This window comes from Olea europaea, unplaced genomic scaffold, assembly GCF_002742605.1.
Source record: "Olea europaea var. sylvestris unplaced genomic scaffold, O_europaea_v1 scaffold216, whole genome shotgun sequence".
In the NCBI taxonomy this organism is placed as follows: domain Eukaryota; kingdom Viridiplantae; phylum Streptophyta; class Magnoliopsida; order Lamiales; family Oleaceae; genus Olea; species Olea europaea.
In genome coordinates this window covers 3566-75654 of record NW_019239588.1, presented here as the reverse complement: position 1 = coordinate 75654, position 72089 = coordinate 3566, and the positions used below count along the sequence as shown (strand labels likewise).

The window sequence follows — 72089 nt, the reverse complement described above, 5'->3', positions numbered from 1 at the left end:
TGATTGGAAACGCACCAACGAATATGACCTAGGTGAAGTTTTAGTCCAATTTTAATGAAAACGCACCAACAAATAAATCCCAGGTGAAATTTTAGTCCTATTTGATTAGAGATGCGCCAATGAACCAAAATCAAGTAAAATTTTAGTAAAATTTGATTGAAAATGCGCCAATGAACCAAATTCAGATGAAATTTTATTCCAATTTTATTTGATACAGGCCAATGAACGAAACCCTGGTAAAATTTTAGTCAAATTTGATTGGAATCGCGCTAATGAACAAAACTCATCTGAAATTTTAGTCAAATTTGATTGGAAACATGCCTACGAAAAAACCCGCATGAAATTTTAGTCAAAGTTGATTGGAAATGTGCCAATGAACCAAACTCATGTAAAATTTTAGTCAAATTTGATTTGAACACCCTAACAAACAAAATCGTAGTAAAATTTTAGTCAAATTTGATTAGAAACACACCAATGAATTAAATCCTGTTGAAACCTTTGTCAAATTTGATTGGAAACTCGCCAATGAAGCAAACCCATGTGAAATTTTTATCAATGTTGATTGAAAACACACCAACGAACAACATTTTGATGAAATTTTAGTCTAATATGATTTAATACATACCAATTAATGAAACTCAGGTGAAATTGTAGTCAAATTTTATTGGAATCGCGTCAACAAACAAAATTCATGTGAAATTTAAATCAAATTTGACTGGACAAGCGCCAACGAAAAAACTTGCATAAAATTTTAGTCAAACTTGGTTCGAAATATGTCAATGAACCAAACTCAGTAGAAATTTTAGACAAATTTGATTAGAAATGTGCCAACGAATAGAATTTCGAAAAAATTTTGGTCAAATTTGATTTGATACACGCCAATGAACGAAACCCTGGTGTAATTTTAGTCAAATTTAGTAAGAACCACGCCAATGAACTAAATTTGATTCGAAATGTGCCAATGAACCAAACATAGGTTAAATTTAAGTCAAATTTGATTGATAATGCGCCAACAAACAAAATTCAGATGAAATTTAATCAAATTTGATTGAAAATGCACTAACGAACAACATCCTGGTGAAATTTTAGTTAAATTTGATTCGAAACACTCCAATGAACTAAATCCCTGTGAAATTTTAGCCAAATTTGATTGGAAACATGCCAATGAACTAAATCCCTGTGAAATTTTAGCCAAATTTGATTGGAAACACGCCAATGAACCAAACCCATGTGAAGTTTTAGTCAAATTTGATTGGAAACGCATTTATGAACAAAATGCAGATGAAATTTTAGTCAAATTTGATTTGAATCGCACCAATGAACAAAACTCATGTATAATTTTAGTCAAATTTGATTGAAAATGCACCAATGACCCAAACTCAAGTAAAATTTCAGTCCAATTGGAAATGTATCGATGAACCAAAATCATGTCAAATTTTAGTCAAATTTGATTGGAAACGTGTCGATAAACCAAACTCAGGTGAAATTTTAGTCAAATTTGACTGAAAACGCACCAATGAAACAGATGAAATGTTAGTCAAATTTGATGTGAAACGCACTAATGAACAAAATTCTAATGAAATTTTAGTCAAATCTGATTAGAAACACGCCAATGAACTAAATCCTGATGAAATTTAGTCAAATTTGATTTGAAACAAACCAATGAATCAAACTCATGTGAAATTTTAGTCAAATTTGATGGGAAACGTGCCAATGAACAAAATTCAGATGAAATTTTAGTCAAATTTGATTTGATACATACCAATAAACGACTCAAGTGAAATTTTAGTCAAATTTGATTGGAATTGTGCCAATGAAATGTTGCATGAAATTTTACTCAAATTTGATTCGAAATGTGTAAATGATCCAAAGTCAAGTGAAATTTTAGTCAAATTTGATTGAAAACGCGCCAATGAACCAAACTCAGGTAAATTTTAGTTAAATTTGATTGAAAGCGCGCCAATGAACAATGTTCAGATGAAATTTTAGTCAAATTTGATTGAAAATACTCTAACGAACAAAATGCTGGTGAAATTTTAGTCAAATTTGATTAGAAACATGCCAATGAACTAAATCTTAGTGAAATTTTAATCAAATTTGATTGAAAACGCGCCAACGAAGAAACCCACATGAAATTTTAGTCAAATTTGATTGGAAACGTGCCATTAAACAAAATCCAAATAAAATTCTAATCAAATTTGATTGGAAACACGACAAAGAACGAAACTCTGGTGAAATTTTAGTCAAATTCGATTTGATACACGTCAATGAACGAAACCCAAGTGAAATTTAGTCAAATTTGATTGGAATTGCCCCCAATAAAAAGCCACGTGAAATTTTAGTCAAATTTGATTGAGAACTCTCCAATCAACAAAATTCATAAGAAATCTTGGTCAAATTTGATTTGAAACGCACGAATGAACAAAATATTGGGAAAATTTTAGTCAAATTTGATTAGAAACACGTCAATGAACTAAATCTCGGTGAAATTTTGGTCAAATTTGATTGGAAACACGCCAATGAACCAAACCCTTGTGAAATTTTAGTCAAATTTGATGGAAAACGTGCCAAAGAAAAACCCGTATGAAATTGTAGTCATATTTGATTCGAAATGTGCCAATGAACGAAACCCTTTTGAAATTTTGGTCAAATTTGATTGGAACCGTGCCAACAAAAAACCCACATGAAATTGTAGTCAAATTTGGTTCGAAATGTGCCAATTAACCAAAGTCAAGTGAAATTTTAGTCAAATTTGATTGAAAACGCACCTATGAACCAAACTCAGGTGAAATTTTAATCGAATTTGATTGAGAACGTGCCATTGAATAAAATCCAGATGAAATTCTATCAAATTTGAATGGAAACACACTAAGGAACAAGATCCTGGAGAAACTTTAGTCAAATTTGTTTAGAAACTTGTCAATGAACTAAATCCCGGTGAAATTTTAGTCAAATTTGATTGAAAACGCGCCAATGAGTCAAACTTAATGGGAAACGTGCCAATGAAGAAAATTCACATGAAATTTTAGTCAAATTTGATTTGATATACGTCAGTGAACAAAATTCAAGTGAAATTTTTGTCAAATTCGATTGGAATTGTGCCAATGAAAAGTCGCATGAAATTTTAGTCAAATTTGACTCGAAATCTGCCAATGAACCAAAGTCATATGAAATTTTAGTCAAATCTGATTGAAAATGCGCCAATGAACCAAACAAAGGTGAACTTTTAGTCAAATTTGATTGAAAACGCATCAACAAAAATTTCAATTGAAATTTTAGTCAAATTTGATTCGAAATGTGCCAATGAACCACAAAGTCATGAGAAATTCTAGTCAAATTTGACAGGAAACGCTCCAACGAACCAAACTCGGGTAAAATTTAGGTCAATTTTGATTGAAAACGTGCCAATGAACAAAATACAGATGAAATTTTAGTCAAATTTGATTTGAGACGCACTAACGAACAAAATCCTTGTGAAATTTTAGTCAAATTTGATAAGAAACACACCAATAAACTAAATCCTGGTGAAACTTTAGTCAAATTTGTTTGAAAACGCACCAATGAACCAAATCAATGTAAAATTTTAGTCAAATTTGATTAGAAACGCACCAATAAAAAAATTTAGATGAAATTTTAGCCAAATTTGATTTGATACACGCCAATGAACAAAACCTAAATAAAATTTTAGTCAAATTAGATTGGAATTGCACCAACAAAAATTCGCTTGAAATTTGAGTCAAATTTGATTGGAAACTCGCTAATTAACCAAACAAATTTGAAATTTTAGTCAAATTTGATTGAAAACGCTTCAATGAACAAAATGCAGACGAAATTTTAGTCAAGATTGAATCAAAACGCAGTAACAAACAAATTTCTGGTGAAATTTTAGTCAAATTTGATTAGAAACAGGCCAATGAACTAAATTGTGTAGAAATTTTAGTCCAATTTGATTGGAAACATGCCAATGAACCTTAGTCAAATTTGATGGAAAATGCACTAGGAACCAAATTCAGATGAAATTTTAGTCAAATTTGCTATGATGCACGCTAATGAACAAAACCCAAGTGAAATTTTAGCCAAATTTGATTAGAATTGTGCTAATGAAAAGTCGCATGAAATTTTAGTCAAATTTGATTCGAAATGTGCCAATGAATCGAAGTCGTGAGAAATTTTAGCCAAAATTGATTGAAAACGCGCCAATGAATAAAATTCAAATGCAATTTTAGTCAAATTTGATTGAAAATGCTCTAATAAACAAAATTTCGGTGAAATTTTAATCAAATTTGATTGGAAATGCGCCAATGAACCAAACACGTGTAATTTTAGACAAATTTGATTGAAGATGCGCCAACGAAAAAATCCACATGAAATTTTAGTTAAATTTGATTCAAAATGTGCCAATGAACCAAAGTTTGAAATTTAGTCAAATCTGATTGGAAACATGACAATGAAACAAACTCATGTGAAATTTTAGTCAAATTTGATGGGAAACACACCAACGAAAAAGTCTAAGATGAAATTTTTGTCAAATTTGATTTGATACATGCCAATGAACGAAACCTTAGTGAGATTTTACTCAAATTCGATTGGAAACGCTCCAATGAGCAAAACTTATGTGAAATTTTAGTCATATTTGAATGGAAACGCGCCAACGAAAAAATTCACTTGAAAGTTTTGACAAATTTGATTCGAAATGTGCCAATGAACTAAAGTCATGTGAATTTTTAGTCAAATTTGATTGGAAACGCGCCTATGAACCAAACTCAGGTGAAATTTTACTCAAATTTGATTGAGAACGTGCCATTGAACAAAATTCAGATGAAATTCCAATCAAATTTGATTTGAAACTCACTAATGAACGAAACCCTAGTGAAATTTTAGTCAAATTTGATTTGATACACACCAATGAACGAAACCCCCAAGTGAAAATTTAGTCAAATGTGATTGGAATTGCGCTCATGCAAAGCCGCATGAAATTTTAGTCAAAGTTGATTCGAAATGTGCCAATGAACCAAAGTCATGTGAAATTTTGGTCAAATTTGATTGAAAACGCTCGAATGAACCTAACTCTGGTGAAATTTTAGTCAAATTTGATTGAAAACGTGCCAATAAACAAAATTCAGATGAAATTTCAGTAAAATTTTACTGGAAATGCTCTAACAAACAAAATCCTGGTGAAATATTTGTCAAATTTGATTAGAAACATGTCAATAAACTAAATTTCGGTGAAATTTTAATCAAGTTTGATTGGAAACGCATCAAAAAACCAAACACATGTGAAATTTTAGTCAAATTTAATACGAAACATGCCAACGAAAAAAATTCAGATGAAATTTTAGCCAAATTTGATTTGATACACGCCAATGAATGAAATCCAAGTGCAATTTTAGTCCAATTTGATTCGAAATGTGCCAATGAACAAAAGTCATGTGAAATTTTAGTCAAATTTGATTGAAAATGCGACAATGAACCAAACCCATGTGAGATTTTAGTCAATTTTGAGGGGAAACGCAGCAACGAACACAATTTAGATGAAATTTCGATCAACTTGATTTGATACAGGCCAATAAACGAAACGTGGTGAAATTTTGATCAAATTTGATTTGATAAACGGTAGTGAACAAAATCAAAGTGAAATTTTAGTCAGATTTGGTTGGAATTGTGCCAACGAAAAGCCGCATAAAATTTAAGTCAAATTTGATTCGAAATGAGCCAATGAACCAAAGTCATGTGAAATTTTAGTCAAATTTGATTGAAAAGCGCCAATGAACAAAATCCAAATGAAATTTTAGTCAAATTCGATTGAAAATGCTCTAATGAACAAAACTCATGTAAAAATTTAGTCAAACTTGAATGGAAACGTACCAATGAAAAAATTTGCTTGAAAGTTTAGTCAAATTTGATTTAAAATATGCTAATGAACCAAAGTCATATGAAATTTTAGTCAAACTTGATTGGAAACGCACCAATGAACCAAATCCATGTAAAATTTTAGTCAAATTTCATTTGATACACGCCAATGAATGAAACCCTAGTGAAATTTTAGTCAATTTGGATTTGATAAACGCCAATGAAAAAAATCAAAGTGAAATTTTAGTCAAATTTGATTAGAATTGCACCAATAAAAAGTCGAATGAAATTCTAGTAAAACTTGATTGAAAAGCGCCAATGAACAAAATTCAGATAAAATTTTAGTCAAATTTGATTGGAAATGCGCCAACGAAAAAACTCGTATGAAATTTTAGTCAAATTTGATTCGAAATGTGCCAATGAACCAAAGTCATATGAAATTTTAGTCATATTTGATTAGAAACGTGCCAATGAACCAAACCCACATGAAATTTTAGGAAAATTTGATTGGAAACGCTATAATGAGCAAATCTCATGTGAAATTTTAGTCAAACTTGAATGAAAATGCGCCAATGAAAAAATCAGAAAGTTTAGTCAAATTTGATTCTAAATGTACCAGTGAACCAAACCCATGTGAAATTTCAGTCAAATTTGATGGACAATGTGCCAATGAACAAGATTCAGATGAAATTTTAGTCAAATTTGATATGATACACGCCAATGAACGAAATTCAAGTGTAATTTTAGTTAAATTTGATTGGAACTGCACCAATGTAAATCTGCATGAAATTTTCGTCAAATTTGATTTGAAATGTGCCAATGAACAAAAGTCATGTGAAATTTTAGTCAAATTTGATTGGAAACGCGTCAATGAACCAAACCCATGTGAAATTTCAGTCAAATTTAAGGGGAAACGCACCTACGAACAAAATTCAAATGAAATTTAGTCAAATTTGATTTCATACACGCTAATAAACGAAATCCAAGTGAAATTTTAGTCAAATTTGATTGGAATTGCGCCAATATAAAGCCGCATGAAATTTTTGTCAAATTTGATTGGAAACGCACCAATGAACAAAACTCATGTGAAATTTTAGTCAAATTTGATTGGAAATACTTCGACGAACAAAATCCCAGTGAAATTTTTGTCAAATTTGATTACAAACAAGCCAATGAACTAAACCCGGTGAAATTTTAATCAAATTTGATTGGAAACGCGACAATGAACCAAGCACAAGTGAAATTTTAGTCAAATTTGATTGGAAACGCGCCAACAAAAAAACTCACACGAAATTTTAGTCAAATTTGATTTGAAATGTGCCAATGAACAAAAGTCATATGAAATTTTAGTCAAATTTGTTTAGAAACGCGCCAATGAACCAAAGTCAGATGAAATTTTAATCAAAATTCATTGAAAATGTGCCAATAAACAAAATTCAGATGAAATTTTAGTCAAATTTGATTGGAAATGATCTAACGAACAAAATTCTGGTGAAATTTTTGTCAAATTTAATTAGAAACATGCCAATGAACTAAATCTCGATGAGATTTTAATCAAATTTGATTGGAAACGTGTCAATGAACCAAACACATGTGAAATTTTAGTCAAATTTGATTAAAAACGTGTCAGCAAAAAAAAATTCAGATGAAATTTTAGTCAGATTTGATTTGATACATGTCAATGAACGAAACCCAAGTGAAATTTTAGTCAAATTTGATAGGAATTACGCCAATGAAAGGCCGCATGAAACTTTAGTAAAATTTTATTCGAAATGTGTCAATAAACCAAAGTCATGTGAAATTTTAGTCAAATTTGATTGGAAACGCACCAATGAACCAAACCCATGTGAAATTTAAGTCGAATTTGATGGGAAATGCGCCAACGAACACAATTCAGATGAAATTTTAGTCAACTTGATTTGATACATGCCAATGAACAAAACCCTTGTGAAATTTTGGTCAAATTTGATTTGATAAATGCCAATGAACGAAATCCGAGTGAAATTTAAGTCAAATGTGATTGGAATTGCACCAACGAAAAGTTGCATGAAATTTTTGTCAAATTCACTTCGAAATGTGCCAATGAACCAAAGTCATGTGAAACTTTAGTCAAATTTGAGTGAAAAGTGTTAATGAACAAAATCAAGATGAAATTTTAATCATATTCAATTGGAAGCGCCCTAATGAACAAAACTCATGTAAAAATTTAGTCAAACTTAAATTGAAATTGCTAACAAAAAGTCCGCTTGAAAGTTTTGTCAAATTTGATTCGAAATGTGCCAATTAACCAAAGTCATGTGAAATTTTAGTCAAATTTGATTGGAAACACGCCAATGAATCAAACCTATGTGAAATTTTAATCAAATTTGAGGGGAAACGCGACAACAAACACAATTCAGATGAAATTTTAGTCAAATTTGACTTGATACACACCAATGAACGAAATCCAAGTGAAATTTTAGTCAAATTTGATTCGAAATGTGCTAATAAACCAAAGTCATGTGACATTTTAGTCAAATTTGATTGAAAAACGCCAATGAACAAAATTCAGATAAAACTTTAGTAAAATTTGATTGGAAACGCGCCAACGAAAAAATATGGATAAAATTTTAGTCAAATTTGATTCGAAATGTGCCAATGAACCAAAACTCATGTGAAATTTTAGTCAAATTTGATTGGAAACACAACAATGAACCAAAACCTATGTGAAATTTTAGTCAAATTCGATTGGATACGCTATAATGAGCAAAACTCATGGGAAAATTTAGTCAAACTTGATTGGAAACGCGCCAATGAAAAAATTCGCTCAAAAGTTTAGTCAAATTTGATTCGAAATGTTCCAATGAACCAAAATCATGTGAAATTTTAATCAAATTTGATTGGAAACTGGCCAATGAACCAAACTCATGTAAAATTTTAGTCAAATTTGATGAAAAACGCACCAATAAACAAAATCTGGATGAAACGTTAGTTGAATTTGATGTGAAACGCACTAATGAAAAAAATCCTGATAAAATTTTAGTAAAATTTGATTAGAAACACGCCAATAAACTAAATCCTGGTGAAATTTTAATCAAATTTGATTGGAAAAGCACCAATGAACCAAACTCATGTGAAATTTTAATCAAATTTGATGGAAAATGTGCTAACGAGTAAAATTCAGATGAAATTTTAGTCAAATTTGATTTGATACACGCTTATGAACGAAACTCAAGTGAAATTTTTGTCAAATTTGATTGAAATTGTGCCAATGAAAAGTCGTATGAAATTTTAGTCAAATTTGATTTGTAATGTGCCAATAACCCAATATCATGTGAAATTTTAGTCATATTTAATAAGAAACGCGCTAATGAACTATATCCCTATTGAATTTTAGTCAAATTTGATAGGAAACGCCCCAACGACCTAAACTCGGGTGAAATTTAGGTCAAATTTGATTGAAAACGCGCTAATAAATAAATGCAGAAGAAATTTTCGTCAAGTCAATTTGAAACTCACTGACGAAAAAATTCTGATGAAATTTTTGTTAAATTTGATTAGAAACATACTAATGAATTGAATCCCGATGAAACTTTAGTCAAATTTGATTGAAAACGCCCCAATAAACTAAACACATGTAAGATTTTAGTCAAATTTGATTGGAAACGCACCAACAAACAAAATTCAGATGAAATTTTAGTCAAATTTGAATTGATACATTCCAATAAATAAAACTCAAGTGAAATTTTAGTCAAATTTGATTGGAATTGCGCCAAGAAAAGCCCGCTTGAAATTTTAGTCAAATTTGATTGGAAACGCAACAATTAACCAAACTCAAGTGAGATTTTAGTCAACTTTGATTGAAAACACACCAATGAACAAAATGCAGATAAAATTTTAGTCGAGTTTGATTTAAAACGCACTAACGAACAAAATTCTAGTGCAATTTTAGTCAAAATTAATTAGAAACACGCGCCAAGGAACTAAACCCATGTGAGATTTTAGTAAAATTTGATGGGAAATGCGCCACCAAATAAAATTCAGTTGAAATTTTATTCAAATTCGATTTGATGCACGCTAATGAACGAAACTCAAGTGAAATTTTTGTCAAATTTGATTGGAATAAATTTTAGTCGAGTTTGATTTGAAACTCACTAACAAACAAAATCCTGGTGAAATTTTAGTTAAATTTGATTAAAAACACACCAATGAACTAAATCCTAGCGAAACTTTAGTTAATTTTGATTGAAAATGCGCCATTGAACCAAACCCATGTAAAAATTTAGTCAAATTTGATTGGAAACGTGCCAACAAACAAAATTCCGATGAAATTAGTCAAATTTGATTGGAATTGCGCCAACGAAAATACACTTGAAATTTTAGTCAAATTTGATTGGAAACGCGCCAATTAACCAAACAGAAGTGAAATTTTGGTCAATTTTGATTGAAAACGTGCCAATGAAAAAAATGCAGACAAAATTTTAGTCGAGTTTGATTTGAAATGCACTAACGAACAAAATTTTGGTGAAATTTTAGTCAAATTTGATTAGAAACACGCCAACGAACTAAATCCCAGTGAAATTTTAGTCAAATTTGATAGGAAATGCCCAAGGAACAAAATTCAGATGAAAGTTTAGTCAAATTTGATTTGATGCACGCCAATGAACAAAATCCAAGTGAAATTTTTGGCAAATTTGATAGGAATTACGTCAATAAAAAGCCGCCTGAAATTTTAGTCAAATTTGATTCGAAATGTGCCAATGAACTGAAGTGATGTGAAATCTTAGTCAAATTTAACTGGCAACGTACCAATGAACCAAACTCAGATGAAATTTTAGTCAATTTTTGTTGAAAATGCGCCAACGAACAAAATTTAGAAAAAAATTTAGCCAAATTTGATTGGAAATGCTCTAACGAGCAAAATTCAGGTGAGATTTTAGTCAAATTTGATTAGAAACACGCCAATGAACTAAATCTCGATGAAATTTTAATCAAATTTGATTGGATACGCACCAATGAACTAAACACATGCGAAATTTTAGTCAAATTAGATAGGAAACACACCAACGAACAAACCCGGATGAAATTTCAGTCAAATTTGAGTCAAAATGTTCCAATGAACCAAAGTCATATGAAATTTTAGTCAAATTTGATTGGAAACGCGCTAATGAACCAAAGCCATGTGAAATTTTAGTCAAATTTGCTGGGAAACGCGTCAACGAAAAAATTCAGATGAAATTTTAGTTAAACTTGATTTGATATACGCCAATGAATAAAACCTTGGTGAAATTTTTGTGAATTTCAATTGGAAACAATCCAATGAACAAAATTCATGCGAAAATTTAGTCAAATTCGAATAGAAACGTGCCAAGGAAAAAATTCGCTTGAAAGTTCAGTCAAATTTGATTCGAAATGTGCCAATAAACCAAAATCATGTGAAATTTTAGTCAAATTTGATTGGAAAGGGGCCAATGAATCATACCCAAGTGAAATTTTAGTCAAATTTGACTGAAAACATGCCAATAAACAAAATTTAGATGAAATCTTAGTCGAATTTGATGTGAAACGCATTAACGAACAAAATTCTGATGAAAATTTAGTCAAATTTGATTCGAAACACACCAATGAACTAAATCCTCGTAAAATTTTAGTCAAATTTGATTGGAAACACGCCAATGAATCAAACTCATGTGAAATTTTAGTCAAATTTGACAAGGAACGCGCCAACGATCAAATTTTAGATGAAATTTTAGCCAAATTTGATTTGATACATGTCAATGAACGAGACCCAAGTGAAATTTTAGTCAAATTTGATTAGAATTGCGCCAATGAAATTTGATTCGAAATTTTAGTCAAATTTGATTCGAAATGTGCCAATGAACAAAAGTCATGTGATATTTTGGCCAAATTTGATTGGAAACTCGTCAATGAACCAAATTCAGGTGAAATTTTAGTTAAATTTGATTGGAAATGCACCAATGAACAAAATTAAGATGAAATTTAGTCAACTTTGATTGGAAATGTTGTAACGAACAAAATTCAGATGAAAATTTAGTCAGATTTGATTTGATACACACCAATGAACGAAACTCATGTGAATGTTTTGTCGAATTTGATTGGAATTGCGCCAATGAAAAGCCGCATGAAATTTTAGTCAAATTTGATTCATAAATTGCCAATGAACCAAAATCATGTGAAATTTTAGTCAAATTTGATTGAAAACACGCCAACGAAAAAATCCGCATGAAATTTTAAACAAATTTTATTTAAAATGTGCCAATGAACCAAATTCATGTGAAATTTTAGTCAAATTTGACAGGAAACGAGCCAAAGAACGAAATTCAAAAGAAATTTAAGTAAAATTTGATTTGAAACGCTAAATTCTGGTGAAATTTTAGTCAAATTTGATTAGAAACACGCCAATGAACTAAATCTATGTGAAATTTTAGTCAAATTTGAATGAAAACGCGCCAATAAACAAAACTCGTGTGAAATTTTAGTCAAATTTGATTGGAAACGCGCCAACGAAAAAACCTGCTTGAAATACTAGTTAAATTTGATTCGAAATGTGCCATTGAACAAAAGTCATGTGAAATTTTTGTCAAATTTGATTGGAAACGAACCAATGAGTAAAACTTAGGTGAAATTTTAGTCAAATTCGATTGAAAACACGCCTATAAACAAAATTCAGATGAAATTTTAGTCAAATTTAATTGAAAACGGGCCAACAAAAAAACTGACATGAAATTTTAGTCAAATTTGATTCGAAATGTGCTAACGAACCAAAGTCATGTGAAATTTTAGTCAAATTTGACAGGAAACGCGCCAAAGAAAAAAATTCAGATGTAATTTAAGTCAAAATTGATATGAAGCGTACGAACGAAGAAAATTTTGGTGAAATTTTAGTCAAATTTGATTAGAAAGACGTCAATGAACGAAATTTAGGTGAAATCTTAGTCAAATTTGATTGGATACACGCCAATGAACGAAACACATGTAAAATTTTAGTCAAATTTGATTGGAATTGCACCAATGAAAAAACTCGCATGAAATTTTAATCAAATTTGATTCAAAATGTGCCAATGAACCAAAGTCATGTGAAATTTTAGTTAAATTTGATTGGAAACGCGCTAATGAACCAAACTCAGGTGAAATTTTAGTCAAATTTAATTGAAAATGTGCCGATGAACAAAATTAAGATGAAATTTTAGTCAAATTTGATTGAAAATACGTAACGAACAAAATTGGGGTGAAATTTTAGTCAAATTTGATTAGAAACACTCCAATAAACAAAATCCCGATGAAATTTTAATCATATTTGATTGGAAACGCGTCAATGAACCAAACACATGTGAAATTTTAGACAAATTTGATTCGAAATGCGCTAGCAAAAATCTCACATGAAATTTTAGTCAAATTTGATTCGAAATGTGCCAATAACTAAAGTCATGTGAAATTTTAGTCAAATTTGATTGAAAACGTGCCAATGAACCAAATTCATGAGAAATTTTAGTCAATTTTGATGAGAAACAAGCCAATGAACACAATTCAGATGAAATTTTAGCAAAATTTAATTTGATACACGCTAATGAACGAAATTGAAGTGAAATTTTAGTCAACTTTGATTAGAATTGCGCCAATGAAAAGCTGCATAAAATTTTAATTAAATTTGATTAGAAATGTGTCAATGAATCAAAGTCATGTGAAATTTGAGTCAAATTAGATTGAAAACATTACATTGAACAAAATCCGGATGAAATCTTAATCGAATTTGATTTAAAATGCACTAACGAACAAAATCCTAATGAATTTTTAGTAAAATTTATTAGAAACATACCAATGAAGTAAATCCTGGTGAAATTTTAGTCAAATTTGAATGGAAACGAGCTAATGAACCAAATTCATGTGAAATTTTAGTCAAATTTGATGGGAAACGCGCTAAGGAACAAAATTCGGATGAAATTTAATCAAATTTGATTTAATACACGCCAATGAACGAAATTCAAGTGAAATTTTAGTCAAATTTGATTAGAATGGTGACAATGAAAAGCTGCATGAAATTTTAGTCAAATTTGATTCGAAATGTGCCAATGAAATAAAGTCATGTGAAATTTAAATTTGATTGGAAACGCGCCAATTAACCAAACTGAGGTGAAATTTTATTCAAATTTGATTGGAAATACTCTAACGAACAAAATTCTGATGAAATTTCAAATTTGATTAGAAACACGTCAATGAACTAAATCTCCGTGATATTTTAATTAAATTTGATTGGAAACGTGCCAATAAACCATACATGTGAAATTTTAGTCAAATTTGGTGGGAAACGCGCCAACAAAAAACTGGCATGAAATTTAGTCAAATTTGATTTGAAATGTGCCAATGAACCAAAATCATGTGAAATTTTAGTCAAATTTGATTGGAAACGTACCTATGAACCAAGTTTAGGTGAAATTTAGGTCAAATTTGATTAAAAACGCGCCAATAAAGAAAATGCAGACGAAATTTTAGTCAAGTTTGGTTTAAAATGCACTAATGAACAAAATTCTGGTGAAATTTTAGTCAAATTTGATTTGATACGTATCAATGAACGAAACCCAAGTGAAATTTTTGTCAAATTGGATTGGAATTGTGCCAATAAAAAGTCGCATGAAATTTTAGTCAAATATGATTTGAAATGTGCAAATGAACCAAACTCAGGTGAAATTTTAATCAATTTTGATTGAAAACACACCATTGAAAAAAAATCCAGATGAAATTCTAGACAATTTTGATTGGAAACGCACGATTGAACAAAATCTTGGTGAAAGTTTAGTCAAATTTGATTAGAAACACGCCAATGAACTAAATCTCGATGAAATCTTAGTCAAATTTGATTGGAAACGCTCCAAAGAACCAAACAGATGTGAAATTTTAGTCAAATTTGTTGGGAAACACGTTAAAGAACAAAATTCAAATGAAATTTTAGTCAAATTTGATTTAATACACACTAATGAACAAAACTAAAGTGAAATTTTTGTCAAATTTGATTGGAATTGCGCCAACAAAAAGTCGCATAAAATTTTAGTCAAATTTGATTAGTAATGTGCCAATGAACCAAAATCATGTGAAATTTTAGTCATATTTGATTGGAAACGCGTCAATGAACTAAACTTTGGTGAAATTTTAGTTAATTCGATTGAAAACGCGCCAACAAAAAAATCTACACGAAATTTTAGTCAAATTTGATTCGAAATGTGTCAATAAATCAAAGTCATATGAAATTTTAGTCAAATTTGATAGAAAACATGCCAATGAACCAAATTCAGGTGAAATTTAGGTCAAATTTGATTAAAAACACGCCAATGAACAAAATACAGACGAAATTTTAGTCGAGTTTGATTTGAAACGCACTAACGAACAAAATCCTTGCGAAATTTTAGTCAAATTTGATTAGAAACACACCAATGAACTAAATTCAGGTGAAACTTTAGTCAAATTTGATTGAAAACACACCAATGAACCAAATCCATGTAAAATGTAAGTCAAATTTGATTGGAAACGCGCTAAAAAACAAAAATTAGATTAAATTTTAGTCGAATTTGATTTGATACATGCCAACGAACGAAACTCAAGTGAAATTTTAGTCAAATTTGATTGGAAATGTGCCAATTAACCAAACTTATGTGAAATTTTATCAAATTTGACTGAAAACTCAAAAATGAACAAAACGCGAACGAAATTTTAGTCGAGTTTGATTTGAAACGCACTAATGAACAAAATTCTGGAGAAATTTTAGTCAAATTTGATTAGAAACATGCCAATGAACTAAATCCCAGTGAAACTTTAATCAAATTTGATTGAAAACGCGCCAATGAACCAAACCCATGTGAAATTTTAGTCAAAATTGATGGGAAACGTGCTAAGGAACAAAATTCAGATGAAATTTTAGTCAAATTTGATTTGATGCACACCAATGAACAAACCCCATGTGAAATTTTAGTCAAATTTGATTAGAATTGCACCAATGGAAAGACACATGAAATTTTAGTCAAATTTGATTCAAAATGTGCCAATGAACTGAAGTGTTGTGAGATTTTAGTCAAATTTTGATTGAAAAAGCGCTAATAAACAAAATTTTAAAGAAATTTTAGACAAATTTGATTAGAAATACGCTAACGAGCAAAATCCTGGTGAAATTTTAGTTAAATTTGATTGGAAACACGCCAACAAACTAAGTTCCGGTGAAATTTTAATCAAATTTGATTGGAAACGCACCAATGAACCAAACACATGGGAAATTTCAGTCGAATTTGATTGGAAACGTACCAACAAAAAAACTTGCTTGAAATTTTAGTCAAATTTGATTTGAAATGTGCCAATGAACCAAAGTCATGTAAAATTTTAGTCAAATTTAATTTGATACACGCTTATGAACGATACCTTAGTGAAATTTTAGTGAAATTCAATTGGAAACAATTCAATGAACAAAACTCATGTGAAAATTTAGTAAAATTGGAATGGAAACGACCAACGAAACAATCCGCTTGAAAGTTTAGTCAAATTTGATTCGAATTGTGCCAATGAACCAAAATCATGTGAAATTTTAGTCAAATTTGATTGGAAATCGGCCAATAAACCAAACTCGGGTAAAATTTTAGTCAAATTTGATTGAAAACGTGCCAATGAACAAAATTCAAATGAAATCTTAGTCGTATTTGATGTGAAACGCACTAACGAACAAAATTCTGATAAAATTTTAGTGAAATTTGATTAAAAACACGCCAATGAACTAAATCTTGATGAACATTTAGTCAACTTTGATTGGAAACGTGACAATGAATCAAACCCGTAAAATTTTAATCAAATTTGATGGGAAACGTGCCAACGAACAAAATTTAGATGAAATTTTAGTCAATTTTGATTTGATACACGTCAATGAACGAAATCCAAGTGAAAGTTTAGTCAAATTCGATTGGAATTGCGCCAATGAAAAGATGCATGAAATTTTTATCAAATTTAATTCAAAATGAGCCAATGAACTAAAATCATGTGAAATTTTAGTCAAATTTGATTCAAAATGTGCCAATGAACAAAACTCGGGTGAAATTTTAGTCAAATTTGATTAAAAATGCGCCAATGAACTAAAATCATGTGAAATTTTAGTCAAATTTGATTCAAAATGTGCCAATGAACAAAACTCGGGTGAAATTTTAGTCAAATTTGATTAAAAATGCGCTAATGAACAAAATTCAGAAGACATTTTAGTCAAATTTGATTGGAAATGCTCTAACGAACAAAGTTCAGATGAAATTTTAGTAAAATTTGATTTGATAAATGCCAATGAATGAAACCTAAGTGAAATTTTTGTCAAATTTGATTGGAATTGCGCCAATGAAAAGTTGCATGAAATTTTAGTCAAATTTGATTGAGAACGCACCATTTAACAAAATTCAGATGAAATTCTAGTCAAATTTGATTGAAAAATCACTAACGAACAAAATCTTGACGAAATTTTAGTCAAATTTGATTGAGAACGCACCATTTAACAAAATTCAGATGAAATTCTAGTCAAATTTGATTGAAAAATCACTAACGAACAAAATCTTGACGAAATTTTAGTCAAATTTGATGAGAAACACGCCAATGAACTAAATCTCAGTGAAATTTTAGTAAAATTTGATGGAAAACGTGCCAACGAACAAAATTCAGATAAAATTTTAGTCAAATTTGATTTAATAAACGCCATTGAATGAAACCCAAATAAAATTTTTGTCAAATTTGATTGGAATTGCGCCAATGAAAAGCCGCATGAAATTTTAGTCAAATTTGATTCGCAATGTGCCAATGAACAAAAATCATGTGAAATTTTAGTCGAATTTGATTGAAAACACGCCAACGAAAAAATCTGCATGAAATTTTAGCAAAATTTGATTCGAAATGTGCCAATGAACCAAAGTCATGTAAAATTTTAGTCAAATTTGACAGGAAACGCGCCAAAGTACAAAATTCAGATGAAATTTAAGTTAAATTTGATTTGAAATGCACGAACAAAAAAAATTCTAGTGAAATTTTAGTCAAATTGATTAGAAACACGCCAATGAACGAAATTCAGGTGAAGTTTTAGTCAAAGTTGATTGCAAACGCGCGAATGAACAAAATTCAAGTAAAATTTTAGTCAAATTTGACTGAGAACACACCATTGAACAAAATCCATATAAAATTCTAGTCAAATTTGATTAGAAATGTACTAATAAACAAAATTCTGGTGAAATTTTAGTCAAATTTGATTAAAAACACGCCAATAAACTAAATCTCGGTGAAATTTTAGTCAAATTTAATTGGAAACGCGCCAATGAACCAAACCCATGTGAAATTTAGTCAAAATTGATGGAAAACGTGTTAACAAACAAAATTTAGATAAAATTTTAGTCAAATTTGATTTGATACATGCCAATAGGGATGTCAAACGGGCCAAGCGGCTCGTCGGTTCTTTAAAACTCGGCTCGTAGGCGACTTGGGCTCATCAAATGACGAGCCCGAGCCGAGCAGGGGGATCGATCCCACGAGCCAAGCTCGTGGGCTCGTCCAAAAATATGAAATTTTTTAAAAAAATGTGTGAAAAAAAAGTTTTTAAAAATAAAACACGAGCTCGTGAGCCGAGTCGAGCTCGAGCTTCACGAGCCACGAGCTCGGCTCGCCACGAGCTCGAGTCGAGCTCGTGGGTTAAAGGGCCGATCCGACTCGGCTCAGCCCATTGCCATCACTACATGCGAATGAACGAAACCCAAGTGAAATTTTTGTCAAATTTGATTGGAATTGGGCCAATGAAAAGCCGCATCAAAATTTAGTCAAATTTGATTCGTAATGTACCAATGAACCAAAATCATGTGAAATTTTAGTTATATTTGATTGGTAATGTGCCAATGAACCAAATTGAGGTAAAATTTTAGTCAAATTCAATTAAAAACGTGCTTATGAACAGAATTTAGATGAAATTTTTGATAAATTCGATTGAAAACGTGCCAACGAAAAAATCCGCATGAAATTTTAGTCAAAATTGATTTGAAATGTGCCAATGAACTAAAGTCATGTAAAATTTTAGTTAACTTTGATAGGAAACGCGCCAATGAACATGACTCAGGTCAAATTTAGGTCAAATTTGATTGCAAGCGCGCCAATGAACAAAATGCAGACGAAACTTTAGTTGAGTTTGATTTGAAACGCATTAATGAACAAAATTCTGGTAAAATTTTAGTCAAATTTGATTCGAAACACACCAATGAATTAAATCCCGGTAAAACTTTGGTCAAATTTGATTGAAAACGCACAATGAAACAAATTTGACTAAAACTTTCTTGGCATTGTGATCTTTCATATATTTGATATTTCATAGAAAAACGAAAGGGAAAAGATAGAGGGAACCAAAACGCCACTGGCAAGATTACTCCTAGCCTCCTTGAAAAATCGGTCTGAAGAGTCTCTGCATATATTCAAACGGTAATTTTTCATACTTTTGATGGAACTTTTTTTGAGTTTTTATTTTTCGTCTTCAGTGGTGATCTACGCTCAATAATTAGTCAGAAAGATTTAATCTTCCTGTGCTCGTGATAGTTAAATTCACAACTCACGTTATACACGACATTTATTTTATTTTATTTTATTATTATTATTTTTTTAAGGGTAGGGCTGAAGTCGCTTTGCATTGTAGAATGAAGCTTTAATAGGGATAATATCCATTGTAGTTGTGCATCGATGAGGATTGACTGTAAATTATTCATTTGAGATAAAAGCTAGGAATTGCATTTACCTTGTTAATGGAATCGCATAGAGTTGGAAAACAAAATAGAGTTCGATATCTTGCAGATAACACGTTATAATTGAATTAAGGTTGAAGACAAGGATGGGGGTGTGGTGGGGTGGCTTCCTTGAGCAGAAATTCATTTTGGCTTCAAGGGCGTATGCTTACTGTTGATGCTAGACTGATGTATGATCGCAAGGATGAGAGATTTATTCTGCTAGCCGTGTTTGAAGTGCTTGAATTTAAAAAAAAAAAAAAAATTATGGTAACTTTTGTTGGACTATAAAATGGTACATAGATCAGATTCTGTTTCTGACATTTAAAAGAACGAAAACATAGATAAAAAAGATCCATGAATACTTTTATGGCTTAACTGCAGCCAATTAAAGAGGCTTTGTTTTCTATTTGAGACCAGAGCTGGAGTTTTTATGCGGCTTTTGCAAACAAAAAATCTCCTTGAATGAGGATCTGTTTATGCCACAGAGATGGAATACCGCATTGGAACAAATTGGTTTGTTAAGCCAGGGGAATTGACTAATTGTTAGTGGTATTGGAGAAAAGTCAAATGTAAATACATGGTTTATTGGATGTTACCTTGGTTTGGAACTTGATGTGCTGCTTGACATATGTGGTAATCATCGTAGATGTTTATTTGGTTTGCAAATTAGAAGCACATAGGGTATTTCAATTCAGTCTGCTCTCTTAAGTAATGATGGGACATTTGACAAACCAGTGTTTTACTGTGATATTGAATTGAATTTAGAAAAGTCAGTTTGTGAGGCAAAATGGAAATAAATTCACTCTAAGCGAGATTAGATTATGTAATTGACGTAAATCAGGTTAAGTTCTATTAAAACAGTGGATGATGATGTGTTTACTGATCATATTGTATGTCCAATTGTAAATGGATGGAGTACTTGTTCTTGCTAATCTTTCTCTTTCTTCATAACCAAAAACCCTATTTTTTTCTTACTAGTAAAATCCAGATAAATGCTTTACCATGTTTCTTATGTAGGTTATGTTACACTAGGTGGTGCAAAGCAGTAAACTTCTGCCTTCATTCTCTTGCATGAATTTTACTAATCATTTTGAGTGTAGGGGAAGACTCTGTGAACTGTAACCATTTTTGGGCCATTTTCAGTACGTGGTTATGAATACATTCCTAGTGAATTTTGTACTGTTTTGTATTGCGATATATCCTAGGGATGAGTGCTGTGTTTTCTGTTAATATTTCATTTTGGTTTCAATTTTGAAGTATGCATGCACTTGTGTTCGAGGTCTTGTATGTTAGCACTGAGATATTTGACAAACCAGTTTTTGTGTAAAATCAAATTCAATATGACACGTCACATAAAATAAGTCTGTTAGCAAAATGCAAACGAATTGCCTCTAACTGAAATTACACATTGAATTGTTTTGAATTGCTATCATTTGGTAATTCTCTTAACAAGTGAGCACTTATTTTGTATTATTTATTTTTTAGAGAATTGGCAATCTTCCCGATGTTATTTCCCCTGACCTATTTCAACTTGTAACCAACATTTAGTTATATTTTTCTATTGTTTTGTGTGTATAGATTTGGTGCATCTAAGAGATTTTACTCTTCCAGACAAAGGTCAACGAGTAGCAATAAAACTCCCCTTCCATTACCTGAACAGTCTACGTCCCCCAGCTCTTGGAGATCTCTTATTATTGTATGATACTATGACTCCATCTTCCCTGGAGATGCTCCAATTTTGCAATTCTCGTTCTATAAAATTTATGTTCCATCATAGCTGGAATTGGTGGTTTGGTTTTTTTCATTCACTATAACGATGAAAAGAGAGCGAATCCAAAAGGTGATTTTGTCATTTAGACTTACTGATTTGATTGATTGACTTGATGACATAAAAGGTTTTCTAAGTGCCATATATATACTAGTGTCTATTTGGGATGAACAAGTTGTTGATGGTTCACGCCGAAGTAAAAGTTAGGGATGCTCTTCTGAAATGGCTTGTGACTCTAGTATGAGATTACGGAATTATGAAGCATTTAAGTGAAGGGTGAAATCGTATTGACTGGACTTTGTCTACAATTTCATGCAGCTTCAATGGGATTTTAACTGGTTGTAAACGTGTCGGTGATGGCTTCAGAGTCTGATCTGTTACCTAAATTCTACTTTTTGTAGAATGTATATATTGATGAGTTACTTTTGAGAGATGGGGGATTCGATGGCGATGTTGTTTGTCTAATTACAGACTTACAACATGCTTGGTAGGGATGAATGGATTGGACTTGATAATACTAAAAAAGAAAGAGAAGCTAAAATCTTGTTTATTACACTCTTTAAGTTCTTTCTAGTATTGCATACCAAACAAGCTCTTTTTTCTGTTTATATTTGAAGCATTATTATTTTATTTGAAACAACCAGTCCTCTTTGGTTTTTCTCTTTCTTCTGTCTAGCTGTGAATGTAATTAGTATCTTTTCAAGCATTTCTCTTATTTACTGTTGGCAGCTGTTGTAAATACAGTAATTTGTTATAATAAATTGCCTTTTATGAGCGTTATCACTGGAAAAAAATTATGTCAATTGCAATCTTGCATCTTTACATGGAAATTGGACTGGGAAGGGGATTCCTGAAATGTGCTCATGATGAAGATGACAAAAACATTATGAAATTATACTGCAACCATCATTCTTTTGGCTTATTTCAGTGTGTTTCTGTAGGTCTATGTCAGTTTCATCTGCTATTTTCTTGTTGTAATACTTAAAGGAATCCCATATCTACTTCTAGTGCTATTACATGAAATAATAAATTGCTTCTGCTAGCACATTTTCATGATCAAAGAAGATTAAACTAAGGGATATAACATTGGTTAATGAGCAAATGGTTGGTTATTCTTCATAGAAGTCAACTGAATTTACATTGTCTATTGACAAACTGTCTTCAACTCTTCATTTTATTTAAATTTTTTGTTTCATTTTTCAACTTCAATTAGGCCAGGGTGTAGAGCTTGAAAGAAGTGCCATTCAAGGGCCGATAATTGGTGGCCCTTTCAGCCTATTAGTACAGAAGGCCAGTTAGTCACTGAACACAACCTTCTGGAGAACTGGGTTCTCCTCTACTTCGGTTATACTTCATCTCCTGATGTTGGGCCAGTAGAGGTTCAAAAGATGGCCAAGACCGTTGAGATATTAGGTTTTACTAATCCATTTTTCCTTGCAATTAAATTGAACTGTTTTTGAGTTCTATGATTGATTTTTTGTTTTTCCTAATTTGATTGGAACAAGAGTCAAAACAGAATCTCAAGATTTTGCCCATATTTGTCACAATTGATCCTTAGAGGGATACGCCTGCACAGCTTCGTGCTTACCTCAGAGGTGAGTTTGCTATTGACTTGTTTTCTTGTACCCTTCCACAAAACTGGTTGGAGTATTTTCCATGAAGCCAGACATCTCATATTTGGTGAAAAATGGTAGCACTGTTATAAGTTGACTTTATTATTAATGAATAATTGTCATCATAACCCATAATTATATAATTTGTCTCTCTTTGTAATTGAGTTTTAAGGAAAATGACCTGAAGTCGTCATTTTACATCATGATATAATTTCATCAATCATGCTGCCTTCTTAATCATGATTATTTTTTTGGGTGAGATATCAGTTGTGTGTGGCCTTAAGAAAGGAAAGATGTAAAATAGTAATTTTCAGTTATAACTTATTTTATAAGACTTAAATGAGATCCAAAGACTTTCTTAGCTGCTGCATTTGTGTATATCTTGTCGAGGGGTTTTCCTTGACTTAAATTTTGTTAATTATCAAAAGAAAGTGTTTTCTAATGCACTAAACATCAATTCCGGCAAATTATATTATTCTACAATAATAAAAAGTACAATAAGAGAAACCTACTGCGTTTTTTTTTTTTTTTTTTTTTTTTTTTTCAGGAAAAAAAATATTTTAAGGCAATTTTTTCTTTGTTTCAACTGGGATTTTGCAAAGCCCAATTAGTATAGGTGAGTATGGTCACAGCTGCACCGGCTTAAGCTATTTATTCTCATGTTCTTCTGTCCTATGTCTTTATCTCCAGAAGTATTAAATCATTTTGATGGTTCTTTAGAATGTCTTTTAATGCATGGCAAGAAGTATCTTTTCCCTATTATGTATGTGAGTTGCACCATTTGGTGTTTATTTATTTAGTAGTAGTACTAATAAGCTAAGTTGTAATTCTGATATTTTCTATGACTAACATTTCCCGCACCACTTTCTTTCCATATCGAGTGTAGAGTTCGACTCAAGGATAGTGGGATTAACTGGACCAGTTGCTGCTATTAGACAGATGGCACAACAGTCCATGTATTCTTTAAAAAGGTCGACGAAGAAGGAGATGATTATCTTGTCAAGTCTTCTCAAAACATGTAAAGTGCAAGCCTTCCTCCGATCTTCCTCGTCTTCACTGTTTCCATTTTTCTTTTCCCGATATATCTTTTTGCTGTTTTGAAAAGTTGTATGAATATAATTAACAGGTACTTGATGAATCCGAACATGGAAGTAGTGAGGTGCTTTGGAGTTGAATACAGTGCGGGGTAGGTTTATACTTTTCAAGTGTCACTCTTAACAATTTTTTCCCTTCACACTGTCAAAATGTATGTTAGTTTTGAATTTGATCCAATTTTAATACAAAATGACACTTGGTATCTGCAGCAGCTAAGGTTCCTCATGTTCCCTGTTCAATCATCTCGAGTTTCTAATTACATTCTCAGCCACTTCCTTTTTCCCCGTGCATAGTGACACTGTGATGCACAATCTTTTCCAATATTGCAAATGTTCGAGTTTTGAAGCGTTATACTGTTCAGTAAATATAAAGCATACATAACTGTCTCGATCGTTAGGCAAATCAAATGGCTGGCTAAGGTCCCGAATTAGGGAATACTTTCATTTTTTCTGAATTTTTTTACTAAATAAGCTTTTTACGAAAATAATTAAAGATAATAAATAAAATATTTATTATCAGTTTATACTTTATTTATGTACGATCAACTAGTCAAAGAAACGAGAAACATCCATACAAAACAAATAAATGAACTGATTCAATGAATTTTCCATTTTGTTGGTTGGTAAAATTAACATGTATTGTCACTTATTCTTTCTTTATTTCCATCTGAAGCATGTGAATCCATGCAAGTCAAGGGAATTTTTAATTATATTAACTTCATTTTAGATGAGATATGAGTTAAAAATTTGTGAGGTATGAATATGATACTCAAAAACTTGAAATTGAAGAGGGTAGTGTGATTTTAAATATGAGCAATATTGACATAAAATTTCTAATAATGCTAATCATATTGAAAACTATCGATAGTTGTCCTACGTGACATATACGTAGCAGCTTGTTATTTGATGCATGAGGTAATAACAAATTGCAATATTAATGAATCAAATAATAAATTATCATGTGTACCAATAATTTTTACTACGAAGAGCATTTCTCTAAAATTTTGGTGTGTATCAAATAGTTGACTTTTTTGAAGAATTATAAGTAGACGTAATCAAGTCAAACTTGTAAAACAAGACACAAAATATGTACAGCTGGCGGTCATACGCAGGATCCTAACCTACGTGAAGTCCTCAATTGGGTCATTTGCAAATCAACAAAAGAAGAAAAATCTCCGTTCCACCAAATAAGGAGGGCTCGTCTTTAATTTTTATTTTGAGATCCATATTTCTTCCATGACCGAGTCTCTTGGAGTCCCAATCAAAACAATAATATGCTTTCTTCCCTTTTTAATTAAATTAAAAATTAATGGACTAGTTTTTGATATTCAGATACCTGTTGACCCCACCCACCTCTCCCACCAAAAATTCCCCCCCCCCCCCCCCCAAAAAAAAAAAAAAAAAAAAAATTGAGGAAGAAAAGAAAATAAAAAGGAAGACAAATTATAAAATGAGGGGTTTAAATTTTCTCTTTTCCGACATTTTTTTCTCCGTGTCAAAATCATGCATTGGTCTCTCATTTCCATTGCTGACAGAGAGAAAGCAAGAATAGAGAGATTGGTTGGTTGTTGGCAACTGCCTTCTCCAGGAGGCAGTGGAAAATAATAGAAATCAATTCAATGCAAACATATTCTTCCTTCCTGTACAAGCAATCTCTCTCTGTATGTTCATTCTTTTGTAATGAATTTCATTTTTTATTTTCCAAAATATGGGTGGGTCCTCTCCTTTTCTGGTGAAATGATCCTTTGGCCTAAAAGTTTTCAACTTTACTGTTTTTCCCCTTAGAAAAATCCCTTGGTATTCCATATATTCATTCATTCATTATTTGCATTACATTACATTACATTACAAATAGCCAAGTTATTTGTTTCTGGGGAATTGAATTTGATATGGGAGAAATCTCTCCTGAGAAAAAATCAGGCTGTGGCCTGTTGAATGCAGTTTTTGGACGTCGAAGTATATGGCCTAGAAGATCAACATCCACAGGTTCTCTTCAAAAATTCGACCCAAACGATAATGTGAACTTAGTCCAAAGCATGCCGGGTTCAAGAAGACAAAGTTCCATTTTGGATTCATCAGATGCCCCTTTAAATAAACAGGCTGACAGAATCATCGAGCGGCCAGGCCAAAACCACTCGAGATCTCCTCCCGTGTATCAGCAACACCATCTCCCACCACCGGCCGCAGCTTCAAGAAGCGTGCCTAACAAACAAGGATGTGGTCAAGCACGAAAAGTGCCCCAAAACGGACTTGCAATATCTGGGGAGCTTGAGAGCATGATCACCGATCATCAGCAATCAAAAGGTGCAGGTAAGTTAGTCCGTGCATCGTCCAGTAATGTGATGTTGTTTGGCAATTTGGGTAATTTGAGGCAACCGGGTGGCAATGGGAATTCAACTGCAAACAATGTTCTTGATTATCTTCCAAAAACTGCAAAAGATCAATCACCAGCTAATGGGAAATACAGTACTAGCGTTATGGGGAATGTATTGAAAAAAAATGAAGAGCCTTCTCTTTGTCGTGCTATTTCAACCAGAATGGATCCTGAGCAATTGAAAATTTTAGGAAATGAAGATTACAAAAATGGCAGATTTGCAGAAGCTTTGTCTTTGTACGATGCAGCCATTTCTATTGATCCGAATAAGGCTTCTTACAGGAGCAATAAAAGCGCAGCGTTAACTGCTTTAGGCAGACTTCTTGAAGCAGCTTTTGAATGCAGGGAAGCAATTAGAATTGATCCATATTATCAACGAGCTCATAATCGATTAGCAACCCTATATGTTAGGTAAAATTGTATAAATTTTTCTTGAGAAACCAGTTCGTTCATAACTTGCAAATTTGACATTGTTGCATATATAATTCGTTGGCAGATTAGGTGACGCAGAGAAGGCGGCATATCATTTCAAACAAGCTGGAGCAGAAGCTGATCCCGATTCAATGAACAAGGCTAAAAAAGTTGAAGTTCATCTGAACAAATGCACCGAGGCAAAGAGGCAGCGCGATTGGAACACCCTCCTAAAAGAAGCTACACTTGCTATAGCAGCCGGTGCTGATTCTGCACCACTGGTTAGTCATTTATTACCTGAACTTAATGTGATAACGTATGTTTCTCTACTTTTATAGTTTCCAAGTCAAAATAATTTTGTTGGTGTAATTTATGAAGATATTTTCCTCAAAAGCCGAGGCCTTACTGAAACTCCATAAGCACCAAGAAGCTGATGAAACTATGGCGAAAGGTCCAAACTTTGACATCGATGAATGTATTAAATTCTTCGGCCCTATTGGTAGTACAAGCCTGTTACTTGTTCATGCTCAAGTTAACTTGGTTGTTGGCAGGTTAGTGTCTTGTCTTTTTTAGTATGGCAATGTCTAGAATTTCATGTGTTTTCTCCAACTTTCTGGCTTGTCTTGTTATTTTGCATGTTTTTCCAAGTACCAGTTTTAATTTCTAGGCGACTGGTCTATGATCAGAAGATTTTTGTAATATGAGCAGTACATTTTCAATTTTACCGGTTAGCAAGTGATCATCATCTAATATACCTAATTCCACACGTAATTAACAGGTTTGATGATGCTCTGACCTCTGCTCAACGAGCATCTAGGCTGGACGCGAACAATAAGGAAGTAAACACGATATTGTGGAGGACGAAGGCTGTGGCATTAGCTAGATCAAATGGAAACGATTTATTCAAGGCAGGAAGATTTTCCGAGGCAAGTGTTGCATATGGTGAAGGGCTCAATCATGATCCATATAACACAGTCTTGTTATGTAACCGAGCTGCCTGCAGGTCCAAACTCGGCCAATTTGAAAAAGCAATCGAGGATTGCAGTGCTGCTTTAGGCGTCTGCCCTTTTTATAGCAAGGCTAGATTAAGAAGAGGCGATTGTTATGCTAAGGTAACTCACAAGTCATGTTAGCATGTGTGCACACGTCTGATACACAAACGCACAAGAAAATATTTTTTGAAACGTTATGATCTTTTTGCTGTAGCTGGAAAAATGGGAAGCATGCATACAAGACTGTGAGATGCTGTTAACAGAAAATCCAAATGATGAGGCGGTAGGGAAACTCTTGAAGGAGGCTCGAGCACGAAGACAGTAAGGAAGAAAAGACACGAAAGGCCAGGCTAGTGACTGGATTGAAGACGTAACAAGTTGGCCGTGAAATGTGGAAGTGCCACCGGCCCACCGGATCCTGTACGAAGTCATTGCATAGATTTCTGTTCTGATAGATGGGAAAGGAAATGGATAGAGGGCTTGCTAGGGACCATTTGACAAGATTGGATTGAAGAAAAGCATAATTGATTGATTGATTGACACAGTAGTCAACAATGATTGGGATTGTAAAATTTTTGTAATTATTTTTAGTTTGAGATGATTGAGAAACTTCATTGAAATTAGTCATTTGTTACTTTTGTCCGTAATTTGGTTCCTAAAATAATTACTTTTCTTTGCTAATCTATCATTCTACCGTGCTCATAAGGAATCTTCAAATTTTCTTCCCTTCCAAGTTGTTTAATAAATGATGACAATTGACATTTAATAATAAACAATCAAAAGTGGATTAAGGGGCCATTTAGCATGACTTTTAAAAAGACAAATTACTTTTGAAATGAAAAAATTGCTTTTAAACATGTTTAAATTTTCTGAAAGCGTTTTTTCTCGCTAAAATAGCATTTAGAGAAAGTTGACTCAAACTAGATTTCTCAAGAATTTTTTTGACAAGAAGCAGGGAAAAGTAGAAGCCACATCGAACGTTACTGCTCGAGTATGGTGGTCAAAAAAGATTTAACTTTTGTAAAATGAACAAATTAATATCTCTGAATTGTATAATAATTACTCGTACAATTTTTAGCTTGAAATTTAAATTTTGTTGCTTACTTGCTGTTGAAACTTTATTTACCAAAAGCCATGATTAAAGTAAAAAAATCTCCTGGGTTAAGAACTTGATTGATAGTTCTCGTTACTGTTTTAATCACGCCACACTTACACTTTTATTGGCATCTTTGTTGATACTGTGTGATGTGATAGACAATTTGGTCATTTATTTGAATAATAAAATTTAAATCAATGGTCAAATTTTTTACGCACCACATGATATCAACAACAATATACAATTTCAATGTACAAATAGCATTACCCTTACTTTTTTCATCCTTTTGGCATAAAATATACATATTCTGTTACCTATGCTTTTAGATATTTTCACAGTAATTATTAATTTAACAAAATTTTTTTTTATAATGTTAATATATACTACCAAACAGTATTAGAAAAAGAATATAGATTTGTGTAAGATTATGAATCTCTATTATCATACGGACCACGTATTCAACTTTTTAAATGATCAAACTTTAACCATATATTTTATTAACTTTTATATATATATATATAATATGTTAAAATTTTTATCAAACCACCGCTAAGAATCATGCATTTTGATTCCCAAAAAAAATAATGCTATTTGTGACCATCATCACTATGTGTCAACATGGTGGCGTTAAATGGTAGGTTCAGTTAAATGTAGATACGTTTTGCATTCCATTCATCTACAAAAGATGATAGTCATTAGTAATGATAAATATTATTACTCTTAGATACATGAAACTTATATTGGACTTTACCTTTCGTTCATCTGAAAATGATGATAGTCATTAGTGATGATAAATATTATTACTCTTAGATACATGAAACTTACATTGGACTTTACGTTCCATTCATCTGAAAATGATGATAGTCATTAGTGACGATAAATATTATTACTCCAAAAATTATTAATGCAAATACTACAAGATGCATGTACAAGTACAATTGGAGCTGCGTGGATTGCCTAAATTAATTATTTTTTTTTATAAAATCAATGGCGTTAATGAATTTTGGGCTGATCTATCATTTATATGCGTATGGTTCTGTTCAGTGTAACACATTAATTTAGTATTGAAGAATAGAATATGGTAATTGACGTAATCATAGTATGATAGAACTGTACTTACAAAACGAATGTGGTTGATCACTCAATTACATTTGTTAGGAAAGAGTACACGAGTTTTTTCTATACCATTTTATAATTACAGTGAATGTTATTAGGTTTTGCTCATTTTTATTCTTACGATTATGATCTAACTTTTCGTTGTATTTTAACCCCAATCTTATTTTGATTAACACATATTGTTTCAAATAACGTCTAAAAATAAGCTAGAATGAAGTAAAAATTTGCCCTTCATTTTTAAAATAAGTAATATAAGCAACAAATACATAAGTTTAACATAATATTTGGCAAAAAAAATAATAATAATAAAAATTCATTATAATAGGCAAGTATGTTAACTAATTGAAGGTTAAATTTAAAAATGTGATGAAAAAAGGTTGAAGATATAATTGCAAAAATGAGCAAAATTTGAGGGCCTCAATGCAATTAATATGTGACGGCGGTAACCAAAATCATGGTTTGAATATAATTACCCTAAAAAAATCCTAGTTGATGATTCAGTAACACCATTTCCCTTTTTAAAAAATTCATGACTTTTTTCCTGAAATTTTTGAAAATATCAGATATACCTCCTCCATTTTAAAAAAATTAACAACCTTATCTCAAGTTTCGAATAACGCATACTCCCATTGGCCACTTTTTTCATTCATATTTTAATACACAAAATAGCTTTTTAACAAAATATAACTAAATCATCAACAAAATATTATTTAGAATATTTATAGATTAACAAATTCATAACTAGTTTTTATCATTTTTGCTTTAACAAAGAGTTGATGCAGCGATTGAAAATAAAATTTCTTTTATTTCTTTTTGACATGTGTTAGTTAATTTTGATACATTGAAGGATTAATTTAAAAAATAAGTTTTGATGTCAATATTTTATTTATTCGATCAAAAAATCAAGTATTCATTTAATGAGAACTTTTCATGTCGATACTGGACTAGTTTCGAAGCTCATATTAAATGGCAAATTTTGGATTCGAGAAAAGGTTGTTATGATAAATATTATTACTCTTAGATACATGAAACTTATATTGGACTTTACCTTTCGTTCATCTGAAAATGATGATAGTCATTAGTGATGATAAATATTATTACTCTTAGATACATGAAACTTATATTGGACTTTACCTTTCGTTCATCTGAAAATGATGATAGTCATTAGTGATGATAAATATTATTACTCTTAGATACATGAAACTTACATTGGACTTTACGTTCCATTCATCTGAAAATGATGATAGTCATTAGTGACGATAAATATTATTACTCCAAAAATTATTAATGCAAATACTACAAGATGCATGTACAAGTACAATTGGAGCTGCGTGGATTGCCTAAATTAATTATTTTTTTTTATAAAATCAATGGCGTTAATGAATTTTGGGCTGATCTATCATTTATATGCGTATGGTTCTGTTCAGTGTAACACATTAATTTAGTATTGAAGAATAGAATATGGTAATTGACGTAATCATAGTATGATAGAACTGTACTTACAAAACGAATGTGGTTGATCACTCAATTACATTTGTTAGGAAAGAGTACACGAGTTTTTTCTATACCATTTTATAATTACAGTGAATGTTATTAGGTTTTGCTCATTTTTATTCTTACGATTATGATCTAACTTTTCGTTGTATTTTAACCCCAATCTTATTTTGATTAACACATATTGTTTCAAATAACGTCTAAAAATAAGCTAGAATGAAGTAAAAATTTGCCCTTCATTTTTAAAATAAGTAATATAAGCAACAAATACATAAGTTTAACATAATATTTGGCAAAAAAAATAATAATAATAAAAATTCATTATAATAGGCAAGTATGTTAACTAATTGAAGGTTAAATTTAAAAAGGTGACGAAAAAAGGTTGGAGATATAATTGCAAAAATGAGCAAAATTTGAGGGCTTCAATGCAATTAATATGTGACGGCGGTAACCAAAATCATGGTTTGAATATAATTACCCTAAAAAAATCCTAGTTGATGATTCAGTAACACCATTTCCCTTTTTAAAAAATTCATGACTTTTTTCCTGAAATTTTTGAAAATATCAGATATACCTCCTCCATTTTAAAAAAATTAACAACCTTATCTCAAGTTTCGAATAACGCATACTCCCATTGGCCACTTTTTTCTTTCATATTTTAATACACAAAATAGCTTTTTAACAAAATATAACTAAATCATCAACAAAATATTATTTAGAATATTTATAGATTAACAAATTCATAACTAGTTTTTATCATTTTTGCTTTAACAAAGAGTTGATGCAGCGATTGAAAATAAAATTTCTTTTATTTCTTTTTGACATGTGTTAGTTAATTTTGATACATCGAAGGATTAATTTAAAAAATAAGTTTTGATGTCAATATTTTATTTATTCGATCAAAAAATCAAGCATTCATTTAATGAGAACTTTTCATGTCGATACTGGACTAGTTTCGAAGCTCATATTAAATGGCAAATTTTGGATTCGAGAAAAAGTTGTTTCTAATAAGTTAGGCCTATGTTATTGTAGTTCAAAATAAGTTATATTTTAATTAATGTTAATTAACCACGTGTATCACTAAATAATTGGAATTTGACATTTTGATTTTTGAATTTGAATAGAGGATAATTAGGATTAGTTTTTATTAATTATCCATTTGTATTCCTTGTAATCTAATTAACCAATTAGATCATCTGCAGCTAGGATTTCGTGTATTTATTTCGCTACTTGACAAAAATTAAAAATAAAAATAAAATAAAATGAAATGAAAATCATTCAACTAATACATATCCCAGTGCTGTTATTTGAAATCGAGTTCTATCCAATCTTTATAACCGATTTTAAACTTCTGTTTACATATTAATTCCAATTGACATTAGATTACAAGACATCACATGCACACACAACAGACCCACTAAAGAAAGTATCTTTACGTTTAAGATTTGGAGAGGAGTTCTGTTCGACGTAAACACCATCTTATCACTACGAACTAAGGTAGGATTCATACACTAAGTTGATCGTTATATGATTTTAATTTTCATTCACGCATGTTATTCATTATATTTGCTCATGAAGTATGTGAAGTGCCTTTAATGGCTCTTCTTAAATATTAATGTCAAAAAGATTATATGTTTAATTGATGGTCGTAAAGACTCGTCAAAACTTGAAGTATATATCTTTAACTGATGGTCGTAGGGGCTCGTTAGAACTTTAAGTAGATCGTTTGATCATCAATTTTCTTATTTATGAGGACAATATGTAATAATACATGTTTAGATGTATGATATTTTATTCATATAGCATATGTAGCATACCAGGCACGGATCCAGCATCTGGCGAGCCCTCGCGGCCACTCGTGCTGGATCTGCCGGAGCCTTCAATAGCCGCCTGAATTGCCGGGTAGAAGTTGCAGCAGAAATCTGAGAGGTTGGTTTTTGTCTAATTGCACTTGTTTGTGTTGAATTGTTGATTTCTTTTCCTGTTTGGTTGTTTATTGATTTTGGGTAATGATTTAAGGGGTACAGCGTTGATGGAAGATGGGATGGCTGCAAGGCGACAGTGGCAACATTTGGTGGACGTGAGCGCTGGATTTGGGGATGAGTAACTGAGGAAGAAGAAGTTGAATGAAAATTTTGGGTTTTTTGGGCCTTTTTGTTTGGACTGAGAGTTGGGCCTCTTTTTAAAAAAATGTTTGGCCCAACCAATTTGGAGATGGATAAATAACCAGGCAATCCCAAACAGGCAAACAAACCCTTCTGCATTCTCCACTTCTTCTACGTGGTTGCTGTCGTCGTCGTCGTTGGTTGGAATTGGTTATGAAGATAAATGTTAAGCTAGACTGGATTTGACAAATGGATAAGCCTTCTCAGTTATTTCTAGTTACCGAAGCACTTTCTGTGTTTTTTCCTTTATTTTTTTATATATTTTTGGACTATTCTTCCTTATTTCTTGCGAAGTTTACATGCTTTATTTTTGGGCACTTATTTCAAATTCAGCTCTTCTGATGAATGTTGTAAAGCTTGTAAAGCCATGTGTACTGGAAATGATGGGCCTTGTCTTTGTGATACCTAGGTTTTTTTTTTTTTGTGAGAATAAATAGGCACGTGGGAACAAATTCGGTAAGGTTAGTTGGAATTTCTTTCTTTTTTGTTTTAATTTCTGTCTATAATTTTTTATGTACTTGATTGGTAGAGGATAGATATGGCTGTGTCAAATAAATTTGATTTCTTTGACTGTTTGTGCTGGTTGCGGAATTGGAAAATTTAGTTGTATAATATACTGATGGAGAAATTACAATTTTATGAAAAAAAAAATGTAATTATAGTTGAGAACCAAATATATAGATAGTAAGTACGAGACATTGATGTAGATTCAAGTTCTATATGACTAGAACATTCAAGAAAATTGGTTTAATAGAAATCTCATGACCTGCTTTCCAAAATTAATTAACCAACTAAAAATTGTGATTCTGTGAAGTTAAAATTAATGTATACTATATACTGAGCTCAAAGCTCTATGCTAATTACATGTTTCTTTGACTAATAAGAAACTTTTAGCAAGGAAATATGAGAATTACGTTTTGGTGCATTTACATGAAAGTTGAAAAATTTTAATATTATTTAATTAAATATTAATAAATAAACTTGCAACGGTTAAATGTCAATGGTCAATAGTCCACCCTACGGTCAATGGTCCGCCCTAGCTGACATTGAACCCTGGATTCACCCCTGTAGCATACTGAATATTTTTTTGAGATGCTAATTCATATCTAACATTTTTAGAGTAATCGGAGATCCTACGGTAGTTCGGCATGAATGAAATATTTTATTTTAGAGAAATTGATTCCTTATATTTTAGATTGTCACCTTTTATGATCAATAACTCGAGGTGTTCCAAGATTTGAAATTTAACTTTATTTTCGAGATGGTAAATTTTAACGTTTGGACATGTTTTCATGAATTTTCAGCATTCTGCCATTGTTTAAAAATTTACTACGGTCTATATATTTATAATTTTAGCCTGCTTTTAATTGAAAATTGACCTTTTATGAGTTATCTATCGTATTCAATTGAAAACAGATCGATTGGAGTCCCATGAAATTTATTATAGCATTTTAAGAAAACTGTGACTGTTAGATTTTGGAAATACAAACCAGCCTGTTTGAATAATAATTTAATGCTGCAAACATCATCATCGAGATCCCAAATTTTTATATGTTGCACTTATATGAATTTTATACATTCTCATAAATTTTCATAACTTTTCGTTAGGGTTTAATGGATCAAATAATTTTTGCAACTCAATGCTCAAATGGAGAAAATTGTTTCCAGCTTTCCAAATCGTTTTGTTCCATATTTTTTCTAAGTGTTAAAAAAGGGTTAAGCTTTTACAATATTTATTAATTAATTCAAATTTAAAAACTTTTCTTAATCTTGTATTTTGAAGATCTACGTTAAAGAATTCAAGTTTGGTAATGCATCGTGTTATATGAATTCAGAGCGTTACAGTTGACAAGAAAATGAAGTTATTAACTGACTGATCAAGTGGAGTGAAAATGAACATTACAAATATGTTACTTCGTATAGGTATTTTGGGTAATAGTTGATTTATATCCAAAATGAGAAGTATACTTAAATGTGTTTTGACTCAATCTGAGTATTTGCTAATGTATTTTAGAAGAACTAATTGTCTAAAATAATACTTTGATGGTACTCTGGTCAAAAGTGTTATTGACTATTTCATGTATTACATTATTATTAAGGGGCCCAAAGATAGAACAAAGTTTGTTAATTTTGTCAAAAGTGTTATTGAGCATCACATGTATTACATTATTATTAAAGGGCCCACAAGCTAGAAGAAAGTTTGTAACCATATTTTATACATTTTCTATGTTATTTATGCAAACGTGTGAAAGAAAAGTAATCAATTGAGGTACGCGTTATCCATAACTTGAAATAAGAGAGGCTTGTGTAATTTTCGAAAATAAAAGGGGTGTCACCAAAATTTTATAAACCTCTAGGGAGGTATGCTTTATTCAAAACTTGAAATAATTGAAGCTTGTGTAATTTTTAAAAAGAGGGATGTCTCTTAATCGTTATAAACCTCAAGAAAGTAGATGTATTATTCAAAACTTGAAATTATGAGAGTTTGTGTAATTTTTAAAAAGAGATGAGGAGTTTTTAAAATTGTCATAAACTCTGGGGGACATATATGTAAATTGTTCTCATACTTATGAATAGATCAATCAATCATTAGACGAGACAATTGAATTATTTCTTGCATAATCAAATTATAGACCATTGTATCCTAAACATTGCACTTATCATTTAGTTATTTTTCTTGCGTGAGAATTCTTGATTCTTCAAACATATCATCGCCTTATATAAATAATTGAGGAGTTTGTAACCGTCCGGTACTATATCATAAGCACGTCGAGGACATAAATAATTGTAATAATATACATACAAAAATTAAAATGATATCAATGGAGTATTGATCTTTGGACTTCAAAATTTCTATTCCCTCATAATCAAAGCCCAAAGAGCATACTTTAGTCCATGCTTCTTTCAACAACCTCAATTTGAAAATTTCTATTCCCTCATAATCAAAGCCCAAAGAGCATACTTTAGTCCATGCTTCTTTCAACAACCTCAATTTGAAGCATGGAGACCATCTCATGGTTAGGAAAATATAAGAATTATTTGAAAGTAATTTTGAGAATTGATTTTTTAATCGTTACGAGAAAAGTGGGATCCACAAGAGAAGAAGTCAAATATAACAATTAAAATAATGAAATAACGATAAAAAAAAATCAAATTTTTGGGTGAAAGAATCGCTCCCAAGACACCCATAAGCATAATTCATAAAAAAAATTACATAGTTATGTTTTTCATTTAGAACTTATAACCTTATATAAACCTACTTGAAGATCATGTCGTGTTGTTTAACTTGTCATACTTAGCATCCATAATATATAAAATACTCTTTGGAAGGTAATGAGTTATACTTAAGTAATCACATATGGATGATTCAATTATTTACTGGAAAATCCAAAGAAAATATTAGTAAAAACGGCAATTCATTATTTACCAAAACATGATGCCCAAAAAACGACATTTTTGGGCCATGTCCACCTTTATTTTAGCGTAGCTAATACCATTTATTGCAACCTCACTCACACAGTCACACACTANTCTCAGGATGTTCTGTATATTTTTCTGGTTCTAACTCTCTATATGGACATTCATTGTCAACTGATATATACACGAGGAAGTGGACCCAGTCACCGTGAAATATTTATGTGCATAATTTTTTTGAACGAGCTATATAGTCACAATGAGTGGCATAAGGGTTGACACAACACAGAGATATGTGGGGGTTGAAATTATTTTATTCTGATTGGACCTATCTTGACATGTGAAGGCTCGATCATCCATTGTGTCAATCATCATATTCGTTTAATATTTTCCTAATTTTTTTATAATATTTAAGCGAACCTCACTCCAATGGACCCCGTATTAAAAATTATTTATACCTAGATTTTTATTCATCTTTGAGAGGGACCTGGATTTTAAAAGAAATCACCAGCTGTCAAACATTTATTACAGGCCGATGGGACTATTGACCAAATATATGAAGGCCACCTAAGAAAGTTTAGGTGGGGAAGTCGGCAAATTTTTATGTGAAAAACAGTTATTGTGTGCTTTATTGACCAAAGGAATTGGATATTTGGACCTTGGAGGCATATTCGAATATCGTGTGAAAAATAAAAAATGAAAAGCATACAAGATGAAGTCCTTTTTACCAAAATCTATAAAAACCTGATTTTAATATATATATATAAAGCATGTTTAGTAAAGATTTTAATACAATTAACATTAATTTTTTTACCGTTATTTCACTATTTCAATTATCATTTTTAAATTCTTTTTTTATAAGACTCACTTTATCTCTAACGATCAAAAAATCAATTGACAAAATCTCTATCAAACAAACACATAATATCCCACCAAATAGGGACAAAATATGTGGTGGCAGAGCAGGGCAGTTGGATTTATCATGGCCACGTTAAAGAGGAACTTGGAGGGCCTCGTTTTCCATATTTTGTGTCATTTTGCTTGCTTGCTTGCTTGCTTGATTCTGCAGTGTGATTGCTTTCAATTTGAACTTTTGTTTAATATTTGTAGTACAGTGTCAGAAGTGTTAAAATCAATTTAGTTTTCTATTTTGTTAGTGTTTTTAAGTTAATGATGCAATATAATCAAGCCTAAGCCATAACAAAAATACCACCATCGGTTCATCACCTTCAAAATCTGTCTACATTGCCACCATTGGATTTGGATTGTCCCCACCCAACATCAAGATTAAAATTCTCACATCATTTTTGCTGGCTGCATGTAAATCGCTCAGATAGACTTTTTGTTATCTCAACAACTTTACTTTTGTTCCAGTGTTTGGATAGTAATTTTGATTCTTTAAAATAATAATAATAATAATAATTAAATAAAAGAATTCTTTTTTTGTTAGTTATTAAATGCTCAATATCATTTTAAAATAAAAAATCAACTACTTCTTTGCTGTTCTTTTCCATTAACCAGTATCGAGACATATTGTTCTTTTGTTCGGTTTAATTACAACAGGAAAATCACTTTGGTTAGATTTTACAGTTTTTCCTAGTATTGTATGTGTGCTAAGTAATAATTTGTAATTATTTCAAATAACTGGTTTTGTTTCAACGTTCCACTCAATACTATGTAAAGTTCGTACTGTTGGCATGAGTTGGCTACAGGAAAATTACAGGAGCAAATTAAGGAGGCAAATTCCTACATTATGGGGCCAACAGATCAATCAAGAGGCAAAATCATCTTTAAATTATAGCAAGATATATGTATACCAAAATAGGAGGAATATTCATTATGTTTATATACTGTTGTCACTGTAAAGAAATTCAAGGAAACAAAATCTGATTTTCTTCTCCAAAATAACATGGCATCAGAGCAACTGCTACTTTACCCTCCATAACCTTGAAACCAAAACCCAGTAACACAGAGACAGGAACTTTTCACCATGGCTAATGCAGACCCACATTTGGAAGAATCTTCTGCATCTTCTATTCTGTTCGAACTCACTGAAAAAATGGTTGAGGTGCTGTCCAAAACCTCAGCCCCGACTCAGACTACCGACATGTCCACTCCACCAATTGGAATTAAGCTAGATGGGACCAATTACACAATGTGGTCTCAAGTGGTGGAAATGTACATAGCCAGCAAAGATAAATTGGGGTATATCAATGGCGATCTTCCCCAACCTCCATCGACAGACCCAACTTTTCGCAAATGGCGCACCGACAACGCCATAGTGAAGGTTGGTTGATCAATTCCATGGATCCATCATCGATTGGAAACTTCATTAGATTTCCAACGGCAAAAATGGTGTGGGACGCCATTGCAACAACCTGTCACAATACACACAAGAGGTAATTTTCATTCATACGGTCAATAGGTGGGTTACAGAGTTTATATAGGAAAAAAACTCCTAATTTTGGATAATCACAAATCTGTAGCTAATTAATTGATTCTACACATAATTGCCTAATTCTATTCCCTTAAAATGATATAATTATATATGATTTATGTTTCCAGAAAAAGATTTCTAACAGCTCACGCCAACACTCCCCCTCAAGTTGATGCTACAGGTCTCTGATGCCCAACTTGTTAAGTGAGTTGTGAAAGTCCTTGCTTGAAACTGCCTTTGTGAGTATGTCTGCTAGTTGATCCTCGACTTTACAAAAGCGAAACGAATTATCTCTCCTACCAAATTTTCCTTGATGAAGTGTCGATCTATTTCCACATGTTTTGTTCTATCATGTTGAACCGGGTCATGAGATATGGCAACGGCAGCTTTGTTGTCACTGTATAGATCCATCTCAGTAATAGGAGCAAAGCCAAGTTCAGTGAGTAGTTTTCTGATCCAGAGGAATTCACAAAGTCCTTTTGCTATTCCACGAAACTCCGCTTCAGCACTCGATAATGATACCACTTTTTGCTTCTTACTTCTCCATGTAACGAGATTACCGCCTACAAACATGAAGTAGCCTGAGGTAGACCTCCTATCTGAAATGTTCCCCGCCCAATCTGCATTTGTATAGCCATCAACTTTCAAGTGATCATTCTTTGAAAACATCAGTCCCGTCCCTGGTGAGGACTTTAGATATCGATGTATTCGAGTCACAGCATCCATGTGGTCTTTGCTAGGGCTATGCATAAACTGGCTAACTACACTTACGGCATAGGCAATATCTGGACGAGTATGAGGCAAGTATATAAGTTTGCCAACTAATTTTTGATATTTCCCTTTATCCGTTGGCACTTGATCTGAACACTCACTCAGCTTAAGATTTTGAGTGATAGGAGTATCTGCTGGTTTACATTCTAACATCCCCACCTCAGCCAGCAAGTCTAGCACATATTTTCTTTGGGATAGGAATATGCCTTGTCTTGATCTAACCACTTCAATTCCCAGGAAATACTTGAGGCCTTCCAAGTTCTTTATCTCAAACTCAGACGCCAGCTGTTTCTGAATTCTGGATATCTCTTCTTTATCATCCCCTGTGATAATCATGTCATCCACATACACTATCAATGCAGTTACTTTGCCTCCATTATACTTAAGAAAGAGTGTATGGTCTGAGTCACTCTATTTGAACCCATATTTCTTCATTGCCATACTAAATCGTCCGAACCATGCTCGAGATGACTGCTTCAAGCCATATAATGCTCGCTGCAATTCACACAGAACATTTTGTGAAGACCCTATATAGCCCGAGGGAGGTCCATATAGACTTCTTCTTCGAGGTCGCCATGAAGAAATGCATTCTTCACATCAAGCTGATGTAGTGGCCAGTCAAGATTAGCAGTGAGGGACAATAGTATTCTAACAGTGTTTAGTTTAGCAACTGGTGAAAACGTCTCTTCGTAGTCTATCCCATATGTCTGTGTATACCCCTTCGCGACTAGCCTTGCTTTGTACCGCTCAATGGATCCATCTGCCTTGTGTTTGATGGAAAATACCCATCTGCATCCTACTGTCTTCTTTCCTTCAAGTAATGGAACTAGTATCCACATGTTATTCTTTACTAGTGCCTCCATCTCATCTTTTATTGCCTGAGTCCATTTGGAATCTGATAAGGCATCCTGAATTCCTGTTGGAACATGATTAGAAAAGAGAACATGTACAAAAGCTTTCAGTGGATCAGATAACTTCGTGGTGGATACATAGTTGGCAACTGGATATCTTGATCTTCGTTTTTCAATGTCTGGAGAGTATCTGCTTGGCGGTTTGCCTCGATTATGCCTGAAAGGTAAATTATAGCCACCAGGAGTATCTAAATTGCTTATATGTAAAGGAGTGCTTACCTCAGAGATATTCTCAGGAGATGGGCCTGCGGATACTGAAGAGAAAGGGGGCTCTGGTTCCGTGGAGTTTGGTTCAGCTTCTACAGTTGGTTCCGGATCTTGAGTCATATCATTCCTTAAGTCAATATATATCGGAGCTGTCTCTATCTCAGTATTATTTGACCACTCAAACTTCGACCAATTCAACTCTTCATCCCTTGTCTCCCCCTGAAGAGGAGAATTGGATGTTGGAGAAAAAAATGTGTCAGACTCCGAGAAGGTAACATCCATAGTTACATAGGTCCGTTTGGAGGATGGATCATAGCACCGATAGCCCTTTTGATGTGTAGCATATCCCACAAAAAGATATCGGAGAGCACATGGGTCAAGTTTTGTCCGTTGATTCTTGTGAAGATGTACATAGGCCACACAACCAAATACTCGATGAGAGAGCATTAGAGTTGGTGGTAGAGCAACATGGGAAGATAGGACCTGGAGTGGAGTCTTAAAATTTAAGACTTTAGAGGACATCTGATTGAGTAAGTATACAGCCGTGGACACTGCATCAGGCCAGTAACAGTTTGGAACATAGATTCCATGAAGGAGAGCTCTTGCAGTTTCAAGAATATGTCGATTTTTCGTTCAGCAACGCCGTTTTGTTGAGGGGTTTGAGGGCAAGACATCTCATGAATGAGACCGTGTTGTTCAAAGTAAGTGCGAAACCGTTGGTTGATAAATTCACCACCATTATCGGAACGAAGAACTCTTAGTTTGGCAGAGAACTGAGTTTGAATCATGGCATGGAATAACTGAAATACTTTGAACACTTCATCTTTATTTTTTAGTAGATAGAGCCAGGTCATGCGAGTGCAGTCATCAATAAATGTAACAAACCAACGAAACCCAAACCTTGTAGCAATAATTGAAGGGCCCCACACATCAGAATGTATTAGGGAAAAAGGAATACTACTTTTATTCATGCTTGATTGATAAGAATTGCGTTGACTTTTCGCTAAAATGCAGGTATTACATTTAAAATCAGAAACTTCCTTATTCGAAAAAAGGCTAGGTAATAAATGCTTTAAATAACCGAATGATGGATGCCCAAGACGACGATGCCACATCCAAATCTGTCGTTCCTTCACATTACTCTGAACATGATAAGTGTGACCGACACTGAAATCCTCCATGTAGTATAACCCCTCTCTCTTAGTACCACGCCCAAGTATCTCCTTGGTGAGAATATCCTGAAGAAGACAAAAGGTTGGATAAATAAGTACCACGCAATTTAATTCAGCCGTCACTTGGCTTACAGACAATAATTTATGTGAGAGTGATGGAACAAGTAAAGTGTGGGATAAATGTAGAGAGGGAGACAGAGATACAGAGCCAGTCCTGGTGACTGGGAAAATAACTCCATTTGCATTCGCAACCCTGTTGCGTCGAGGTGAGGTCCTCTGAATAAAATCTCTTTCATCATAAGTCATATGGTCAGTTGCCCCGGAGTCAAGAAACCATAAATTATTATTTTTGTCACTGGAGGATGTAACACAAGCTGAACCAAAATTACCTGGTTCTGATGAGGGGTCCGTATCCTGAAAATAATCATTTTCAGAAATCAAAGATAGTTGAGAGTCAGATGTTGCCACGGCCGCCTTGCCTATTCGCTTATTGGTGCCCGTCCCATTTTTGTTCTTTTTTCCTACAACTCATGCCACCAATCGGGGTATTCATTAAGTTTAAAACAGTTTTCTCGTGCATGCTTGTTATTTCCACAGTATGAACACTTAATTTCCTCATCCAAACCCTTTAACTTATTTGGCCCACTTTTATTTGGGCCTCCATCACTTTTATTTGGGTCTCCCTTTAAAGAATTTATTCCAGCAACAGGAAATGATCCCATCTTCACGCCTTTGGTTGCCAAGATCGCTCCAGGAAGACCATTGTCGGAGTCTGTAGAAACCATGACTGCTTGTCGCAGTGCCTCACGATGGACGTACGCATACGCCTGCTCAACGGTAGGAAACGGGTCCATCTGCAATACTCCACTAAGGATGCTATCGAGACGTTCATCAAGCCCATCAAGGAAGGTGTAAACTCTGTCTTCCTGGGTCAAATTATTGAAGTGGCGGATGTCAGCGGCACACTTCATCGGATTTGGGCGACGGAAGTCAATTTCGCGCCACAACCCCTGCAGTTCAGTGTAATATTTCTCCACAGATCCGCCTGAGTGTCTTAGGCGACTCACCCTTCGTCGAAGATCATAGACTTGGGATTTATCATTCCCATCAAAGTATGTAGTGGCAATAGCATCCCAGACTTCCTTAGCAGTGTGGAAACGAATGAAATTGCCAATCAGAACAGGGTCCAACGAATTGATAATCCATCCCTTGACAATGGCATTCTCAGTTCGCCATTTTCGGAAGGAGGGATCAGTCGGTAGGGGTGGAGATGTATCTCCATTAATGTAACCCAGTTTATCTTTCCCGGAAATATACATTTCCATAACCTGGGACCATAGGCCATAGTTTGTATCATTCAGTTTGATACCAATCTGGGGCGAATTTTTAGTGAGTGGGGCTGATATGTGTGTCTTGGTTAAGGCTTCAGAAATTTTGGTGGAAATATCTGTAAGTATAGCATCAGAATTAGGTGAAGATTGGCTGGGATCGGCGATGAAGTTGGGGTCTTCCATGTGTTTGTGAAAATGTTCACAAGAACCGGGCTAATGGTAACTTGGAGAAGAGGAACTAGGACCGTGTGTCCTGCTCTGATACCATGTCACAATACACACAAGAGGTAATTTTCATTCATACGGTCAATAGGTAGGTTACAGAGTTTATATAGGAAAAAAACTCCTAATTTTGGATAATCACAAATTTGTAGCTAATTAATTGATTCTACACATAATTGCCTAATTCTATTCCTTTAAAATGATACAATTATATATGATTTATGTTTCCAGAAAAAGATTTCTAACAACTCACACCAACACAACCTACTTCGATGGGAGCAATGCCTCCCAAGTATATGACCTCCGTTGCCGAGTAACACGCTTAAAACAAGCTGGTGACTCACTGGAAAAATACTACAACAACCTTCAGGGACTATGGAAAGAAATTGACTTTCGAAGGCCGAATCTAATGCAGTGCCAGACTGATATTTAGAAATATAATAGCATGTTACAAGAAGATCGTGTATATACCTTCCAGGATGGCCTAGATGATAAGCTAGATGGTGCTCGAAGAGATATTTTGCAAATGAAACGTTTCCCCACCGTGCAGCAAGCATACGCCCATGTCCGACGAGAGGCGGTACGGGAAGTATTAATGACAAAGGCCACAAGCGAGGAACCACCAGGTGTTGTGATGGCATCCAAAAGCTTGAAGATTGGAGCGCCTACACCAAAGGTCTCTAAAAATGGAAAGATGAATTCCACTTCTAAATTGAAGACTGTATCCGACGGGGAGAAATGATCTTATTGTGGAGGACCTAAACACACTCGGGAGACATGTTTCAAGCTCAATGGCTATCCCGAATGGTGGCTCAAATTACAGGCAAAGAAAAAAAAACGTGATAATGGTATGGGTGCTTTGGTGGGCAAGCTTCAGTTGCTGCAAATGACTCGACTCTCTCTAATTCCAGCCGAAGCCCATAATGTCACTACATAGGAAAGCTACAATGATGCCATCACAGGTACCATTTTGCTTGGGTCCAACATGGAGGATGCTTATACCGAGTGGATACTTGACTCGGGAGCTTTCAACCATATGACTTATGATGAAAGGGATTTCTCCCAATGGTCTACACCCCGGAGAATGAGCATTGCAAATGCTAATGGAAAAGTTTGCTCGATAATCGAGGCGGGTACTGTGGTGTTGTCACGAGACTTATCTCTATCCAATACATTACTTGTCCCTTCTCTTTTCCATAAATTATTATCTGTGAGCCAGATTACCAAGGAATTAAAATGTGTTACGATTATTTATCCTAATGTTTGTTTCTTCAGGATATTCTCACCCAGAAGATCATTGGGAGTGGTATTGAGAAGGTGGGACTCTACTAAATAGAGAATTTGAAGGTGAGACATGCATGTCAGATTACCCATTAGAATAAATCGAAGAAGGAGCAAATTTGGCTTTGGCACCGCCAGTTAAGTCATCATTCATTTAGTTATTTAAAGTAAGTATTTCCTAGTTTTTTTTCGGATGTATCAAGTTCGGAATATAAATGCGAGACATGCATTCTAGATAAAAGCCATCAAACTAGTTATCCTTTGATTTTAAATAAAAGTATGGTTCCTTTTACATTGATTCGTTTTGATGTGTGGGACCCGTCCCCGAAACCTACTAAGCTTGGCTATCGGTGGTTTGTAATATTTGTCGATGACTGTACTAGAATGACATGGTTGTATTTTTTAAGACATAAATATGAAGTATTTGATACATTTTGATCCTTTTATGAGATGATCTGCAACCAATACTGTGCCAAACCTAAGGTTCTTTACTTCGATAATGGTGGCGAATATGTGAATACTCAGTTCCATGATTTTTTGCGCCACCATGGAATAATTTATGAGACATCATGTCCCCAGACCCCATAGCAAAACGGGGTTGTCGAGCGGAAAAATCGCCACATCCTTGAGACCGCACGAGCCCTTCTTCTTGGAGCTAATATGCCCAGCCATTATTGGGCAGATGTAGTCACAACGGCCATTCATGTTATTAACAGAATGCCATCAAAAGTCCTTAAAATGTAGACTCCTCTCCAAGCACTATCCACTTACCTCACCTTGCCTCGGTCCTGATGATTCCACCACGTGTCTTTGGATGTGTTGCCTTCGTTCACCTCCACAAGGATCAACGCACTAAAATCGGTCCTCATGCAATTCAGTGTCTTTTCTTGGGCTACGGCGTACATCAAAAAGGGAATAGATGCTACAATCCCACTCATCGGTGTACATATGTGTCAATGGATGTTACATTTCTAGAATCTAAGACTTTCTTTACGTCCAAAGCATCCAATTTTCCTCTTCAAGGGGAGAATCATGAGAAACATGATGAAGAGATAAATTGGCTGCAATTTGATTGGCCAGGGTTTAATGACCCGGATATATCTCCACTAATGGAAATTGAAGGCACTACTAAGACTGAGACGACCCCTCCCGTAGATCACCCTCACTCCTTAACACCCAATGACACTTCTCTTGAGAATATCACTGAGGTAAACTCTCCTAGCTCTCCAATTTGCATATATCCGTGAGGAATGTCCATGTAAATTTGTAGATGTCATATGCAAATTGCAGAAAACTTATGGCTTGAAACAATCTCTTCGAGCTTGGTTCGGGAAACTGAGTTTGGCAATGAAGAAATATGGCTTTCAACAAAGCAACTCTGATCACACTCTATTTCTAAAATGCAGACAGGGTAAAAGTACAACACTAATTGTCTATTTTGAAGATATGATCATTACAGGAGATAATGCAGACGAGATTGCAAGACTTCAAAATCAGTTAGCATCAGAGTTTGAGATGAAGAACTTAGGAGGGCTCAAGTACTTCTTGGGAATCAAAGTTGCTAGATCTAATCATGGGATATTCCTTTCTTAGTAAAAATATGTACTTTACTAGCTGACGTTGGGTTACTAGATTGCAAGCCAGCTGATGTACCAATAATCCAGACTCACTGACTTGGGGAATATTCGGACCAAGTTCCAACCAACAAAGATAGATATCAGAGACTAGTTGGTAAACTGATTTATTTGTCACATAGTTGACCTGACATTGCCTATGCAGTAAGGTTGGTGAGCCAATACACGCACTGTCCAAGTGAAGATCATATGAATGCTGTAATGCAAGTTCTTTGATACTTGAAGTCGTTCCCTAGAAGTGGACTTCTATTTTCAAAAAATGATCATCTAAATGTTGAAGGCTATACAGATGCAGACTGGGCAGGAAACATATCAGATAGGAAATCTACTCTAGGCTATTTCACATTTGTTGGAGTGACCCTAGTTACCTAGAGGAGTAAGAAACAGAAGGTATTGTCGTTACCAAGTGCAGAAGCAGAATTTCGAGGAATGGCAAAAGGACTTTGTGAGCTTCTTTAGCTTAAGAAACTTTTATCTGAGATTGGGTTTGCTCCTAAGTGCGAGATGAATCTATTTTGTGACAATATGGTGGCGATTGACATTTCACATAATTCAGTCCAGCATGATCGAACCAAACATGTAGAAGTTATCGGCATTTTATCAAGCAGAATCTCGAAGTTATGATAATTCGCCTTCCTTTTGTGAAGTTCGAAGACCAGTTAGCAGATATCCTAACAAAGGCTGTATGTAATAGGAGTTTTCATAACTCACTTAGCAATTTGGGCATGATAACACACCAACTTGAGGGGAAGTGTTGGCATGAGTTGTCTAAAGGAAAATTACAGGATCAAATTAAGGAGGCAAATTTCTACATTATGGGGCCAACAGATCAATCAAGAGGCAAAATTATCTTTAAATTATAGCAAGATATATGTATACCAAAATAGGAGGAATATTCATTGTGTTTATATACCGTTGTCACTGTAAAGAAATTCAAGAAAATAAAATTTGATTTTCTTCTCCCAAATAACACGTACTACAACTCTTAAAGCCATACCAAATCCTTGGGTCTTGACCAGAATGTGTGCCTTCATCTTCCCTTAGGAAAATGTTGAGGACGTTCATTATCCTTCTCTAAGAGTTAAATTTCAACTTTGGGACTTTGATGGTCTTGGTCCCGAACTTTTTTTTTGTTATCTAGATGATCTTGAAAAGTTTTTTAACTTTCACAACATGAATGAGTCTTTCGTATATATGATGCTAATATGTCACTTATTGGATCTGATAAATGTTGTTGGAAGTCATTTTTGTGTAATATTAGTCATAGTCAAACGTGCGTTACACGTTATTCTGAAATGTTTTATAAATGCTATAAAAATAATATTTGAAAAATGTGAGAATATAAAAAAATAATTAATAAAAGTGTTCATGTGGAAATGTGGAATGAACTTTTGATTAAAATGATATAAAAATTAGTTTTTGAAAACAATTTAAATAGTTGATAAAGTCAATTAGAATACTCCCTCTATTTACCCATTTGATCTGAACTTAACATTAAACGAATACGATCATTTCTTTATATTCGTTAAATATCCATTGAATATATTAATTGAAATTATTTATTATAGATATGCACTATGTTCCCACATTTACCTCATTCGTATCTTAACATTCATTGAATAAATCAATTGGAAGAAAACTCTAAAAATATACATCTTTTGTTCTAATTTTTAATGAAATTAATTTACTATCCAATCAAATAATATAAATATGTCAAATGTACTCTGATCATAACTAAATAATTGATAAAATAATTCATGGTAATATTATTCAAATGATTAAAAGAATCAAATACATATTAAAAATGAAAAGATAATGAATCTGCTAAATATGATTAAATAAATTAAGTACATATTGAAAAATGAAAAGTGAGACAATAAATGTGTCAAATGTACATTTATCATAACTAAATAGTTGACAAAAGAATAATAATAATAATATTTTAAATAGTTCAGAAATAAATTAAATACATATTAAAAAAATGAAAAGTAGGGCATTTTTTTTTAAATAATTAAATACATATTGAAAAACGACAAAGTAAGATATTATTGAAATAATTGAGTTTTATGGTAAGGATACAATTGTCCAAAAAATGATTCTCAATTGACTAATATTTAATATATCATGAATTATAGATTGATTGTCTAGATTAGCATAATTTCTCTTTTGTGGAATGAGATAAAATGAATATTAAGTAATAAATATGCCACTATGTGTTTGGAACTCAGTTACTAGACCAATTCCTTTTGCACCGTAGACAAGGTACGTCCACTGTTATCAAATATCTAACCCACTTCAAAGAGCTATTTCACAATTGTGATATTCATAATGCTCCCCATGTCACCGCATTTATGTTTCTTTCAATGATTTGAGTCTTGAAATCATGCTTGACGACATTCATTCCAATCCTTAGATAAAGCTTATCGCAGACCAATCTATTTCGCCAAGTATATCATGCCAAAAGCCTACCACCCCAATTCCAAGAGTCTCACCCTTAATTTGATTTTGTTAGTCCTCATTATGATGAAGAAAATGTTGATTTTATTATTGAGCCTATTGAATATTCTCATAATGACGATAAGACTTTTGAGAATTGTTATATTATTGAGCCTATTGAATATTCTCATAGTAAGGATATGAGTTTTGAGAATTGTCTCGTATTTCCTCTCATACTTGTCCTCAACATGGTTGATCACGACACAATTAAGCTTGACATTCTACATATCCTCAACTTTCGTGCCAAAATCGTTATTGTCAATTACTTTGTTGTAACGTTACCTCAACCGCGTACTATTCTCCATGTTGTTACGTTTTTGTACAAAGTCATTGTTTTATTGCGTACTTTTTATATTGACATTTGGTTATTGCTTATTAATTATCGTCATATTATTTTAGTTCCGACCTCTATTTTTCCTTTCCTAATTTTCTTGCTGAGATGAAATTTATAATTTATTTTAGTTATGAAAATTAGGAGTTTGCTTTTTATGTACAGTTTAGGCACGAATGATTTTACATTAATCATTATGCCTTGTTACATGTTTCTTTGGCGCCATTTTCGTAATATTTAAAGAAAAAATTTCTGAATTTCTCACTTGGAAATAAGCAAATAATATATTTAACTTGCCATCATACTTAAATGAAGATTTTATTTTCAATATTTATGAATTATTTTCTTGTAACGGCACATTCGAGCCATTGGTATTTTACTCATTTATTTTTGCATATCAGTCTACTGTGCTCTTCATTTGGATTTCGTGATAATTTTTGTTGATGTGTTGCACAATTGTTTCTTTTTTGAGTTTTGTGTCACTACTTGGCTAAATGAAAATATTGCCTCCCTTGATTTGCAGATTCGATTGTCATCATGTGGTGATTTCATTATTTTTGTCAGGAGGAAAGACCATGCTCGTTGATTAAGAAGTTACAACCTATCTCGCTGGAGTTGAGTTCTCTCAAACGAAGAAAATAATGGGGAATGGATATAAGAATAAATATAGGATCTAGATAGTATTATAAAATAGAAATAGAATTTGATTTAAATTATGTTTGTTTTGATTAGATTAGTTTATTATAGTTTTCTAATATGACTAGAATCATTTTTTTGTTTCTTTGTCAAGTTAGGTTTGCTTAGACTCTATAATTAAGATAGTGTATTCATTGTAATTTTCAGACTTCGATTATAAAATAAATTAATTTATTTTCCCTTCAATTTCTTCTAGACGATAGCTCAACGTAGAAGAGCTAGAAAGAAGGAAAAATACAAAAGAAATTCAGGAAAGGACATTACCTAAAGTGGACGGAGGAAGATTTGTTAGGCAGAGTCGGGCTGAAATCAGTTTAGAGTCATTGATGAGGAAATTGCAAGACCTCCGTTGTCTCATCAAACCTCTTGCAAAAACCACATTTCTACCAGTGGTCGAGCTTATCTTCACAGAAGTGTAGACTGTCAAATAAAATACAAAATGGTTACTACTAAGAAAAACCTAATCAAATAAACATCTAAAGACTATAACACTAACACATCTTGTGGTAATGGATAGAGATTACGTAACATGTGTTAGTTAGGTTTAAGTGCCAGTCTCTACGGATAAAAAAATTGTATTTTCATTTCACTAAAGAGAGGGTGTCAACCACTATAGACCTCTTAGTGTTTTCCTTAACGCTCGTATAGTACATTCTTGAGTCCTTCCCATCCTCTTTAAAATTATTCCTTTTGTCAAAGATATTGTACACTTTCATTCGTAAATTAGTTTCGTTTCCTATTATAGCAAATTCCACATGTATTATAATACCAAAATCATAAGGTTTAGCCATTCCATACCTTCTCCATGGATGAAAATCATCCTGTTTTTGTTGCAAAATCTTTCAAAGATGGTGCATCTCCTTAATTACATTCTTCAGATCAACCTAACCAATCCCTCGTAGATGCAATCTTCAATGGCAACAATTACCCTGCTTGGCATATTGCCATAACCCGAGTCCTGAATGCAAAATAACAAACTAGATTTTGTCCTCGGCACCATTAAACTTCGAACAAATGATGTTGCTACCGCTCTCCTTTTGGGATTGATGTTATGATATGATTATGTCTTGGTTTCATCACTCATTCGATCGTTTCTTATGGGGATCTCATCTACTATGATACACCATATAACCTTTGGATTGTATGGGAAACTCATTTTCAACAGAGTAATAAAATCAAGATTTTCAGGTTTAAGCGTGAAATAGCCAATCTCCACCAAGACCAACAGTTCATCATCTCCTATTATGGCAAATTAAAAGAAATTTGGGATGAATTAGCTTCCTTACAACCAACCAATCCATGTACCTATAGTGCAAGCAAATCCCTCTCTGAAATTCAAGATTCCGATTGAGTCTATCAATTCCTAATGGGCTTGAATGATAGCTTCCAACAAATCTGATCGCAAATCCTAGCCACAGACCCTCTTCCTTCAATTGGGTATTGCAACGTAATCCAATGATTGGTCCAACCCATCTCTCGCCCGGAGGTGTCGACTTTCGTTATTCACAAACATCCCAGCAAAACTCATCTCATCCTTGTCGCATTTGGTCAACTATGATACCGCTTTGTGAAGAGTGCTGGAAACCCGACTATTCCTGTGCATAATGCTTCGAGATACTTGGTTACCTAGATTGGTGGCCATCGAAAATTAAGAAAAACAGACTGGCGACAGCGCACCAGGCTGTCCTGCTTGCACCTACTTACTCCATCTCGCTTAGGCGATTATGAGTCTCCTAATATGAATGGGATTCCTACTATATATGGGCTTTCAAGCGAAAAAGTGGCCCAATTGTGAAGCTCCTCAAACTCATGGCCTTTTCATTTGCAAGTTTAAAATCCACCCCTGGATCTAATTTTACATCGTGGATTATTGATAGCGGTGCAACGTACCAATATTGCCACTTCACCTTTAAATAAATCACATACTACTGTACGCCCATCTTTTGTTTGTCTTCCCATAGATGCTCATACTCCTGTGTTCATGTACGGGTGATATTTTCCTATTCCCTAACCTTAACCTTTCTAACATTTTATTCGTTCCTGAATTTCAATTTAATTTATTATCTGTCAGCCAATTAATAAAAAATCTCTTAATTGTGTTATCTCTTTTCTCTCACCTTTTGCACTATTTTGAGACCTAACCATGAAGATGTTGATTGGCATGGATAGAAAGCGAAATGGACTATACTACTTCAAGTATCTTGTTTGATACATGGCATCAATGTTTGGCTCAACCCTCATTACATGATGTTCCACAATTTATTTCACTTCCACAAGTTATTGATCATTGTGTTGTAGTCGTGAAAAACATACTCGATTTCCTATTGAATTAGTCACTAATAAAAGTTTGATACCTTTTGAATGCATTTTTTGTGATATTTGTGGTAGTTACCATACTGCTTCTCTCTTTGGTGCTCATTATTTTTTAAGCATAGTTGATGAATACACTCGTGTCACATGGCTATACTTAATGCGTTTTAAATATGAAACATTGACATGTCTTCGTGTATTTTTTGCTATGATTCACACTCAATTTAATTCAAAAATACGTCACATAGGCACTAAAAATTTCTTGCACGCGCCACTCAAGATTTTTTTGTAGAATATGGCACTCTTCATAAACATACTTGCCCAGAAACACCACAATAAAACGATATTGTTATGCGAAAGTATCGTTATGCCTTCATTCTCAAGCTCACCTTTGTCTTACATTTTGAGGAGAGTACATTCTCACTGCTACATATCTCATCAACCGTACTCCATCATCATCTCTACAAAATATTTCCCCTTTTGAATGCTTTTACCAAAATGCACCCTACTATGATCATTTATTTATATTCAGTTGTCTTTGCTATGTTCATACCATTTTCTGCCCATCGTGATAAGTCTCAATCTCGAGCTCATCCCTGTATTTTGTTAGGAAATCACTCCTTTCATAGTCCATCAGGTTGATGACGTAGAAAGCAAGAAAATCATCATCTCTATGGACGTTACTTTCCTCGAACATGTTTACCCCTTCCAACTGTTATCCCAACCTTTTTCCTCACCCATTGTCTTTCCCTTTCTCGTTCCTGAACTGAACCCCATATTCTACCATCAGATCCATTCCCTCTTCTAGAATCCTTTTCCACAATCCCATCTAATCGTTCTTGTCGTACTATGCAACATCCTATTTTTCTTGATGACTATATCTGTCCTACCTTACCATCTATTTCATCTGTTATGCCTTCCACTATCGTAGTTACATCTTTAGATACGGGTCATCTCCTCTCTCATTTTGTTTCATATCATAATTTTTCCATTAACCATTTTTCTTTTCTATTCGCCCTCTCACAATCCTTTGACCCTACACGTTACTCTCAATCTGCTAAGCATTACCATTGGTATGGTACTATGCAACCTGAGATTTGGGCCATTGAAACTAATCATACTTGGCTTCTTATACCACTTCCACCGGTAAAAAAACCCATTGATTGTAAATGGATCTTCAAAACTAAACTCCATGCGAATGGTTCCATTGAAAGGTATAAGGCTCGATTGGTGGCCAAGGGTTACACTAAGGCTGAGAGCCTTGATTATCATGACATTTTTGCCCCTATTGCCAGAGTTGTTGTTGTTCGTTGTGTATTGACTATTGTAGCAACCTGTAATTGGCATCTCTATTAGCTTGATGTCAGTAATACCTTCTTTTATGGTGATTTAGAGAAAGAGATCTATATGAAACTTTGTTCTGGATATGATGTGTTTGTTGGCATATGTTTGATTTAATCCTAAATGTTTTGTTAGCATATGTTTGATTTAATCCTAAATGTTTTTATCATAACAAACAAGATTATTTTTATTTCTAACAAATTCTTTTTTAGTGATGATGTTTCAACGTTCAAATCAATCATGTATTAGCCAACTTCAAATGAAGATCAAAGTGAAGCCATGTATTCAAGTCAAATTATTCGAGACAAAAAGCTTAAAAGATAAATGCCAAAAAAATCAAGATCAAGAGCGTAAGAGACGACATCAATGAAAGATCAAGATGAGGCATACTTCGGAGCAAAGACTTGATTTTTTAAGCAAAATGTAAAGGTACTAATGCTTTGATATTTGGCAAAGAATAGTTAAGCTCAAAATCCTGCTATGCATTAAAAATAATTTTTGTGCACTAATATAATTCGAATGCAACATTTTTTATCAAACACGAAAATGACTTTTAAAAATGATATATGGATTTAAAAGACATTTTTATTATGAAAATCTAGTTAAAAATATTCTCCAAAAGTCCATACACTTCAAAACTTTCAAATCGGAACAAACGAAACCAAAACGTGAAAAGACCGCACTGTTGGGGCTGTCAACCGCCCCGAGAGGAGGTCGACCGGCCATGAGAGCGATCGATTGAACTCCTCCAACAGTCCCGAATTTGACCGTTCGGACTTCTAATTTTTACTGTACAAACAGCTATATTGGTCTTCCGGACAAGAGGCGGTCGACCGGATGAGTCATCCGCAAATTCAGATTTTTTTAATGTTTTGGACTCTATAAATACCCCAACCTCTTGCATTTACTATCATCATTTCCAAGAGCATTAAATTGAGATACATTCAAGCTTTAACTCTCTACTCTTTATTTATCTCTATCAATTCATTCACTTCTGGAAAACTTTTGATTGAGTTTACTTTTGAAAATCATTTCATTTATCAAAGTTTTCTTCAAACCTAACACTTGAGCTTCACTTATTGCCATTCATTAAAGTGTTACTCTACTTCTTTCCAGTGTACTCAACTTTGCATATATCTTTATTGTGGAAGAAGATTCCTTTCTTGTAAAGTTTACTTTTGATTGAATTGTGGGTTGTGTTGACGTCCCAAAAAGCTCAACGTTGTAAAAGGATCGGTGCTCCTTGTTTGTAAGTCACCGAAAGCTTTGTAGAAGGTTGAATTACACCATAAGTCAATCACATTTAGTGAAAAAGGCCTTGCTCGTGGCAGAGAGCTTGGTAACGGGGGACGTAGATCGTGATTGGATCGAACCTCCATAACACATCGTTTGCATTCTCTAATTGTTTTTATTAGCACTTATTATTGAAAAAGTTTTAAATAACCAATTCACCCCCTCTTGGTTAGTCATTCTTGGGCTTTCAATTGGAATCAGAGCCAGGTTCTCACTTTTAAAAGATTTTACAATCTTGAGTAATGGCTAACCAAGTGTTTCAAACTCTAGAGGGACACTCCATTAATCGACCCCCTTTTTTTTATGGCACACACTACAATTATTGGAAAGCTAGAATGATGATATATGTGCAATCTATTGATTATAATATTTGGGAAGTTATCGAATTTGGTCCATATGTTCCTACTAAAACTATTAAAATAGATGGTAGACCAGATCAAACTATTTCTAAAACTAGGGAAGAATATGATGACGAAGATAAGAGAAAATTGTCCTTAAATGCCAAGGCTAAAAATTTGCTTTATTGTGCACTTAATAGAAATGAATTTAATAGAATAAGCACATGTGAATCGGCATATGACATTTGGCATGCTCTTGAAGTCACTCATGTCGGCACAAGCAAGCTTAAAGAAACAAAAATAAATTTGTTGGTTAAAGAATTTAAAAATTTCTTTATGAAACAAGATGAGCCCATTGTTAATATGATTACACGTTTTACCGATACTGTAAATGGTCTTAAAGGTTATGATCGTAAATTTACTAACGGTGAACTTGTAAGTAAAATGCTTAGGTCTTTGTCGGAGGAGTGGAGCCCGATAAGAATGTTGATCAAAAATACCAAGGATATAAATGCATATTCTTTGGAGGAGCTCTATGGCACATTAATGACTTATGAGCTAAATAATGCTGAAGTTAAGGAGAAAACAAGAAAAAGCAAGGAGGAATCAAAGGAGCCTCTCAAATGACAAATTGCAATAAAATTAGTAATTGAAGAAAGAACATCAAAAGAAGACATGAGCGATGAAGAGCTCGATGACTTGGTTCTTCTTGTCAAGAAATGGAGAGACTTTCACAATAATCGAAAATTTCAAAAGAAAGAAGAAAAAGGGGAAGAAAGAAGTAAAAAGATTATTTGCTATGATTGTGATAAGCTAAGCCACAAGAGAACCGAATGCCCAAATAAAAAGAAAAATTTCAAGAAAAAGGCACCCCAAGTGACATGGGATGATAGCGACAATGAAGAACAAAGTGAAAATGATAGTCAAAATGAAGTGACAAATATGTGTTTCATGGCAATCAAAAAAGAGGTACATTGAGATGAAAAATATTCTTATGATGAGCTTTCAAATTCTTATGATGAAATGTTTGAGAAATTTGAAAAACTTGCCTTAAGTCGTGCTATCCTTAAAAAGAATAATTCTTTGTTGAAAGAAGAAATAAATAAAATTCTGAAAAAACAACAAGAAAATGTTGATCATGATTTTGTAGTAAAAGAAAACATTGCTTTGAAAGAAAAAGTGGATGACTTAACAAAAATCATTCATAAATTCACTGAGGGAAAGAAAAATTTTGATTTAATGCTCGGTAGTATAAAATGCGTTTTTGATAAAGGGGGAATAGGATATAAACCATCTTTAAAACAAAAATCTCTCAAAAATATGTTAGTTAAAACTTCTAACACTACATGTGGTTTTTGTAATAAGAGTGGACATGTAGCCTTTAATTGTATAGCTAAAGAGAAGCTATTTTTTGAAAACAAGCATAAGTGGATTTGAGAATCTATTAAAGCTAACTATCAAGGACCCAAGTTTGTATGGGTACCAAAAATCAGAACTTAAATTTTTCTTGTAGGAACCAAAGAAAACTAAAAGCAAATGGTTCTTAGATAGCGATTGTTCAAAGCATATGACCGGAGATCGATCCTTATTATCAAATTTCAAAGAAAAAGAATGGAGGACATGTAACCTTCGGGGATAATGCCAAAGGTAAAATTATTGGTATTGCTTGTTGATAACCTTAAACATAGTTTACTAAGTATTAGTCAATTATATGATAAATGTTATAATATAAAATTCGATTATTCAAAATACCTTATTAAGGACGCCACATCTAAAGAGGTGATTTTCATAGGAAACCGAAGTAAAGATGTTTATATTATAAACATTATATTTGAAAATAATGAAAATTGTTTACTTAACTTGAGAGAAGAATCATGGCTATGGTATAGAAGACTTGTGCATACAAGCATGGATCTTCTTTCAAGAATTTTTAAAAATTGTTTTGTAAAAGTTCGCCAAATTTAAAATTTGAAAAAAATAAAATTTGTGATGCTTGTCAATTTGGAAAACAAGTTAAAAATTCTTTCAAACCTAAACTTTATTCTTCAACTACAAAACCTTTACAACTTCTCCACATAGATCTTTTTGGATCTTCTAGGACGGCTAGTTTAGGTGGTAAATATTATGCATTTGTTATAGTCGACGATTTTTTCAAGATTCACTTGGGTCATATTTTTAAGCTTAAAAGAAGAAGCCTTGAAAGTTTTTAAATATTTTTGTAAAAAGGTTGAAAATGAAAGAGGCTATTTTATTACAACAATTAGAAGTGACCATGGTGGAGAATTTGATAATGTTGGTTTCGATGATTTTTGTAAAGAACATGGATATGGACATAACTTTTCGGCTCCTAAAACACCTCAACAAAATGGTGTAGTAGAACGGAAGAATCGTACATTGCAAGAAATGGCTTGGACCATGTTAAATGAAAATAATTTGCCTAAGTACTTTTGGGCCGAAACCGTTAATACCGCTTGCTACGTCATCAATAAAATTTTAGTGAGCAAAAAGAAAACTAAAGCACCTTACGAACTTTGGAAAAATAAAATTCCAAATATTAATTATTTCAAAATTTTTGGATGTAAATGTTTTATTTTAAATATAAAAGACAATTTGGGAAAATTCGACTCCAAATCCGATGTTGAAATTTTCCTAGGATACTCATCAACTAGCAAAGCTTATAGAGTGTTTCACAAACGAACTCTAGTCGTTGAAGAATTTATGCATGTTACTTTTGGCGAGACTAACTCTTTTGATCGAGAGAAAGATAGTGATGATGATATAGGATTGGAAGCTCCTTTTGAACAAATGAAAATTCAAGATTAAAATAAGGAGGCACCAAATGAAGAAAAGGAAAAATCAAATGCTCAAGAAAATGAGGAAAGACAAACTAAAGAACAAAATAATCCCTCGTTACCAAAGGAATGGAGATTTGTTCCATCCATCCTAAGGAGCTTATTATTGGTGATCCATCGAAAGGTATTACTACTAGAACTTCTTATAAAAATTATTTTGGTAATTGTGTTTTTATTTTTCAAATCGAATTTAAAGAAGCAGAGTTTGATGAGTTTTGGATTGTATCGATGCAAGAAGAATTAAATCAATTTGAAAGAAATCATGTTTGGGACTTAGTCGTTAGACCAAATCATCAAACTGTTATTGGTACCAAATGGGTCTTTAGAAACAAAAGAGATGAAAATGGAATAATTGTGCATAACAAGGCTAGATTAGTGGCTCAAGGTTACAATCAAGAAGAAGGTATCGATTTTGAAGAAACATTTGCACCCGTAGCGAGACTAGAATCCATTCGTATGCTTCTTACATTTTTGCATTTGCATGCTTAAAGGTTTTACACTTTATCAAATGGAGTGAAAAGTGCATTCTTAAATGGATTTATTCAAGAAGAAATTTTTGTTGAGAAACCTCCCAGTTTTAAAAATCATAAGTATCCGGATCATGTTTTTAAACTTAGAAAAGCTCTCTACGGCTTGAAACAAGCTCCAAGATCTTGGTATGAACGTTTAAGCAAACTTCTACTTTTAAATGATTTTTCTATTGGAAAAGCGGATACTACACTTTTCATAAAAACTTATAAGGATGATATGCTTATCGTTCAAATTTGTATTGACGACATTATTTTGGGCACTACAAATATTAGTCTTTGTGAAGAATTTTCAAATTGTATGAGTAACAAATTTGAAATGAGGATGATGGGAGAACTAAAATTTTTCCTTGGCCTTCAAATTAAACAAACAAAAGACGGAATTTTCATAAACCAAAATAAGTACATCTTAGAAATGCTCAAAAAATTTGATATGCATGACATTAAGCCCATGAACACCCGATAAGCACGACTTTAAAGCTTGACAAAGACGACCATGGCACTCCTGTTGATATCACAAAATATCGAGGTATGATCGGATCCTTTCTTTATTTAACTGCTAGTAGATCAGATATTATGTTTAGTGTATACGTATGTGCTAGATTTCAATCTAATCCTAAGGAATCACATCTACGTACCGTAAAAAGAATTTTTCGATATCTTAGTGGAACTAAAACCTTAGGACTTTGGTATCCAAAAGGTACTCACATTGATCTAATTAGTTATTCGGACGCCGATTGGGCCGGATGTAATGTTGATCGCAAAGCACTAGCGAAAATTTCCACTTTCTAGGCTTTTGTGTCTTGGTCAAGCAAGAAATAAAATTCCGTTGCATTATCCACCGCCGAGGCGGAATACATCTCGGTCGCAAGTTGTTGTGCACAAACACTTTGGATGAAACAAATCCTTTGTGACTATCACCTATCTTATGATTATGTGCCTATCTTATGTGATAACACTGGTGCTATTAATTTATCTAAAAATCCCATCTTGCATTTACGAACTAAACATATTGAAATTCATCACTACTTTCTTCGTGATCATGTACAAAAGGGAGATATTGAATTAGAATTTATCAAAATCGAGGACCAATTAGCCGATATTTTTACTAAGCATCTAGCACATGATCGATTCTCTCATATTAGAAGAGGTTTAGGAATTATTAACGAAAATGAAGTGATATAAGTATAAATTTTTATCACTCGTGTTTTTACATGATTTTTAACTCCATGGTTTAAAAAAAAAATTTCGGATGACTTCCGATCGATCGGAAAAGGTCTACGGGAAATCCAGAGTTTTGGAACCCAAAAAAAATTAAAAAATTAAAAATAAATAAAAAATAAAATTGATGTCCGGTCGACTGGATCGACGCGATTTTCGGGTTTTAAAACCCTTTCATCTTCATGTCTCCTCCATGTTTTCTCACTTCTCCTCTTCTTCCTCTTTGATCTACATCAAATCCACCTAGATCTACAACTTTTTCTTGAAATTTCCACAAGATTTGAAAAACCCATCACTTCTTCTTGTTCAAACTCTTAAAATTCTCATTTCTTTCCAACTCCAACTCTTTCTTCTCTCTTTTCAACGGTCGACCGGGTTTTAAAGTTTTTCCACATTTAAATCATCATGCCTAGAGTAAAAATGCCAGGAAAGAAGCCAAGGAGGGAGAGGCTACCAATTCCTTCATCAGAGGACAAACTTGAAGTGCCAGAAAATCACTTTGATAAATCTCCCATTCTTATAGGTAAGACTGTAGATTTTGGCGATTTTACACTTTAAGCACCTGCATTCCGTATAGCAGAGTTCTTTGAAAGCACGAGTTGGATTTCCATTACATCCATGGAAGAAAATTCTTATCCTAAGCTTACGGAAGAATTTTACAAAAACATGGTTTATATTCCTCGTCCGGGTAGTATTTCTTGTTTTCTCAAAGGTAGAAGAATTACAATTACCCATGCCCTTCTACGTTCTCTTCTTAAGTTAGAAGATTGTTCAAATCTAGTATTTTGTCATATGGCTCATCCGACCTTCGAAGGTTATAATCCTATTGTTGCACGCCGTAGAGTAACCGGAAAGAATTTTGAACACCCGATAAAACTTAGTTCAAATCAATTAACTTTACCTTGTAAGGTTTTACACAACATCATCGCCCATATTATTCTACCTAGGAAAGGTCATCTCGATGAAGTAACTCACTTTGATTTATTCCTTCTTGACTCATCCTTAGTCGAACGAAAAATAGACTTTCCAACTATTGTTATTGGTCACATGAAAATAGTCCATTCCGCCATTCTCATAAAGGCCTTACCATTTGGCATGCTACTCGCTAAGATCTTTAAACATTTTGAAATTCCTCTAAATGGCGAAGTCTCCGTTTCTCTCCATCCCACTAACACTATCAACATTCATACTCTTAAATGAATGAAAATTGTCAAGGAGCATGGGCAATGGGTGGCCCGTACTAAGGGGTTTGATCTAGATTTGGGCCCTTCAACCTTACCCTTCGAAGGAGATGAGAGGATGAAGATGATCAGGCCAACGAGATACCACTCATTCCCAGTCCTCCACATGACATTTCGAGATCAAGTGCTCCTCCACCTTTGAGTCGTTTTACTTTTATCGAGGATCACTACAATCTTCTACATGGCTGGCTTGACTCTCTTACGTCATCTATCGACCGGATTCGTGGAATGCTTCACCAATTACAAGTTCAGGAAGACACAATACAAGCTCAACAAATGACGATGCAGGCTCAGCAAGATGCTTTCTCTACTTATTACACTACTCAGTAGGAAGCCATGCAAGCTCAACAAAATGCATTTTATGCTCGGTTTGATGCATCCGGCCACCACCTCCTTCAGAGTCTTATATATAATTTTATGCATTTGTATTGTACTCTTTATGTGGTCTAAACTATTAACTACTATTGTTTTTAAATTTGCTTATATATGGTGTCTAAACTATTTTTATGCTTTCTGTGTTAAATTAAGGGGGAATGTTGTATGATTTTATATTGCTCTTAAATGCTATATCTTTTTGCTTATGCCAAAAGGGGGAAATATGGTGAGATGATTATGCATGATTTAAATTGAACATAAAATATATGCCTTGAATAGATGGTCATGATTTGTAAAGGATAGGGAGAATAGATCACATGATAAATCTTTTAATGTATATTCTTTTTATATAAATTTTTAAATTTATCTTGCAAATGATCTTGTTTGTCATAATCAAAAAGGGGAAAATTGTTGGCATATGGTCGACTTAATCCTAAATATTTTGATCTTAACAAACAAGATTATTTTTATTTCTAACAAATTCTTTTTAGTGATGATGGTTCAATGTTCAAATCAATCATGTATTATCGGACTTCAAATGAAGATCAAAGTGAAAGTCATGTATTCAAGTCAAATTATTCGAGACAAAAAGTTTAAGATATAAATGCCAAAAAAAGATCAAGATCAAGAGCGTGAGAGATGACATTAATGAAAGATCAAGACGAGGCATATTTCGGAGCAAAGACTTGATTTCTTAGGCAAAATATAAAGGTACTAATGCTTTGATATTTGGCAAAGAATAGTTAAGCTCAAAATCTTGCTATGCATTAAAAACAATTTTTGTGCATTAAGATAATTCGAATGCAACATTTTTTATCAAACATGAAAATGACTTTTAAAAAATGATATATGAATTTTAACGATATATTTATAATGAAAATTTAGTTAAAAATATTCTCCAAAAGTCCATACACTTCAAAACTTTCAAATCGGAACACATGAGGCCAAAACGTGAAAAAACGCACTACCGAGGGGTCAACCACCCAGAGAGGCGATCGACCGGTCCATGAGAGGTGGTCGACCGGACTCCTCGAACAATCCATAATTTGATCGTTCTAGCTTCTGATTTTTACTGTACAAACGGCTATATTGGTCTTCCGGACAAGAGGTGGTCAACCGGACGAGTCATCCGCAAATTTAGATTTTTTAACGTTTTGGACTCTATAAATACCCCAGCCTCTTGCATTCATTATCATCACTTCTAGGAGCATTAAATTGAGATACATTCAAACTTTAACTCTCTACTCTTTATTTATCTCTATCAATTCATTCACTTTTGGAAAACTTTTTATTGAGTTTACTTTTGAAAATCATTTCATTTATCAAAATTTTCTTCAAACCTAACATTTGAGCTCAATCACATTTAGTAAAAAATGCCTTGCTCGTGACGAAGAGTTTGGTAACGGAGGATGTAGATCGTGATTGGATCGAACCTCCATAACAGATTGTTTACATTCTCTATCCCTTTCTCTTGTTATTTTTCCAAGTTATCTTACTTGCTCTTTATTATATTTGCAAATTGTTTTTATTGGCACTTATTATTGAAAAAGTTTTAAATAACCAATTCATCCCCCTCTTGGTTAGTCATTCTTGAGCTTTCAGTGTTTGTTGTCTACTTAAAACTCTTTATAGTCTTGAGCAGGCTTCTCGTAACTGGTAATCGAAACTCTCCTCTATCTTAATGTCTGATGGTTTCACTCAATCTGCAGCTGATCACTCACTTTTTACTCAGATTGTTGGCTCATCTTTTACTGTTATCCTAGTCTATGTTGATAACATTTTGGTTGCAGAAAATGATCTCTCTTTTACACTATTCTTAAAACTTCCTTTGATAATAGGTTCAAAATCAAGGATTTAGTCACCATGAAGTACTTTCTTGGTCTTCAGATCACCCGATCACTTCTTGGAATTTTTGTCAGCTAGAGAAAATATACACCGAATATCCTTGCTGACGTTGCAATTTGGGTTCACGACTAGCCACATTTCCCATGGATCAAAATTTGAAACTCACTCCTGATGATGCACTCTAATCTTTGATCCAGGTCCATACCGATAGTTAGCGGGTCAGTTTCCATACCTTACTATTACTTGGCCAGACATCTTCTTCTCTATTAATATGTCAAGCCAATTCATGCAAAACCTTCGAGATTCATATCACGAAGCCTCCCTTAATGGTCTATGTTACTGAAGGGGTCTCCATGGTATGGACTATTCTATTATGCTTAGTATGATCTCTAGCTTTCTGCATACTCATGTCTCAATTGTGCAAGTTGTCCTATCACTCATCATTCCACAAATGGGTTTTTCATTGCTATTGGAGATAGACCCATCTTATGGTGCATAAAAAAGGTAGTTTTCTATCGTTTCTTTGCCAAAGCTGAATATCGTACAATGTCTATGATCACATGTGAACTTGTTTGGCTCAAATCTCTTTTGCATGACCTTGTTGTTATCCATCTACAACGAATTTTGTTCTACTGTGACAATGAGACTTCTCTCCATGTCATACGCAACCCTATTTTTCATGAATGCACCAAATATTTTTAAATTAATTGCCATTTTGAGCATGAGAAATATTTGTCTGGGCTCATTCTCTTCTCCAAGCTCATCTAGCTGGCATTTTTACCAAGGCTCTTGGGAAGGATCTATTTCACCATTTCGCTTGCAAGTTGGGCATTGTGGACCTTCATATTCCAATTTGAGGGAAGTATTTACCATAATTAGAGCTATTATTCATTTTTTTCAAATATATTGTATATATTTATTCCTAGATTACTTTCATTTCCTATTATAGAAAATTCCACGTGTATTATAAATACTAATGTATAGTGAATCGTAAATCAATGAGAATTACTTCATTCCAATACCAAAATCTAACATGAACAATGACATCCACCCATTAGGATAGAGCTAAGTTGAAAGTATTATCCAAATCATCAAAAACCTCAAAATAATAAAAAGACAGGGCAACCTAAACCCGATAGCAAGTACGATATGGTTAAATGCCTTACAACACTTGAGTGGCTTGCACGCATTATCATCAGCTAGAGGCATAAAAATTCTATAGAGTCAAGAATGTAGTATGTCTTGTACTAGTTTTCTGACTTTTTCTATCTTCAGATGAGCAAATTCAGAAAGATGGAAGACCATTTTGAATGAACGACTTCATAGAAAAGCAAGGAAAAACAAAATCGAAAGAGTAAAAGATGAGAAAAGTAAAGGTATTCACAAATATTGAAAAGCAAAGTAAAAAAGAATTGACGTCATCCAAACCATTCATGCTAAAAGAAGGTTATTTGAAAAAGGGTTTTGCTATTTATACGCCGAATGTGTTAAACCCCTCGGAATAGGGGGCCTGAGCCTAATAAAAAATAAAGTTTCCATTTATATAACTAATCAAGGCACGAAGTAACTCGCTTGCCTTGATTAGGCAATTTTTGGCCTTTATTAATGAGTAATACTATTTAACCTCACTAAGATTATAACCAAAATATATGTGGCATTAATATGGCTTTAAATGATAAGTACAACTAATGAGTCATTTAACCAATCACCTAAAATTAAATAGACTGGACTTATAATCTCAATGGGGTTAAATAACATTAGTCTTTATTAATTTACTAACTTACTGTTTGAGCTCCATTATAATTAATTTTTGGAAAAAATATATATTTTTTGTAATAGTGACTTTTTAAGAATCTGTGGTTAAAAAGGGAAAAGTTTTAAATTTACATATAATAATATTTTATTGAAAAATGTGAGTAAAAAGAAAAAAATGTATTTCTTTTCAAATTAATAGAGCCCAATAACGGACTAAATCAAGGCAGTATTAGCCTTGTTTGATATAAATTAAAATTCATATTTTAATTTAAATTAAAATTAACAATTAATTTTAACCACCCATTTTATGGGATTCATAACTTTTTAACCACACATTATAATAACTTTTGTCAAAATCTAGTAAAAATTTGATTTTAATCATCATCAAACAGTGGCCTAAATATGGCGGAATTGAATAAGTTGATTATTGCCTATATTAAATAGTTAGTACTTTCGTCTTGATTACTCAACCTTGATTTAATTAAGGCATTACTTAATTTTGTCTGTATTAATTATTGTCTGGATATCTAGTCATTAATTTTATTTAAATTTAGATAAAATTTTACTTAGATGAAACTAAAGATTGAAAAAAATCATTCATGCTTGATGTGCACTGTTGACCCCAAAAAGTGCGCCAACAGATGCCGATCCCACCCGCGCTTGCATGGGCGAATGTCCAACATGCTAAGACACGTGGACGGTCTAAAACGAGCGGTTTAAAGGGGCGTGGGAGTAGCCCAACGACGCGGGACGGTGATGTTCGGAATCCGACGGGTTGTTCGTAATCCGATTGTACAATAATTACCAACCGGTACTCGTAAATATATATGTGAAAGTGTATGAACTCGGTTTGTGTATTGCAAGTAAATGAGAGAGAGTTGAGTAAATGTAGTCTTTGGTATTGATTCTTGCATTAGCCTTTGACATTACACAATGTGAGTATTTATAGCGATACATATGAAATAGGAGCCCTTGGATGAAGTGGCACGTGGCCTCATTTCCTTAGTTCAAACGTCTGTTCTTAGGCATGGGACTTGACTTGCTAGCTTACGGCGCATTTATTGCTTGCGCATGTCTTTTATACTAGTGACAAGACTTGACCTTTATGCTTGTGACAAACGTTCCATCAGTCATTCGAATAAGATCTCTGAGCAGACGATCTCTTAGGAGAACTGATAGTGGAGGAAACTCCTTGTGGTTAGGAGGCTCGCGCATCAGTTTCGGGGCTTCGACCATTTGACAAATACCTCCACCTGAGGACCTCAGCTAAATTCAACAGGTTCCATGCTTTTGGTCATGGGGCTCGGTAGTTAGACTTCGGCAGAGTACGTCGGATCGTGGTGCCTCGGTGGATGGACCTCGACTCGAAGCAGTTTGGATGTAGCCCACCTCGGCAATGTGTGCCACCTCGACAGGAACGCCACGTGGATCGGGATGAGTGGGACATTGGGCCGGGTGGGTATGACAGGTGTGACAACACGCAACATGCACCATTGTTTACATTTTGCCAAATGGCAAAATGTGATTTGACAGTTGAAAAAAAATAATTTTTTTAACCAATTACTTTTTTACAATAAGGACAAAACGTGTAAGCATTGGAATATACAAATGACATTGTCCAAAAAAAAATAATAATAATAATAATTGATCAAGTTTGGACTGGCCTGCTTTTGACGGGCCTAGGTTGGTCCAGGCCTTCAGAAACTGTTCTGCTTGATTCCATTTCTAATAGCCAAGTCGGTTCGGTTCAGGAACCTTTCAAGCCCATTTTGGTTCAAGCAGTCTGTGGGCCGATTTGGGTCGACTCACCCATTTTTACATCTCTATAATGATCCAAATTAACTGAGCGTCATTAAACTATGCCATTTCAGGAGTTTTGTCCTAGAAGCTTTGTTACAAGTAGATATGACACCACATTATTTTGAGCCTCTACCACGTCTCTTATAAACATTCTAGGGAGATGGCTGTCTCTCACTAGCCTCTTAATCATCACTTACATATCGGGCAACTATTAATCAAGGCCTGATCTCTCAATGTTAGGGATCCTAGGAGTTCAATCAACCATAAACATCAATCAATAGAAGAAATTCTAAGGCAAAACAATGAAAAAGTGTGGAAGGAGACAACCGTGTTTGGCCGGATTTTCTACAGTTTTCCTTCCTCGTTTCAGCAGCTTCTTCTTCTATTTATGGGTGTTTTTCAGGCTCAGGAGCCCTCCATGAATTGCAAATCACCTTCCAAGAGAGAGGGGAAAAAATCGATAAAGAACCACCACCCTTTTTGCTGGGAAAAACCGAGAGCTCTAGGAGAAAAATGAGAGGGAGTCTACATAAGAAGGGGAAGGAAGGAAAGACCATGCCTCTGCCAAAACGTGGGAAGACCTTATTGTGTCAACATCAATACCATCAAGTCACAACATCTCCCCCAAGATTAAATCTCGACCGTCGATCTTCATCCAATGGTCCACAAAAAACTGAATAGATGGTGTTAGGTGAACCATATTCTCACATTCTTCACCTTGGTTCTCCTAACACTCTCTCTTGGTTGCGAATTTGCACATGGAAGAACTGTTCACTATCATCGCCCACTACCTGCAAGAAAATTAACCAGTGTCAATATGTAATAAAGATAAGCACAATTTAAATTTACCTGCAGGTAGAATTTTTGTTCCCATATCAGAGGGATTCCTATCAGTGTGAATTTTAACAAGATTAACTTCACCTTGAGACAGTTTCTCACGAATAAAATGATACTTTACCTCAATATGTTTAGTTCTTTCATGGTAAACAAGATTTTTACAAAGCAATAAAGCACTGTGACTATCAGTAAACATAACAGGTGTATCATGCATGAAGTTCAATTCTTTTAAAATTCCTTTTAACCAAGTACATTCTTTAACCGCCTCAGTTATGGCAACATATTCTGCCTCAGTACTTGACAAAGTAACTAAAGGCTGCAGCTGTGACTTCCATGTTATACAATTGTCACCTAGTGTAAAAAAGTACGCTGTGGTAGACTTTCTGCTATCCTTGTCACCAGCAAAATCAGAGTCTACATACCCCTTTAGAGCAAGTTTTTCAGATCTCTTTTCATACACTAGACCCAGATTTAATGTACCTTAACAACCATTTCAGACCTGCCCAATGGGGCTTTCCTGGATTTGACATGAATTTGCTCAAAAAACTTATAGCATATGCTAAGTCAGGCCTGGTTGTTATCATAGAGAACATAACGGAACCTATAGCATTAGCATAGGGTATGTTCCTCATTTTTCTAAATTCCTCCTCAGTCTTAGGAGATTGTGCACTGGAAAGATTCATGTGAGTTGCTAAGGGAACGTTCACAGATTTTGATCCATTCATACCAAATTTAGTTATAACTTTGTTTAGATAGAGTCTATTTTCAGCCCTATCTCTCTTTATAACCATCCCCAAAATCTTCTTAGCACTCCCCAAATCTTTCATATCAAATTCTGATTTTAAAAGGTTCTTCATCTTAGTGATTTCAGTCTTACTTGAACTTGCTAGAAGCATGTCATCTACATAAAGCAACAAGTAGACCTCACAGCCCTCCTTACTATCATTATAGTACAGATATGCATCATGTTCACTCCTTTTAAAACCTATCTTCAGTACATAGGTATCAAACCTTATGTACCACTGTCTAGGACTTTGTTTAAGCCCATACAGAGATTTTTCTAATTTGCACACACAATTTGTTTTACCTTTCACCTCAAAACCTTGAGACCGACTCATGTAAATATCCTCTTCCAATTCCCCATGTAGGAAAGCAGTCTTGACATCTAGTTGTACCAGTTCCTAGTTGTACTGAACAACCAATGCAAGAACCAGTCTGATTGTTTTGTACTTTATCACAGGAGAGAATATCTCATTGTAATCAACCCCCTCCTTTTGAGTGAACCCTTTCGCCACTAATCTGGCATTATACCTAGGAGGATCACTAGGATTATTTCCTTCTTTCAATTTGTAAATCCACTTACATTGAACTATCCTATGATCCTTAGGTTTGTTAACTAACTTCCAAGTTTTATTCTCCATTAGAGATTCCATTTCTTCCCGCATAGCTTTTAGCCAATTTTCAGAACATTTTCCATTAACAGCTTCTTCATAACTAGCAGGTTCTATCTGTTCAAGGGCTTCACCTGAAACCAAGGCAAAATCAGTCAAGTTTAGGGATTCATATCTAGGATTTGGCCTGATTTGCCTCCTCCCCCGATCCCTAGTAAGCTGATAATCTTGATTAGGTGGCTGATCATTAAAATGTTCAACTTCAACTGGTTCAATGTTATCTTGAAGTTCAGTCACCTCTTCAGGTTCAATTTCATTTTCATTTTCATGATGTATAGGGTCATTTTCGTTATTCCCAGGTGTAGGTGAATTTAGCCTAGTCAGCTTCACCTCAGTCTGAATACTCTTCTCAGTTTCAGATTTGTTAGTTTCTTCGATTTTCTGTTTTAGACATGGCATCTCAGATTCATTAAAGACTACATTCCTGCTGTTAATGATCTTAATGCCTTGGACCCCTAAAACCCATAACCTATAACCCTTCACACCCTCAGGATACCCTAACATCACACACTTGATAGCCCTCGGCTCAAGTTTCCCTTCAGATTGGTGTGCATATGGAGCACATCCAAACACCCTCAAGTGTTCTAGATTTGGAGGTTCTCCCGTCCATAACTCCTATGGGGCCTTAAACCCTATACTGCTGGACGGAGACCTATTAATCAGATAAGCTGCAGTACTTGCAGCTTCAGCCCAAAAACCTTTCGCAAGGCCAGAGCTAATCAACATACACCTAACTTTGTTCATTATGGTCCTGTTCATTCTTTCAGCGACCCCATTTTGTTCAGGTGTGTATTTAACAGTTCTGTGTCTTGTTATACCTTTCTGCTTACAGAAGTTGTCAAATTCGCTATTACAGAATTCAAGCCCATTATCAATTCTTAACGTTTTAAGTTTCTTGTCTAACTGATTCTCAACAGACTTTAACCAAATCCTGAAGTTTCCAAAAGTTTCCGACTTAGCCTTCAAAGGATAAATCCAAACCTTTCTTGAGTAATCATCCACTAAGGACAAGAAGTACTTGCTCCCACCAAATGTGGAGTGCTTCTCCGGGCCCCATAGATCAGCATGGACATAGTCCAATGGTCTGCTGGTCCTATGAGAGCTAGCTTCAAAGCTCACCTTATGAGACTTACCCAAAACACAAGTTTCACAGAATTCCATAGTTTCAATGTCATCTTTTCCAAGTAATTTCTGATTACTTAAAGATTTTAGCCCTTTAAACCCAATGTGACACATTCTGTTATGCCAAAGTTCAGTTGTCTTTACTTACAGCAAGAAGGCTAGAATCAAATGGTATTTCAGTTCTACCCTCAAGATAGTACAACCCATTCCTCTTAGGCCCTTTCATAACTACAAGAGAGCCCCTCATAATTTTCAAAATTTTGTTACCAGACTTGAAGGTATATCCCTCATCTTCCAGAGAACCTAAGGAAATGAGGTTCCTCTTTAAATTTGGGACATATCTAACATTTCTGAGCTGCGTGACGGCCCCATCGTACATCCTGATGGCTATGTCACCAACTCCAATCACATTTTGAGAATTATTGTCTCCCATGTAGACCTTCCTAGGTTCAGTCTCCCTATAGTTATAAAACCAAGACCTATCAGGGCACATATGGAAAGTGCACCCTTTGTCAAGAATCCAATTTTTGTCAAATTCTTCTTCAGACACATTCATGACATGCAAACTATTAAATTCAGAAGCAATAGCAGCATTATCAACATCAGAATTGTTCGGGTCTTTTTGTTTCCTTTTCCAGTCAAAGCAGTCTTTCTTGAAATGTCCTAACTTTCCACAGTAATAACATTTCTTACCACTTTTATCTTTAGATTTGGATCTCATTTTAGATTTTCCTCTCCCCTTCTTGTTATGGAAGTTAAATTCTTTCTTTTCAGATCTTCCCCTAACAAATAGACTCTCTTCACGAGAATGAATTCTGTTCTCTCTTTTTAATTCAAGTTCTCTAGATTTTAAAGTATCAGAAACAATAGCTTGAGTGAGAGTGTCCCTACCATATTTTATGGTATTTTTCATTTCTCTATAAGACTCGGGTAGAGAGTTTAGCAATATGACAGCTAAATCCTCATCATCAAATATTTTATCATTATGAGCTAGACTCTTAACAATTATGCTAAAGTCACTCAAATTCCCCTCGACATCCTTCCCCGGGTCCATCTTAAAACTAAACAATTTCTCCAACTGGTATATTTTGTTAGGTAAAGTTTTAGTTAAGAACAGAGCATCTAAAGCAATCCACAAAGCTCTAGCA

At 33.6% G+C, this 72089-nt stretch overlaps 1 protein-coding gene, 1 long non-coding RNA gene and 1 pseudogene across 2 annotated transcripts; 2 read left to right on the top strand and 1 right to left on the bottom strand.

The window, feature by feature from the left end:
* The first annotated feature begins 21423 nt into the window (after window positions 1-21423).
* LOC111380531 lies at window positions 21424-24294 on the top strand (annotated as a pseudogene).
* A 1330-nt stretch (window positions 24295-25624) lies between these two features.
* On the top strand, window positions 25625-28499 carry LOC111380534 (inactive TPR repeat-containing thioredoxin TTL3-like). The gene is made up of 5 exons (XM_023004121.1): window positions 25625-26867; window positions 26953-27148; window positions 27246-27418; window positions 27646-27979; window positions 28074-28499. Exons 1-5 carry the CDS (start codon window positions 25972-25974, stop codon window positions 28182-28184), a joined length of 1710 nt encoding a protein of 569 aa, XP_022859889.1. The 5' UTR covers window positions 25625-25971; the 3' UTR covers window positions 28185-28499.
* An 8009-nt stretch (window positions 28500-36508) lies between these two features.
* Window positions 36509-36809, bottom strand: LOC111380533. The gene is made up of 2 exons (XR_002700199.1): window positions 36718-36809; window positions 36509-36642 (listed from the first exon to the last, which is right to left on the bottom strand). It is a non-coding gene; the product is annotated as an uncharacterized LOC111380533 (long non-coding RNA).
* Between the last annotated feature and the right edge of the window lie 35280 nt (window positions 36810-72089).

What these genes read in the sequence shown, in the direction of transcription:
- LOC111380534 (XM_023004121.1), top strand. Translation starts at nt 25,972, where the DNA reads ATGGGAGAAATCTCTCCTGAGAAAAAATCAGGCTGTGGCCTGTTGAAT. An exon ending in GTTAACTTGGTTGTTGGCAG is followed by an intron (nt 27,419 to 27,645) that starts GTTAGTGTCTTG and finishes CGTAATTAACAG; the next exon opens with GTTTGATGATGCTCTGACCT. An exon ending in GAGGCGATTGTTATGCTAAG is followed by an intron (nt 27,980 to 28,073) that starts GTAACTCACAAG and finishes TTTTTGCTGTAG; the next exon opens with CTGGAAAAATGGGAAGCATG.